The following is a 72,089-nucleotide window of genomic DNA, read 5'->3' on the forward strand; positions in this document are numbered from 1 at the left end:
TGTACACCTATCTCAAATTCTAGGGTCATGAGAATTAGTCTCTCTGAGCAGTCTGTGAGTTCTCCCATAACGAAGGCTGAAATGTGGACAGTAAAGAATGGGAAGTGTCAACTGTAGAATGTAGACAGTTTTGGAATTAAAAGATTTGATCCAGTTGGTCCTGTGTTTCTGAAAGCTTCTGAAAACTGCCATCTTCAACTTCAAATGTAAACTGGGAAATGGAAGTTTTTAAAGTATAACTGGAAATTGGTGCATCAGTTTCTTTTTCAGAGTATTGTGATATGGTATTAATTTCTATGAATAAGGAAACATTTCATTGCTGGTATGATGAACTTTTATATTATTAATTATAGTAGCCTGTAGTTGTCATATCCTTGAAGATTTATTTTTCTATGTGTTTAATATTCTATGTACAGTTTAAGAACTCATTTAGAGAATTTTACAGGATCCTTTATGGGATTGCTGAAACTTTTTTACATCACTTCAGATGAGTGGACCAAGCATGTAACTTAGCAGCTTATTTTAAGGTCAAGCTCTTGCTTTGTTAGACTGAACCTATAATAGTCACTACTATAACCTGTAGATATTGCTGAAGTCTGATGAGGCACATTCAAAGAGATTAGATTACTTTTATTGTATCGATAAAACCAAAACAAAACTGAGGTAGTCATTCAGCCCCCCTCCCAAGTATTTACATCTAATATTAAATTTACATGGACAACTTACTTCAGATTACATTTTTATCCAAATATTTTGAATTAACAGCTTACAGAGTGGGGTTTTTTTTTTTTACATTTAACAATTAAAAATTAAGTAAGGCTGAATAGCAAATTGTTTATTGGTAAGTACATGGTTTCAACTGCAGTAATAAATTTACTTGAACAAGGGAAAGTAATCAAAAGAATAAATGCTTGCTAGTTAGTCATCAGAAAATCTGTGGCCATTTGGGCTGTCACGCAGAAATCCAAAATCACTCAGAGGCCAAATCTGTAAAATCAAAACACAGAGAGAGAGTAAATGAAAGTGATGTTATATCATCATTTTCCCTTCTCCTATTCTTCCCTTTTATCTATGATAATTAAATGTTTTCTCTTTACTCATCAGTCAAGAATAAAATTTTCTGCCTCAAAATAAGACTTTAGGAAATCAATTTGTATGCATATTTAAAATCATTCAAACTTAAGAAATCTTATGTGTATGGTATATGGTTATGAATATATGAGTCTGTTTTCTTTTACTAACCTTAAATAAGAGTTAACTATATACCTGCAACCTAAACTCTTTAGGTGTTATATGTTAGAATGTAGCATCTGTTTAACTGCAAAAGATGCTGCTATAAATTTATCAGTTGCCCCAGATATTCATGTGTTTTTCTCCTTACTGCTGTGATAAAAAGGAGCATCCAGTAAAAACAGTAATCCTCTCTTAAGAATTGTACAGTCACTTTAACCACAAGTTCAGGATTCACTGTACTTAACTAGGGCACGCCTGCTTTACTTGTAAAGCAGACTTGTAAAGCAGAATGACTCCTGACTGCTCTTTTGCACATGCGTACTAAAATATGCCTAGGAAGTGAATGTGGTTGTAAAAGATGTATAAGAGAATAAGGTTCTTTGAAGTTAAAGTTCTCTTTAGCTATATTTCTTCCACAGTATGATTTGAATTTTATTATTATAAAAAAGTATTTTCAAGCACCTATCTCCATCAGAACAAGGGAGGGGCAAGGATAATGTTTGGTACAGAGCTATTAAATATAAGCTGGCATATATTTGAAATGCTATCAGTGCAACAGTTAAGTCTATTTGAGGAGAAGCTTTTTTGCTTTTTTTTTCCCCCAGCTCAGAAAACAAAGCTGATATTTTAAGCAGAAAACTGTACCTTAAAGAAGATTCGTCCTCTTATTAGTCCATATGGAATAGGCCCATAGCACCTGGAATCTGTAGAATTCTGTAGATTATCACCTTCTAACCAAACATGACCCGTTGGCACCTAGAATTAGTGTACAAAAGCAGTCCTTTAAAAACAATAAAGCCTTTTTTAAGTACTATCATTAAGAAGCATGTCATCTAGAAACAGGGAGAAAGTCCTAAAATTTCTTTTATGAAACAAATCCTAATATTGGCTTTTTCGCTTTCATTCTTCCACCATAAAATAACTTTTACAAACTACCAAAGATTTCAACTTCTTAAAAGATCTTTTTAAAAAATCATATGGTTCCCAAACTGTAATTTGTTATACAAACCCCAAACAGGTTATAAGAGATCAAAACTGTGACAGGGTCATTAACTTAATAGACTTCAAAAGAGGTCATTAGGATACAGAATGAAAATGTGCCTCCTGTCTCAGTAACAGCGTAAGCAGGGCAGCCACTCACTCAGCTACATCCTGGGGCCAATACCAAGGCCAGACCTATTAGAATGCTCATGATGAACTAAATGGTAATTGATTGTGACATCAATTACAAATAATCTCATCATTTTATTGGAGTGGGCTTGTCAGAATTCTAATTAAGATCCTTGTTCTGCCTTTGTACAGGCCATATCTCCAATGCATTATACTTTGGAAATGACCATCACGAATCAGAAGGCCCTATTAGAAAATCATCAGTTGTAAAATTAATGATGGTGACCTTCTACTAAATGAAAAGACCCTATTTCTTATATGTCCTGCATACTAACTGGAAAATAACTTAAATTTTTACTCAGTGACAATCTTACTTAGAAGAAAACATTACTTTTCAGAAATACCCCTGCGATATGAAGTGTTAGCCTAAAAATACTAGTTTAATATGAGGTTACTCTCTAGTAACAATCTTTAAAATTGCTTTTGCAAGTTTTTATTTTGCAGTTTTTGTTACCCAAGAAAGTTGAATTATTAACCAGGCTAAATTATCTATTGGAAGAATTTTATTTTCACTTTTGCAAGAGGGCTTCATAGGAGAGTGCACTTTTTTAGTGTCACAAGTTACTTCGTTGAAAAATAAATGTATGCAGACATGTAAAGTTTTAATTGCCCTTTATATAAGAGATGATTTTAGACATATCACATAAAAACCTTCAAGTTAATTCTATGCATTTAAAATGTTATACTTAAATCGTAAATCTTGCTGAAAGAACATCAGAGAGCACAAGATCACTCATTTTAATTTTTATTAGAAGTCCTATGGCTAATATTCAATGCTAGTTCCTACCAATATAAGAAAATACATTGTTATGTGCAGTGAAGCATAGCGTTACTAAAGAAAAAAACGAATATGTCCTGTAGGTCATAAAAGAAATGAAGAACAAAATAGTGATTTTGGAAAAGTGATATATAGTTGACATATTCTAAAGCATTACTTGAAGAAGATAGGTGAAGATCTGTGTTTAAATTTCTATAGTTTCTTAAAATGTTTCTGAGTTCTAAAAATAGGTAACAGGAATGACTCTGTAAACACCAAAGCAAAGAAAAACATTCCACAAACTAAGGCAACATACTAACAATCCCAGGGAGACCTCTCTGTCCATCCCATGCACAAACAGAACCCATGGTTTATACATTCCATCTGTCCAAGAAATTTTCTCCAAACTTGCCTGCCCATACCAAATTCTCTGGTTGTTTAGGGAATTTACCATATATTGCTTGGGGCAATATGGATTATAATGTTATATGGATTGTAACATCTTTTCACTTTGTTGGGCGCGCTTGCGCGCTTGCGCATGCGTGCATGTGTGTGTGTGTGTTACTAAGGATTGAACCCAGAAGTATTCTACCTTCAAGTTACACCCCTGATTACTTTTTTTTTTTTTTTTTTTTGCGGGTCTGGGGATGGAACACAGGGACATTCGACCTCCGAGCTACAGCCCTTTTATTCTTTATTTTGAAACCAGGTCTCACTGAGTTGCAGAAGGCCTCACTAAGTAGCTGAGGCTGTCCACGAACCACGATCCTCCGGTCTCAGCCAACCGAATGCTGGGATTACAAGCGTGCGCCACCATGCCTGGCTTTATTACTTATTTTGAAACAGGGTCTCACTAGGTTGAATGTTACTACTCACTCAGGCTACCCTTAAACCTGTTATCCCCATTTCTTCCTTCCAAGTACTGGGATTACAGGAGTGCACCACCATGCCTGGCTTGGCCTTTACTCTTTTATGACAGAATAAGGCAAACGATGGTAATGTCATAATTTAAATTCCTTTTTATTTAGTTTATTGACTACATTTTTTTACCATTGTTACTAATTTCTGCCAATCTTATTAAAAATGGCACCTTTAAGTTTTTACATGCTTTTTCCTTATTATAAATGAGGGTGAATCTCTTTTCGTGTGTTTAATGGCTTGATATAGTTCCTTTTCTGTGATCTCTTGCATCTTCCATCTGTCTACTGCGTTGATGATCTCTTTTTCCTCATTTCAAAGGAGCTCTTAAAATATTATGGAGATTAGCCCTTTGAGATTGAAATGGCAAATGCTTATTCCAGTTTTTCATTTCGTTTTATTATATGATATCTGGATTTTGAGTCATAGACTTTCATGGTCTCTGAGTTGTTTTGTGTGTTTGTTTTGTTTTTAATACTTAACTGTTCTTTAGGAATATATCCTGACAGTATAAGGTTTGGGATGTTTTACATCTTTATTAGTGCAAGGGCTCAGGATATAGCCTAGCAGTAGAGCACTTGCCTGGCATGCACAAGGCCCCAGAGCACTTTTGTGGCAGTAAGGATTTAAGTTTCTTTGAAATTAGCAAAGTAAAACCATGAAATATTTCTAGAGTAGTAAAATGAACAACTACAGAAAGGAATCGTCTAAAAGAAACACAGAACATATAACTAGAAGCTTTGGGAGGAAAATGACCTAGAATATTAGTATTCTCTAGTATAATTTAGTCCTTGATTGCAACAGTTGGTACAAAAGGGAGGAACAGTAAAGAAAACCAAAATTCACCCATAGATCTTTTTTGTTTATTTAGTTTATTCTTAAAACAACTTGTAATGTTACTGATGTTTTGTAGAAGCAGGTTCAAATATGTGACATGCTAAATAACTCCTACTCATCGGAAGTTCACACATGCTATCCTGCCTAGACACTCACTGAGAGTAGAAGAATAATCTCTGTCTCACACAATCAGTACTTCATGTGAAGTACACAACTCAAAAAAAAAAAAAAAAACCCTTATCGCTGATACTAACTTTTCATCTAGCAAGATCTCAATGAACAGGAAACCCTCTGAGTGTGGATCTTTTTAAAATCAAAGTAGTCACCTTTGTCTACCTACTTCTATCAGTTATTCAGTTTACTAGTAACAAATCCATCATGTTTGCAGTTATTTCACTTTTGAAATATATAACTGGTTTTAGTATAGGGAAGAAGGGTTTACTTTTGCACTTTAGAAATAAATGTCATAGAAATATACTTTCATATACACTAAAATGCACCCATTTTAAGATCTGACAAGTTTTGAAAGATGTGCACACCCAGGTAACCACAACCATAATGAAGATAAAGAATATTTCAGGCATATCAAAAAAGTTTCCTTCTCTTCTCCTGTTAAGTCAACTACCCACCTCCATACCCAGGCTCAACTGAAAACCACTTTGTTACTGAAGACTAGATTTGCTTGTTCCTGCATTTCATTAAATGGAATTACAAGTATATATTGTGTCTGGTTTCTTCCACTCATCAAATTTTATGATTAATCTCTGTTGTATGTATCTGTCATTCATTCCTTCTTACACCTGAATAGTGTAACTTTAAAAACCACAATGTTTCCATTAATTTACTTGATGGATATTTGGGTTATCTGCAGTTTGGGACTATTATAAATAAAGCATTATGAGTTGGCTGTGGTGGTGTACCCTTGTAATCCCAACATTTGGGAGGCTGAGACAGGAGGATCTTGGTTCATGGTCAGCCTCAGCTACTTAAGCCCTTTGCAACTCAGTCAGACCATTTCAAAATAAAGAATTAAAAAAAAATAAGGCTAGGAGTGTAGCTTGGAGGTAGCCCCTGGGGTTCCATCCCCAGTACCACAAAAATTAAGCACTATGAACATTCATGTACAAGTCTTTTTCTGTGTGTTTAACCTTAAAAGAAGCTACCAAACTTTTCCAAAGTGATAGTATTTTATATTCCTAGCTACAATGTATGACTGTGTTTCTGTTATTTCACTAACCTCAGCACCACTTGGTATTGTCAGTTTTTTTTTTTTTTTTGACATTTTTGTGTAGGCAAAGAGTATATTACACTGATTTTTTTTTTTTTTTTTTTTTTTTTTTTTTTTGGTGGTGGTGGTACTGGGGTTCCTGAAAACTTCTACCTCTGGGCTACACTCCCAGACCTATATTTATACTTTTTTTATTTGAAAGCAAGGTCTCTTAAGCCAGCACGGCTGGCTTCTAACCTGTGCGATCCTCCTGTCTCCGCCTCCCAAGCGCGGGGATTACAAGTGTGCGCCACCAAGCTTGGCTATTACACTGATTTTAATTTGCACTTTTCTGATAGGATTTTTTATACTAATATATACTTTGTAAAAATGTCTTAAGATGTTGAGTGTGTGTGTGTAGTGTGTGTGTGTGTGTGAGATAGAGACACACACGGGTATTCTACCTTTGAGCTACACTTCCATCCCTATTTTATTTTATTATGTTTTATTTTTTCAGTATTGGGATTTAACCCAGAAGCATTTTACCTCTGAGCTGCAACCCAGCCCTATTTTTTATTCTTTATTTTGAAACAGGGTCTCACTAAGTTATGGAGGGCTTCACTTAAGTAGCTGAGGCTGGCCTTGCACCTGTGATTCTCCTGTCTCAGCCACTCAGTACTAGGATTATTGGTGTATAACCCAAACCCAGTTTATTTTGGCCACTTTTTACTTTGCCATCCTTTAACATTTCTTTTTATTCAATTATTCTTTTAAAAAATTACTCAACTTTAACAATTTCTCTTGAATTTTTGTCTGAAAATATCTTCCTTTCATGCTTTCTAAAAGATTTTTTTCACTCAATATAGAATTCTAGGTTGACAGTTATCTTTGGCCTCAACACTTTATATTACTGTCTTCTCTTCACTTTTGATGGATCAGCAGAAATTCTATTTATTTTGAGACAAGGTCTTACTACTTTGTCTCTAGTCTGCAAGTCCCCTTGCCTCAGCCTCTCCAGCAGCACCACTGTGCCCACATCTCTCTTCTTGGATATCAGGTGTACAGTTTTGTTTAAATTTGGGGGTAAAATACATATGAACTTAACTGTCTAGAACCCTGGAGCTTCTATTAGGAGGCTGTTAATTTTTTCCCTATATGGTTTCCATTTCTTCAGTTCACATAAATTTATTACTATCTTCAAATTAACTGATTTCTTTTGCAGCTTTTAATCTATTGTAAAGACAGCCTAGTAATCTGATTGAAAGAAAATTCTTTTGATTTTTTTATTCATTTTATCCTTTCTTTCCCCATTATGTTCATCTTTTCCTCCAGATCCTTGAAAATACTTAGAATTGATGTTTTGGAGAGCTTGTCTGCCAACACGGTCTCTGTCATTCCTAGGTCTAGTTAATTGTTTTACTTCTGGTCTTTGGCTGCATTTTCCCACTTCCAGAGCTAGTAATTTGTGATTTAGCTATCCATTCATTTGTTGGGTGCATCTGTTTTCTGAATGTTGAGGGGCCTGTTTTGTTTGGGGAATGCAGGCAGTGGGCTGCAGATCAGCTCAGTCCCTCCAATGCTTGTAGTCAGTTTGTTATATTGGGTCTCTTTTAGCTCTTCTACTAAGGGATGATCCATCCTTCCAGATCTCTACCGGGTGCTTACCTGTCCACACTGGCTAGAGAGAATCAAATGTCTCCCAGCTCTGTGTGAGCTGAGAATTGTTTGGCTCACAGCTCCCTAGTTGTCATTCTTTGCTTAGCCCCCTTAAGTTTCACCGTAGCTCTGAGTACATCTTAATATTTAGCCCTAAAGCAGAGAGAATGCCAAAGTAGATGTCTGGAGATCTTTCTGTAGCTCCCTCCTCCTCCCTGGTAATCTGACCCATAAATTCCAATCATTCAAGGATCTATACACCCCAGTCTCTGTCTCCTTAACTCAGCAATTTCACCTGTGCTGTGTGTGGGTTTTCCCTGTTTGCACTGTGGTCTGAAAACTGCTTTCAGATAGAAGCTGGACAAGAATAAGCTTACTTCTTTCTCTCAGAGAGCAATATGTGTTTAAAATGCTTACTTTTTCAATGATATTTGAACTTTTTTTTTTTCCAGTACTGAGGATGGAACCAGGGACGTTCTACCTCCAAGCTACACCTAGCCCTTATTTTTTATTCTTTATTTTGAAACAAGGTCTCACTGAGTTGCAAAGGGCCTCGCCAAGTAGCTGAGGCTGTCCATGAACTGTGATCCTCCTGTCTCAGCCTCCTGAAAGCTAGGATGACAAGTGTGCGCCACCACCCCCAGCTCAACGATTCCCATACTTTTTAAAAACAGGAACAATACCCTAACTAGGGAGTATGAGGGATAACAGAGGGACTCCAGATAATGGAGATGGAGGGAAAACCTCAGCAAAGCTAGAAAGGAAGGGTAGGAGAGGAAGAAGGCTGAGGTTGACTAATGGAGGAGTCCACTCGAATATGCTGTAAGTGTGAATGTAGCATGGCCAACCTGGACACTCATTGTGGGGGAGGAAAGGTGGGGTGCGCCAAGCACTGTGTGAATGTATGCCATTTTCAATATGATCCACAGAAAAACAAAACAGGAACATGAGAATGTGCTTCCCATTAAAATGCAATGGAAATCTAGGAAGAGCTTTGATTTTTATTTGTTTCCTTTTCTCCCCCTTTTTTGGGAGATCTGTTAGTATGGAAAAAGGGTAACCTCATTTCTAATCCTTATAGTATGCTTATTCATAAAAGTAAATGACTGTCGTTAGCAGTGTTTTCACCGAATCTCTAAGTAAAATATTAGTCTAGAAAATAACTTTTTTTTTAGAATTTTATTGGTGCAATACAATTATGCATCACAGTGAGATTCAGAATGATACATTTATATGCACAGGACATCTCTTGGTGTGGTTTCCTGGCCCCGCCTCTTCCTCTCGCCCCACACATGCTAGTTAAGGCTGCCGGTGATACAGTCATAGAAAGATGTAACAGTGCTTGGTGTACTTCTTTCCTCAAGCCTCCTTTTTCCCTATCTTGACTCAAAGGGAAGGTTCATATGGCTTTCTGAGATTAATTATTTTACTTAGCATAATGAGAATTCTTTCTCTATTACATATATAAATTTTTGGCTTGAGTTTGAAATACAAAACTTTTCTTGTATGGAATAATGCCAAGAACAGGACAAAATTTTCCTTTCTAGCTCAAACACAGTTACTACTTGTAAGGTTTGAGCCCGCAGGGGGCAGGGCCGGAAGCTAGGAGGTGGAGCTCTGTGATTCCAGGAGGGAACCAGGCCTCCCGGGCTGGAAGAAGTGAGGGCAGAGTTCAGAAGTGAGGGCAGAGTTCAGAGAGGAGCCCGAGAGGGAGGGACGTACTCTCTCCCCGCCACCGGCTGGAGGCCGATCTCCCACGAATAAAGGCATTCATAATATCTGCTATGGATTCTCCGCGTGTCTCTATGCGACTGGGGGACACACACGCTCATCAATCTTACACTACTATCTATAAGGTTATCAATAAGTTGAAAATCCAGTCCAGGAAGGAAAAAAGAATTCTATAGCAATCTCATAATAAAATACAAACAGGATAAGATGGTAGGGTAAAATGTATTTATCTTTTTGAAAACTCTTAACCTTACTTCTAAGGATCAAATGCATTCCAATAAACACATTATAAAAGTTTTGCAAATTGAAAAAAAAATTTTTGGCTCAAAAGAGAAATTCTTAACTGTTCATGTTACTTCTCATAATCAACAGTTACTCTTCTTTTTACACTCTTATAAATCTGCCATGTCACCTTTAATGAATGCCTGAGACTGAATAAGAATATATGTTCTCAATAAATGCCACAGAAAAATTGTTTTCACTTTTGCTTATATCTGAAGTTTTCTGGTGTCTCAGATAGAGCTAACTTTATGGCTAAATTTGCAAAGAACACTTAAATCATTCCTGCTTTTCTTTTCTAAGTCGGAGGTTTACTTCCTGAGTAATGATAAAACCTAATCTTGGGGCTGGACAAAAGAATCCAGCCTCTGGTTCTCAGCTATATTTACCAAGGCCTAGTTAAGTGCCTCTTTTTTAGCACAAGCAACAAATGTAATTGCCTCATGGCCTGCGGGTGTCCATTTAACAAAAGAGGCTTTTGTGAGGAAACCCACAGGTGTTACCTTTCTTGATTCAAGTGAAATCTGATGAAGGTGTCTACAATATCAAATAACACACTTACTAAACTGGAATCAAACTCATTTATTTGATTAACCACACAACATCTAATTAAAGAAAAGTGCTGACTAAAATGTAAGATATTTGCATGTTTGACCTTTCAAAAGTTCCCAAAACAAAGAAAATCCTATGACTGATTTTAATTAACTCTGTATCTGCCACATATTTTATAGTTTATAACCACCAAGGTAGATGTGCATTGGCCCTATATATATAGCTTATGTGTTTTTAATGGTTCTTCCAAAATGACTACAAAAGAAGGAAAAAGTAATCACTAAAGAAATAAAAATAATACAGGCAAGGACAGGAACAAACATTTCTGAATTCCTTTTTTAATTATCATTTCTTCATTTTTCCTGTAATGTATTAGAAAACAAGGCATACACATATTATAAAAGCATTCAAATAAAGCCTTTTTGTTTCTTTTTGGCAAAATCAAATAGAAATGATATATCAACTACACTTTAGTCTCACAAGTATTTCATTTTATACACATAATTTTAGAGATTCTGTTTTGTGTTTAAGAATAACTAGTGAAATGTAAAATTCATAATTTCTTTGCCTGAGAAATAAGTAAGTTTGTATTATGAATGTATCCATAAGGTATTTTATTCTAACAATTAATACCCATAATTGTTTTTATTATACTTAAGGATCAGTATCATTAATATTCTATTAATATTCTATTTTCATTGATTTTTCTACTTGCCATAACTTTGTGTGTGTGTGTGTGTGGTACTAGGATGGAACCCAGGGGCTCTTCTACCTGTGGGCTATACTCCCAGACCTATTTTTTATACTCTATTTAGAAACAGAGTCTCACTAATTTGCTGAGAGCCTCACTAAGTAGCTGAGGCTGGCTTCGAACCTGTGCGATCCTCCAGTTTCAGCCTCCCGAGCGCTGGGATTACAAGCGTGCGCCACCACGCCCGGCTTTGCCATAACTTCTTATGTACATTCTACCTATCTTACCTAATGAAGGAAGTGGAATATTTTGTGTCTGACAAAAGTGCTTCTAAATGCTAGATGCTTGGCAAAAATATTACATTTTTAAGAACCAAGTATGGAATAGTTAATAAACTAATTGCTTCAATGAGTTCTGCTTTTAGGCAATCCTGCCCTTTTTTCTACCTATTTAAATTCTGCTTATAGGATCCATGTCATACTTGGAGACTGTTATTACCCTTCTTTGCTTAAAAACACTGCCGCCTTAGGTTCAGGAATGACCATCACCAAAGAGGAACTTACACAGAAGTTTCAGTAGACTATACCCTCATAACTAGGGTATGATAATGCTTTAAACTAATGGGTTCTTTCATTCTTGAGCACCTCCCTGCAATGTAGGGTTAAAGCTTACTTCAAGGGTTGGCAGCAAGTTAAGTTCCTTCATCTCCTCCTTAAGTACTCAGTACCCCCATCTAACCTGAATGGCGATGGCCAAGGGTTGTTTAACATAATGGTTGAAGACACAGTGCACAGAATCATAATTCTGCATTCAAATGCAGCTCTGCAATTTAATAGCCCTATTTTTTAGTTTTTATTTCGAAACAGGGTCTCACTAAGTTGCAGAGGGCCTCACTAAGTAGCTGAGGCTGGCTGAAAACCTGCAATCCTCTCTCAGCTTCCCAAATACTGGGATTACAGCATGTGCCACCATGCCAGGCTTTCTCCAAAATCTAATCTTATTCTTTTATGGATCTGTTGCTATAGGTGAATCTCTGTAACTCTTTTCCATCTCCTATTGCCCTGTGCATAACTGCTTCATATAAACTGGCTAGAAAATAGATGTTATGTCTGACATAGCATTAAAAATAGAATGTCACCAGTAGAAAATAAAAAGACTACATTAAATATTTAGGAAGTTTCTTTACTTAATATTACAAATTTATTTTTAAAGACACTGTTGCTTGTTTTTGATTGACAAACTCTTCTGCTGGTGTTTTAGTCATCAAAATACAACTCTAATGTTCCAAGTCCTGCAAAAGACCTAGGATGAAATACAGCTGTGTGAATATAAAATTGAAGACAGGAGGGTGAATGATGGATGACCTAAAAACTACGACTAATGTCCTAGGGTTGAGAGCATCAAAACACTGTTTTGACTAAGGGATCATGAAAATGTATTGTGGACATCAAGGAGAGAACAGAAAAGCATCCAGATTTTTAAATTTTTGGTGGTAGTTTTTCCACTTGTTGAAATAATTTAATGTTCATTGTATTAAAATGTAATATATCTTATGCTTATTAGAGCTTCCTATACTTGACTAAAATTGAATTTATCTTTTCTTCATTTCACAAATTACCACCTCCCCATAGACCTATTTTATTGAATCACCTCCTGTTGCTAAAGCAAATAGCTTGGGTATCATTCTTAATCCCTTCCAGTTCCCCTCATTCCAGTATCCAATCTTATCTTTAGTATTTCCTTAATCTTTCTGAAATCCTCGTGCTTCTTTCTATTCTTTATTTTTTCCCGGTACTGGGGATAGAACCCAGGGGCATTCTACCTCCAAGCTACACCCCCAGCCCTATTTTTTATTCTTTATTTTGAAACAGGGTCTCACTGAGTTGCAAAGAGCTTCACTAAGTAGCTGAGGCTGGCCACAAACCCAGATTCTCCTGTCTCAGCCTCCCAAATGCTGGGATTACAAGCATGTGCCACCACGCCCAGCTCCTTCTCTTCTTAATTTTATCATCACAGGTATGCCGCATTCACAGCCTATTAATAGGACTTCCTGCTGCCAGGATCTCCTATATCAAACTATCCTTTATTAGTCCACATGAATATCAGAGGAATCTTTTAAAAACCATTCTGATCATGTTATTCCCCTGCTTGAGATATACAAGCAACCATGTTTACCTGTTCACTTATATTTCCTTTACTACCTACCCCTATTGGTATGTTCCACCCATGAGAACTGACTTTTGGCTTTCTCCAATGCTACATTCTTACTTTTAGGTCTTTAAAATATGCTGCTTGCTTTGGCTAACTCAAATTATTCATTTATTTATTTATTTATTTATTTAGGGTCTGGGGATGGAAACCAGGGGCATTTGACCTGCGAGCTACACCCCCTGCCCTTTTTTTTTTTTTTCATTCTTTATTTTGAAACAGGGTCTCACTAAGTTGCAGAGGGCCTCACTAAGTAGCTGAGGCTGTCCAGGAACCCTGATCCTCTGGTCTTAGCCTCCCAAATGCTGGTATTACAAGTGTGTGCCACCACGCCCGGTTCAAATTATCCTTGAAATTTCAACCCAGGTTTCACCTCATCAATCCAGAATAATTTTATCTACTCCAACCTAGAAAAGTATCCTATTGTTTATCCTAGCTACCTACGTATAATTCCATTACAACATATTCTAACTCTTTTCTACTGTGGTATGACGGCAAGCTTCTAAATTTGTACTCTCCAATATAGTAGCCACTTAATTATTACATAAGAAATGTGCACTCAGTTGCCTTAGACACACTAGCCCTATTTCGTATGCTCAGCAGCCACATATGCCTAGTGGCTACTATACTGTATAGTGCAGATACAGAATATCCTATTTCTGAAAGTTTTATTAGACATTGCTAAAGCAAAGACTTGAATCATCTTCACTTGGTGCTGTCCTTCAAGTAAGTGCTTAATAAAAGTTGTGGAATGCCAGGCGTGGTAGCACACACCTATAATTCTAGTACTTGGGAGGCTGAGAAAGGAGGATTGCTTTCCAAGCCAGCCTCATCAACTTAGTGAAGCTGCCCACAAACTTGTTTGAAAATAAAAATAAAAATAGGGCCGGGGGTATAGCTCAGAGGAGAATGCCCCTAGGTTCAATTCCTAGCACCAAAACAAAAACAAAGCAAAACAAAAAAATTAACCTGGAACTAATGAGTGCATAATAAACAAAACAAAACAAAAAAAGAAAGGTAAGAGGTTAATGTCTGGCAAGTTTAGCCTATTCCTAGCTTTCTCAGGCCAGTCAAGTGTTTTCTCCCATCGTGCACACAAGTCCGGTGGAATGGTTACTCCTACGGTAGTGTCATTAAGGAGCATGTTGGGAATTGGTTAGGGGCCAGAAGTCCTTACCAATATATGTCCCTTGACCTACTTTGACTTTCTTTAAATATGGAAGCTAGGCCAAATTTCAAGTGTTTTCAGACAACACAAAGTTTCTCTAGTATTTCTGACTTTAGAGGTTCATACACACAGTATAAAGGAAGTAGACGATATCTTAGAATTTTAAGTTCTTCAAATCTACAGTTGTATTTTAAAAAATGCTACTCAGTTTCCTTTCACTGTTGGCTCTGCATGAGTGTTTGATGGGATGCAAGTCGTAGTCTGCCACATGAAATGATCTGTACATTCTCTTAAAACACATGTGAAAATTCCAGCCCAGGAGAAAAGCACTCTCATGTGTGGGTCGGCAGTAACGTGACTTATACTGCCAATAATTTCTTGCTAATTTAATGCCTACAATTGCTTTGTAATATGTATATCTACTTTTATATGCTATTCTTCCTTTTTCATTTTAGATAGCGAATAGTTTGGCATAGTAAGAATACTTTTATGAGCTAAAACTAAGCAGATCACAGAAACCATAGTTACCCTGTCGATTCTTAATTATTCACAGTGTAACACTAGGACTTCATTTAGTTGCTTATTACAAGACATTTGAACATATTCCACCTAGTCAACAGAAGCTTTTCCAGAAACAGGGTAAAGGTGATTGCATCAGATTGAAAGCCACTTGACACCTGGAATATACTTTATTACTAAAAGAGTGGAGTCTGGTTCAGATGCTTATCTTGAAGCAGTGTTACAATTTCAGTCTTTCTTAATTTCTCCCAATTACTTTTAGATATCATTATAGTATATAGGTCTCATAAAATTTGCAAATAAAAATACATTTTTATGTTTTAATGAATTGCATTCTGCCTCCCTAAATTTATGCCAGTAGCACTGAAGTAACTTTGGTTTTTTTTCTTTTAACAGTACTAGGGATTGAACCCAGGGTTGCTATACTACTGAGCTAGACCCTCACCCCTTTGTATTTTTTTATTTTGAGACAGGGTCTCACTAAGTTGTCCAGCCTGTGATCCTCCTGTCTCGGCCTCCCAAAGACTGGGATTATAGGTGTGCACAACCACGCTAAGAAGTTAAAATATTTTTAGGCAAGCAACCCACAGTCATTGGAGGAGAATTTATACATATTCTCTAACATGTAAAAATAAAACATTACTAAAAAGGATAATTATATAAGCTACATATTATTAAACCTCAAATTATTCTAAAAATGTTCAGGGAACACATCGTAAAATGCCTAGGAGGAGGGGCCAGAAGATGATTCTTTAGTGTTAACATCTTGATGAAAGCACCTCAGACTAGTAAACAGTAAGTCAAATTTATCTTCAGAATTGTGTTAGCTATAGGATGAGAAAGTCACGTCATCTCCGCAGTGAACTTCACTTTAGCAAAAGAGCAAACATATTTCCTCCACATCAGCTGCAATCAAGGCATTAGCAGTATGCTCTGATTGATTATCCTGGGAGCTGTTGCTGAGAAATGGATGTGTAGCTCAGGCTTTTATCACTATAGTCTGCAAAAACAAGTCCTTTGTTTAGATATCCTAGTTGTAATAAGTGACATTATTAGGTAGTTCTTCTATTTAAATGACATAGGGATTTAGTGTATCAGCAGCTTATAATAAGCAAGCCTTTTCAATCTGATGATTCCTCTTCCTACATGAAGTACTTTTTCTGTTTATAATACAAGTGGTAATAGAAGACCAGATGGTTGTGACTTTTAGTTAAGGTAAATGGCACTAAAACAAACAGAAAAATAGCATTAGGATATTTAGGGATTTGAACTCTATCCTAAATACACAGTACATGTTAAAGGATTATTAATGTTAGCTATACAAGGTGACCGTTTTTTAATGCTGTCTAATTAGTGAAATTGTTTTTCAGGCTGTCAATATGTTCTATCTAAAAATTTTCTAATATACTCTAGAGCAGATTGTTACTGTCATATTGTTGAATTTCTAAGTTCTCCTTTTAACACTATACCACCAGTGCATCCTAAGAATATTTAATGAGTTCTTTCTAAAATGAAAAATTGGGTCTATTTCTTACATTTCTGCCAATAACAATAACAATGCTACTATTAACAGACCCTATAATTCAAAAAGAAAAATGTAAGAAATAGTATACTTCTTATTCACCTACCAATGACTTTATACTGATAGTAGACAATTATCTGCTGAACATTTCACATTCTACTGGAATCTATAGTAAAAAAGACAACAAAAAAGCTTTACGTAGCTTGATATTTTTTATATTTATTTTTGAATTAGTGTGAAAACTAAATTGTTATATTTTCCTTTAACAACAGCAGAAGATTTCTATGCTGTAACTATAGCAATATGCTGAAACATATGATGTGACATTTTATTAATTAAATTTTCAATACGAGGTAACTGTTGTTTGAAATATAACACATTCATATTTTATTAATATGTTGATATTTGATATATGAGAGACACTACAGTTGAGAAAACAAAATCCAGTAAACAAAGTTATGTTTGAAAGAATTAAAAAAGTGATAGTTTTATAATGAACAAACATTGGAAAGCCAAAGTTTATACCTAAAGGAAAAGCTACAGGTTACAGCTTTACTCCTCCTTAATCTGTCCATCGGCTAAAAGTTCAAAAGAACACAATGCCGGTGTGTAAGTACGTCCAAAGGCACATGCATTACTGAAATGGAGACACCGCCCATCACACCATCTAATGAGTAGATACTGAATGTCGCAAGAGCTACTTAGTCTTCAACATAGCAAAACCACCAAAGAATGGCATTTTAGGCACAAACTTCCTCAAGTGAGAACAAGGAAGGTCTAGCATGCCTCAGTTCCACCAGCCCTTTAGATGACATTGTTTCAGTGTCTCCAAAAGTTCAATATCCCAATGTGTTCATTAAAAGCTAGATGGATTTTAATCTGCTTAATGAAATGCATAAAAATATTATGCAGTCGAAACAGGAGTCACCTAAAGAACGAAACATTTAGCCAAGGACATTCAATATTTTCTATGACTCACATGCCATCGTGTAAGGTGGTCAGGTAGCTTTACCACTGGAAGTGGCTTAGCTTTCAAACTTTCTTAACGACTATAATGACAAGGAATTCAAGATATTGCCAGTTCAGCACTACCATATGGTATGTTGTGCTACAGGGACCTTTTCAGAAAGTTATAACATCACCTACTTATCAGGAACAAGTTTGCAGAAGAAACTAGTGGAATAACTAGAGAAGTAGAATAGAAACCCAAAGCACAGATCCCATTCATAAATATATTTTCTCATACTTCATGTAAAAATACATGAAGTATTTTTAAAGTAACCAATACCAAATCATGGCTTACATGATGGGGAATCAGCTGAAATCAAAACAAGTCCCTGCTATCAAGAACCTTGTATTCTAAAGCAGAAGCGATAGAAAGTAGTCTAGGCCTTGTGAGGCAAATGGTTCTATCACAAGTACTCAGCTCTGCTGCTTTAGGGAAAGCACAGACAAAACATAAATGAATGAATGTGACCAAGTTCCAGTAAAAATTTAATTACAAACATGTGGTAGGAAGAATAATAATGAAGGGTTTTCTAGATTATCGTAAGACCTACAGTTTTTACTACAAGTGAAATAGGAAGCCACTGGCATGTTTGAGCAGAAGAGTGACATAATTCCTCTTAAAAAAAATCAGCACCCCCAAAAATCAGTTCAGTTCTTATGTGGACAGTATCAATGGAAGGAGCAGAAAAGCAAGAAATGGGAAGAGTATAAACAAAGGGAACAATTTAGAAATTACTGCAACAAAAAAGGAGAGTTAGTCTTGTACCAGAACCACAGCAGTGACAGTGACAAGACATAGTCTGAACTTGATCATATTTACAAGGCACAGACATGATTTCCTGATGAATTTGGCAGAGGGTAAGAGAAAGAAAGTCAAGGAGAACTCCTTGGTTAAAAGCCTTAACAACCAGAAGAATGTAGTTGGGAGAGACATGGGAAGAGCTTGCTTGCAAAAGAAAATAAGGATTTTGTTTTAGACACACTAAGTTTGAGACCAGTGTTATTCACTAATATGAATATGCTAAATAAACAATTAGACATATGATTCTGGAATGCGAGGAAGAGGTAGTAGTTGATACAAATCTGAGAGTAAGTTAGGTGGAACTTAAGACCATGAAACAACATGGGGTTAATGAAAGCAACAGTGTATATAAATAAGAGCAGTTTAAAATAATTACTACTTATTCATTCCATCGTTCAACAGCATTACAAGTTTTGGATATGAGGCAGAACCAACAAAGGAAACCTAAAAGAAGTCAGATATATATGAAGAAAAGATAGAAAAAGCAGTGTTCCAAAAACTAAGTGAAACCAGGTTTCAAGAACAACTGTCTATATACTAACAGAATAGTAAGATGGGGGTTAAGAGCTGGAAAGACAACAGAGAAATTACTGGGGACTTTGACAAGAACTGTTCAATGAAGTGGTAGGGACAAAAGCCCAACAAGAATGAGTTCCAAAGAGAAAATGAATCTCAGAGTGGAATTAGTATGTCTATACAACTCTTCCTATAGCATATAGGATGTAGTATATTAAGTACATTTGTTTGTTTAGATTTTACAGCATGTTCGATAATAGGGATTTAATATATTTCAAAATGCCTATATATTCCATAATTATACTGTGATTTAAATAGAAATCTTAGCACTGCACTATCATACAAAATAAGAATGAAATTTTGTTTTTGTTCTTCCCTTCTTTAGCTTTGTAACAGAATGTTACTATACTTTCTAAGTCCTAGCACTGTATTCTGTAGAGGAGGTAAATAAGTTTTACTTTGTATCTTGACTACTGTGTAAGCAGATAAGTGAATACCAATTCAATTTATTCATTTCCTATTTGCTAAATGCCCCTACTTCCTACTTAATTTATATATATATATAGTAGTGGCTTCTAGAAGCAAACAGAGTCATTCCTGTAACATATATACAATGGCAAAGTATTCAAGATGTTTGAACAGATTACACTGTTTCTTGGAGAGTCACAAATTTAATTTATATTCTAGAAGTCAATGCTCAGTCCATAACCCAAAGAAAGAATCATTAGCCAAAGTAACTTCAAAATAGCAAAACCCACTGCAACAGAACCTTGACAGAGATTGATTAATTCCTAAATACTTAATATTAAAAATGAATCCTAAGATGGGCGTGATAGTGCACACTTGTAATCCCAGCATTCGGGAGGATGAGACAGGAAGATCATGGTTCACAGACAGCCTCAGCTACTACTTAGTGAGGCCCTTTGCAACTCAGTGAGACTCTGTTTTAAATTAAAGAATAAAAAATAAGGCTGGGGGTGTAGCTTGGAGGTAGAATGCCCCTGGGTTCCATTCCCAGTACCACACACACATGCACACACAAAATACTAAGTGTCGCTTGCCATACAAACTATAGAACTCTGAAACTTAACCAATGATCTGCTTATATCCTATTTTTGCCAATTTACAAAGAATAGTATATCTTTTTTTTGCTAAACTCTGTAGTCTAGGTTCCAAAACACACAGCTTAGTGTTTTTGTTTCTGAAGTAATAACATATAAAAATAAATGTTTATTGCCTGGAATTAAATTAGAGTTCACATTAATCCTTTTTACTATACAGGTCAACCAAGAACTGAATAGTAATGTCTTCATCTTATAAAAAATGATGGTTTTTCTAAAGGATGCATAGGCATAGTGAAGATACTCATTTCATAAAATCTAGTACAGGTTTGCTTCTGAGATAGCTACAAAAAAACAAAAACTCTAGGGGGCAAAACGCACAAGCAGTTTGGATATCTTTTCAGAGTATTCCAAACTTGGATGAATTTTTGTTATAAATCACTTTGATTAATGGAACACATTTGCTAAAGTGGTTCTGTAATAACCAACAATTCTTAGAGCCTGAATAACCTTGCCTAGAAATTCTGGCAAAGATGAAACCCTCAGAAACACTGTTTTTTCTTTCAGAATCAATACTGCCCCTGATCAGAAATAGTTCCCTTTCTTTTGAAAATTAAAAAAAATACGTTTTAAGGAGAATATGATTTGATGAGATGGGAGTAAGAATAATTGCATAGGAAGGGTCTATTCTGGGAGAAGCAGTGGTATGGCAAGGAGTTCAGATTCTGGTGTACACCAGGCTGCTGGTGTTTGAATCCCAATTCTTCCTCTCAGTTTGAAATTGGGTGATTTTCCCTGTTGCTTAGTTTTCCTATCAGTCAAATACTGCTGGTATCTGTCTCACTGGGTTGCTGTTGTAATAATTCAGTTAACCCTTGTAAAGAGATTAAACCGTACAAAGTAAATACATAAGTGTTGACTAACATTATTTCAATTATGTGTGATATACATATAAACATGTGAAATTAAAGTAAATGTAATACACTTGGAAGAAAATAGGGTTCTCTAATTTGTCCACTCATTGACATATATAAAGTTAATGAGGGACTTCTGGGAATATGGTGACTGAGGGAAGCAGCACATCTCAGTTGTGCTGACATTCAGTTTCTATTGCCATGAAAACAGCATCCTGACAAGAGAAAAAAGGCAGCAGAAAATTGAACAAAGAAACAAAAAATTGAAAGGCAACAGGAATAAAGCCAGAAGACAGAACAGAGGTCAACAAAGTGCCCAATGCATCTCTCCTGAGGAACATCTGTGGCTGCAGGGGCTACAGCAGTACCATCTTGTCCAACCATACCAGGACTGCCAGCACTGCAGACTCCTGAGACCGCAAAAGAAAAGAAAAAAAAAAAAAAAAAAAAAAAAAAAAGCCAAAGGCTTGATTCGAAGTAAGCTCAAAGAATTTATGTTTTCTAAACTAACACTAGAGAAAATACTCGAAGAGATTACAGAGAAGAATTAATAAATGCCAGAACCAAAGAAATAATGATTTCCATCAAACGAACAACTAAGCAAAGAAGAACAAACATCTCAAACAGAAGTTAAAACTCTAAATGTTAGGAATTAAAAATCATCTCTCAATAATCACACTGAATATAAATGGCCTTAACTCCCCAATAAAAAGACATAAATTGCCAGGCGTGGTGGCGCATGCTTGTAATCCCAGCTCTTGTGAGGCTGAAACAAGGAGGATCAACAGGTTTGAAGCCAGCCTCAGCTACTTACTGAGGATCTCAGCAACTTGGTGACACCCTGTTTCCAAATAAATATAAAATAGGTCTGGGAGTATATCCCAGAAGTAGAAAGTCCCTGGGTTCCATACCCCAGTACCACCAAAAAAAAAAAAAAAAAAAAAAAGACAAAAGTTGGCAAAATGTTTTAAAAAACTTAATCTATATGCTGCCTGCAAAATACACACCTTTCAAGTAAAGATACTCACAAACTAAAAGTGAAGGGCTAGAGCAAGGTATTCTATGCTAATGGAACTTGAAGACAAGGAGGAGTATCAACTATAATATCAGACAAATTAGATTTTAAACGTAAACTTATCAGACGAGACAAAGCAGGTCATTTTTAATGGTAAAAGGAACAATCCAACAAGAGGATATAACAAAGGTTAACATTTATGCCCCAAATATAGGCACAGCCACTTTCTTAAAACAAACTCTTTGTGACATTAAGCCAGACATAAATCCCAATACAATAATATTGGGAGACTTCAATACTCCTCTAACACCACTAAACTGATCCTCTAGACAAAAGGCCGTAAAGATGCCTCAGGCCTAAAGAACACTGTAAACCAAATAAACCTATTAGACACATACAAATATTCTACCCAAGTACATCTGAATTAACATTTTTTCAGCTGCTCACAAAACCTTCTCCAAAACAGACCACAAAGGTAAGCACTAGCAAACTCAAAAAATATGACATAATGCCCTGTGTCTTTTCAGAATACAATGGAATGAATCTAGAAATCAACTAGAAAACCCAGAGAAGCCACATAAACACAAAGAAACTCAACACCACACTGCTGAATGAGAAATGGGTCATAGAAGACATCCAAGAAGAGTAAATATCAAAATGGCTGTTCTTCCAAAAGTGCTCTACAAATTCAATGTAATATCCATTAAATTATGTATATCATTCCTCACTGACATAGAAACATCAGACCTTAAATTCTTTTGGAACAACAAAACCCCCAGAGTACCCAAAGGAGTTTTTAGCAACAAGAACCATGCAGGAGGCATCACACTACTTGATGTCAAACTACAAAGACACAGTAATGAAAACAGCATGGTACTGGCACAAAAACAGACATATAGACCAATAAAGCAGAACAGAAGACTAAACATAAATCCACACATAGCCTTTTAATTTCTGACAAAAGGGCAAAAGCATATATTGGAAAAAAGATAGCCTCTTCAACAAATGGTATTAACAAAACTGGTTAACCTTATGCAGAAAAAAATGGAAATAAACTCCACTTTCTCTGTACAAGAGTAAATTCAAAATGGATCAAAGACCTGGAAATTAGCTGGGAGAGGGGTCACACGCTTGTAATCCCAGCATTCAGGAGGCTGAGACAGGAGGATCACGGTTCTTGGACAGGCTTGGCTATTTAGTGATGCCTTTTGCAACTCAGTGTAGCCATGTTTAAAAATAAAGAATAAAAAATAAGGCTGGGGATGTAGCTCAAGGGTAGAATGCCCTTGGGTTCCATCCTCAGTACTGAAAAAAAAAAAAAAAAAAAAAACCTTGAAAATTAGACCAGAGACCTTGCATCTCCTTGAATAAGGCATAGGTCCAACACTTCAACACATAGAAACAAGTAAAAACTTTCTCAACAAGAACACAAAGACACAAGAAATTAAAAGGAGGATCAATACATGGGGCTGCATTAAACTGAAGAGCTTCTGTACAGCAAAGGAAACTTATCAAGAACCTCAACAAAGAGCCAACAGAATGGGAGAAAATTTTTGCTAACTACTCTTCCAATAGAGGACTAAAATCTAGGATATACAGATAACTCAAACAACTCACTGCTAAGAAAACAAATAACCCAATTTAAAAAAATAGACAAGTGAATTAAATAGACACTTGACAAAAGAAAAAAATACAAATGGCCAATAAATGTATAAAAAAGTTCAACATCATTAGCTATTAGAGGGGTACAAATCAAAACTACCCTGAGATTTCACCTAACTCTAATTAGAATGACAATCATTAAAAATACAAACAACAACCAATGCTAGAAAAGATGTGGAGAAGTAGGAACTCTAATATATTGTGGGTGGGATTGCAAATTAGTACAACTACTTTGGAAAACTGAATGGAAGATCCTCAGAAGAATGGGAACGATCCTACCATATGACCTAGCAATACCACTTCTGGGTATCTACCCCAATTACATCCTTTGCAGGGAAATAGATGGAACTGAAGAACATTATGCCTGAGATTAGCCAGTCACAAGAGGTGTAATGTCAGATGCTCTCCCTAACATGTGGAAGCTAAGGAGAAAAAGGGCCATAGGAGGAACTCTAGATGAAGAAGGAGAAACCATAGATGAGCAAATAAGGTGACCTAACTGAGGGGGATTCAGAGGAAGAAAAGAAAAACACCCTAATGCACAAGATATACATTCACAAACATATCAAAGTCAGTCACTAAGCCAAACTGGAGAAGAAAGGAGGGCAGAGAAAATGGAGGGAATCGGGAAAGAGCTAAGTGTGTGATGTGTGCATCTATGCCTCTACCATCATGTACCGTGTGATATATGATTACGATGCACCAATAAATAAAAAAATTAGAAAATAAACATTAAAAAGTTAATGAACATTTTTCTTAAATAGAATATTCAAAAAATTACATCTCACAGTTCTCTAGATATCTTATAGTTACTTGGAGACTTAAACCCTTTTGTCTTGATATTCTTTTAATAAGTCTCACAAAGAAAATAACTACAATGGTGTTTACATACATAGGCATTTAAATACATAAATATATGATGCTGTTGTTTATTCTATTCTATCTGTTCATAAAACCTTCTGGTCCTAAGTAAACATACCTGTTATCAAAGCAATTTAGAAGTGACTTGAATAGCTTTTGATATGAAAATAGTTATATGAAGGTTAAACCATATGTTAAATTCTGATTTTGAAAAAAAGGATATAGTGTTCATGAAAGCCATAGCAGAAATATAGATTACCTGACACTACACTATGATCTTCAACATGATCACCATCAGCAACAATTACTGTGTTTTGCATTGCAATAATAAACGTAGAAAATATTTGTACAACTGAACCATATTATATTATGGATGGTAAATTATGTGTTATTTAAAAATCTATTACTGATAGGACAATCAGAGGCTATCACAGTTCAAAATAAATTTCTAATGATAAAGACAATTATACTTTTCAATTATTTGTTTACATTCAGAATGAACTGAGCTATATAAAGCTGGTTAAGACATGAGTTGTATTTGATACAACACATGATAAGCAATACAAAATGTAAAGTAAAAAATTAAGCTATAATTATTATAGTGAGCAGAATATATCCTAAGTAAACAAAGAACCACACCATCCAGCATAAACTGTACTATGTGATTGGTAAAAGGAGATAACAGATTATATCTGCTTGTCATTCTTCCACTCTACTGTTCTTGCATTCTTTTTCTATCTGAATAGGTAAATAAACTATATAATCTATATTCTAAAAACTTTTAGAAGGTTTTAAAAATTAAACTATAGACTTTATTTGACTTTGCCGGGTTTTGCACTGATGAGTCACTTCAAAAATGTCTCAACTAGAAATCCAGATTGTTCTTATGTGTCCTGTCTTCTTAGTTTCCTTCCCATTTATGAAAGCTCCTCAGTCTCTCCTTTTAATAATCTTGACAGTTTTGAGAATAACTAATCAGTTATACTGTAGAATGACTCTCAATTCAAGTTTTTCTGATGTTTTCCCTTATTTGAAATGAAGGGGGTATTTTTGGTTGTTGTTTTTGTAAGAATATCAAGAATATCTCACAAAAGTTGCACAGACTTCCTGGTACTTCAATCCAAGAGCTACATTTTGTTGGTATTTATTATTATTATTATTATTGTTGGTAAACTTAGCCTCGATCGTTTGCTTAAAGTATACTCTGATAGGGTTCTCCTCAAGTTATGACTAACACTCTACCCCATCTTATTTGGTGAAATACTGAAGATGATTCTACCCCTGAGTTACAATACCAGAAATTTTTTGTTTTGAAACAAGTTTATTACAGCGTTGCTGAGAGTCTCACTATATTGCTGAGACTGTCCTTAATCCAGTGATCCTCCTCTTAGCCTTCCAAGTACTAGAATTACAGGTGTGAGCCACCATTTCCTTTCAAGTAAGTATCTTGGGAGAGATCTTTTAGTACTATAAATATCCTATTTCTCCTCAAACTTTTGTCCAATAATTTTAGCATCTATTGGTAAATCTTGCTTGTAACAATTATTACTATGATGTTTGTATAGGGTTTTATAAAATGAACATTAAATGCAATAGTAAAATTGTTCTTGATATACTTAAATTCTGTTGAATGCAGCATTTTTCCTTATATTCAAAATATGAATAAAGGTTATTTTGTTTTCTTAATGGTTATTTTTTCTTAATGTATTCAGCTAATTAGTCAACTATTATACCAACAAATAACATAATTGAAATATTACTTACATAACTATGGCTTTTAAAGAAATCTGATGAACTAGTGGTGAGGATTTTGTCTCCTTCCAAACCAATTACTCTTTTACAAATATTTGATTTTGGATCACTTGGGCTTTTTGCAATCACAATGTCACCTCTGAAGGGAAAAAAAGTCAAAGAGATATCAGTATTATTTATTAAGCATAAACATATGAATGAAACTAGCTTACTAATTCAATAAGGCAACTTAAAGCTGCTTTCTTTTTCCTCTCATAGATTGACCTCATATACTTATCGGCTTTAAGAACCTTTATGACTGAATTTTATGAGTCATAAGCCAGTGAGAATAAAGGAAAAGCCCTCTATAATTTCTGATAATTTTGTAAGAATTACCTTTTCTTATACCATACCTATTATATATTACTATTTGTGTGTGTGTGTGTGTGTGTGTGTGTGTGTGTGTGTGTGTGTCTACCTCCAGGATATCCTCCCAGTCCTATTTTATATTTTATTTGGAAACAGTCTCACTAAGTTGCTCAGAGCCTCTCTAAGTAGCTGAGGCTGGCTTTTTTTTTTTTTTTTTTTTTTGGTGGTACTGGGGTTCCTGGAAGCCCTTCTACACCCGGGCTACACTCCCACGGGCTACACTCCCAGACCTATTTTTTAACCTTTTCATTTGGAAACAGGGTCTCTTAAACCACGGAGGCTGGCTTTGAACCAGCGCGATCCTCCTGGCTCTGCCTCCCAAGCACAGTGATTACAAGGGAGCCCACCACGCCCGGCCCTGAGGCTGGCCCGGCCCTGAAGCTGGCTTTGAACCTGTGCCATCCCAAGCACGGGATTACAAGAGTGCACCACCACACCCAGCTATGTGTTACTTTTATATCAAAATTTTTAGAAACAAAAAACAAATTCATATAAATACCAAGATAAATACATTCTTTTTTTTTTCCCTTGGTGGCACTGGGTATTGAAGCCAGAAGCATTTTATCTCTGAGCTAAAATGCTAAATACCCCCAGATTGATTTCATTTGTTTGTTTGTTTGTTTGTTTATTGTGGTACTCGGATGGGACCCAGGGGCATTCTATCTCCGAGCTACACATTCAGCCCAATGTTTTTATTCTTTATTTTGAAACAGTCTTACTAAATTGTAAAGGGCCTCACTAAGTAGCTGAAGCTGTCCACGAATTGTGACCCTCCTGTCTCAGTCTCCCAAATGCTGGGATTATAAGCATGCACCACCACGCCCGGCTCTGATTTTATTTTTTATTTGGAAACAGGGGCTCACTAAGTTGCAGAGAGTCCCGCTAATTTGTCAAGGCTGGCTTCAAACCTGCAATCCTCCTGTCTCAGTCTCCCATGTACTGGGATTACAAACCTGTGCCACCATGCCCAGCTCAAGTTAAATACATTCTTACTACCCAGTACAGGCTGATTCTAGAGCACTAAAAAGATAGAAATGTGTGTAGGTTTCTCTAGAGGTCAGAGAATTAAGGAATAGCATATAAGTTATATTTAGATTTGAGGGGAAAAAATCAAGACACAACCAAATAAAACGTTGAGAGATGAGGAAACACATGCTATAAAAGTAAAATGTGGTATCAAACGTGCTCTTTCTGCATAAAATAAGTAATGTGTGACTTGTATTAATACAGCTATTTAAAAAGTTTAACATATTTACTAGTTGTGCTAATAACTAAAGTTCCAAATATAACATGATGTTATCTCTAATAAAAGATATATATCCATATAAAAAGTTATAACAATAAAATAAATCTGACAGTTAAATCAGAAACATAATATTAAAGGTATTATAAGGAGTCCTAAGCTTTTTGGTAGCTAAGTCAAAAGAAAGTACCAAAAAAAAAAAAAGATTCTTATGTAAAGAAATAACATATAGCCGGGCGTGGTGGCGCACGCTTGTAATCCCCGCACTTGGGAGGCAGAGACAGGAGGATCGCGCAGGTTCGAAGCCAGCTGCGCGCGCTGGTTTAGGAGACCCTGTTTCCAAAATGAAAATGTAAAAAAATAGGTCTGGGAGTGTAGCCCGGAGGTAGAAGGGCTTCCAGGAACCCCAGTACCACCAAAAAAAAAAAAAAAAAAAAAGAAAAGAAAAGAAATAACATATAGCCAGAAATATTATAGCAAATGCAAAATTAGTATTCCTAATGATCAAGTCTTGAGGTTATTCTTGATAAAAGCTGAATGATATAAAACCATAAAATTATATAATTTGATAGCAATTTAGCATTGTCTTCTTTCTGTATTTTCCAACAAACTAGAACCACATCAGTGAAACTATTCCGATGAGCAAGTACAAAGATTTTAGCACATTGTCAAAGTTGATTTTGAAGAGGAAGTTTTTCCATAAGTGTTTTATGCAATATAAGTTATTTTGATCAAATAATCAATTTAACCCTAAAAATAGTCTGTACTTAAGTGGCAACAGAAATCAGTGCAGTCAAGGTGTTTTTACAGAAAGCAATGTTAGCACACGTTTGTAATCCCAGTAACTTGGGAATCTGAGACAGGAGAATCGCACAGGTTCAAAGCCATCCTCAGCTACTTATGAGGCTCTCAGCACTTAGTGAGACTCTGTTTCTAATAAAATATAAAAATAGGTCTGGGAGTATAGCCCAGAGGCAGAAAGCCCATGGGTTCCATCCCCAGTACCACCAAATAAAGAAAGAAAGCAATGTTAACACAGACTGGTTGTCTAACCAGATACATACATAGAGATTAGATCAAAATACATATTTCTTGGACTCGAAACTCAAGAAGAGTTTGAAACATAATTTAATAGAACTATTACTTAAATGTTCATTTCTCATTTTTAGTTATACAGCCTTTACTACCATACTATATGGTTAAGTTTTTTAAGAGAACTGTCAACTTTTTATTCACCATCGCATTTTATATAATGGATAGCATGTCTTTATATTAGGTAAACATTAGCTATCTGTTGAAAGGATAAGCAGTAATAAGAGACTGTGACTTTCCAGAGTGTGAGTGTTCTGTGCAGCTAATGGAAGAGATCCACGTGCTTTAGATACCACATATGAATACTTTTACTCATGCCTAGAAGAAAGCTATTCCACCTTTAGAAATAGGCAGGCAGCACCAGGACATCTCTCCAAGAATCAAAGATTCTCTGAAATCTCAGAGTTCTATAATTTAGTTAAGAAAATGAGGAAGGTAATATTTTTAAAGTAGACATTACCAACTGATTACCTTTCTCCAAGTTACTTTTATATGTCTCATATGAATACCAGGTTTTAAGCTGTCCTGAAATACAATAGGCCCCCTGGATGGACAGAATGAAACCGTGAAAGAATCTTAATTTACTGAATGTAGCTATTTGTGTAATTTATCTGAATGCAAAAAGTATTTTAAAATAAGACAACAGTGAGCTGTTTGCATTAAAAAGCTATTCAGCCAACAAGTTTGGCTCCTTGTTAAGGATGCTTAAGGTTTATGAGTAAAATCATGTCAGTAGCAGGCAACAGAAGGTTGTCTTCATGGGACAGTGAGACTGACTTGGAAACCAGTTAATACATTATTAGGTTATTTTTATATAAGTAAAAAAAGAAAAAGAAGTGGGGCTAGAATATACCCCCATTGTATAAATATCATTTTGTAATCCTCATTTTTATAATTAGGTTTCTTGAAGTTGTTATAGGTAAAAGATCTAAACAATTTCCTAGAGACCATGTTAGACCATACAGCTTGACTAAGAGTTTCTATCTGTAGAAACTAGGACTAGTGAAAGACTAGTAAATGAAAAGAACAGCTTTACACTATCTTCTGATGATTTTGCAATAGTATAAAAGAGGTTACACCTGAATAGGTGAACAATTAAAAAAAAGAGTGCTTAAATCTACTTATGATACCATAAGTTAAATACCAGCCAGAGGAAGTCAAATTGTGGTTTACTAAGATGAAAGATGATATAGATTTTGTTTCAGAATAATAAAAACAAAGTGGACTCAGCCAGGCATGATGGCGCACACCTGTAACCTCAGTATTTGGGAGGCTAAGACAGGAGGATCATAGGTTCAAAACCAGCCTCAGCAAACCTCTCAACCTAGCAAGACCCTGTTTCAAAGTGAAAAATAAAAAAGGTTAGAGGTAGAATGCCCGTGGGTTAAATCCCCAGTATTCATCCCCACACCCCAGCCACATACACACAAAAAGCAGACCCAAAAGTTTATATAATCAGAGAGCTGTACTTTTGGAAAATACATTAAATTACTAATACTTGACATTCACTCAAAAGGAAAATATTCATGGAGTTAATTAGATCAAACAGTATTACAAGGTTTAAAATCATTATTTGAAGTAGGATTTTAAAAGTTTAGAGAATATAAAAATACAATGTGTATTTGTATTTTCACTGTAAATTTAATATATCCATAATAGAAATTTACCTTTGGATACCATAAAAATGTCGGCTAAGATTTTCTGCAAAGACAATATCAGAATTTTGAATTGTAGGCTCCATTGATGGTCCAGAACACTAAAAAGAGAGGTAATTTTTTAATTTGAGTTCAAAAATCTCTTTTAATTTCACAGAAATAATCAAAGCAGGCTTAAAGAGAGAAAATTAAAGCCAATTATGATGGTGTGTACTTGTAATCCCAGTATTTGGGAGGCTGAGACAGGATTGCAGGTTTGAAGCCAACCTCAGCAACTTAGGCTGTCAGCAACTTAAGAAGACCCTGTTTCAAAATAAAAAATAAAACAGGGGTGGGGGCATAACTCAAAGGTAGAATGCTTTTAGATTCAATCCCCAGCACCACACACAAAAAAAAATTGATATCACACCCCAAATCTGGCCGCCTTGTACAGTGAAGGTCCATAGGACAGGGAACTTGCCTCACTCTCCCAACCAGCATCCAAAGCTAAGAACAGTAACAGTACTTGGCATAAAGTTCAAACTCAGTATATATTTTCTGAGTGATTGATTAAAAATATTCATTTCATTGCTACTGTCAAATATCTACTGTCCATGGTGGTAATTTTAAATGACATACTATTCTCAACGAATTAATGCCCTTCTTTCTCTTCTAAAAGAATGGTTTGCTCATTTGAAGGGCAAACATATTTTCTACTGAAAAATACTGGCATAATGGATTGCATTTAAAAGACATTAATATTTGTAGGTTTTAAAACAGTAATCTTTATACCTCAAAACTAGAATAAATAACCACTGTCACTTAAAAAAATATAAACACAACAGTCTCCATTGTTATGGTTTGGGTCTGAAGTATCTCCCAAAATGCTCCTGTGCTAATAAAAGCCTGGTCCCCAATGCAGCAGGTTTCAGAGGTAGGGTACAGCTGGAGGAGGTGAATAGGGGTGTGGCCTCGAGGACTTTATCTGTCCCTGGCCCCCTCCTCCCCTCTCTTTTTCCATTTCTGGCTGCCATGAGTTAAGCCATGTCCACCACCATGAGGTTTCTGCCTTGGGCTCAGCTGACTATGGAATGAACTTCTGAAACCAGGAACCAAAATAAATTTTTCCTACTCTAAGTTGTTCTTGTCAGGCATTTTGGTCAGATTGACAAAAAAGCTACCTACTACATCCATTTATCTTACTTATTTGTAAATAAAACTTTACTAAAAAATTTCTACTCAGGAAGAAATAAAGAAAGAATATAATGAAAGTTTATGCTTGCTACTTTCAGAGGTAGCAGTGTAACTTTCAAAAATTAAGAAGGGGATTTAATCCAGTTAAATGTATTTATCTATATTGCTCCAACTCAACTTGAAGCTGTATGACTGTCAATCTGTTAGTGTAAACCTAAATTAAAATAATAATGCTAACAATAAAAAAACTATTGACAGACCAGTCAATCAAATATTCTTCCATTTATGTGACAAAAGATTTTTGAAAAGTCAGTGTTAGCAGACATATAATATTGAGAACAAGCACTGGTTGAGAATGAAAGGTGTGGCTTAACATTTAAATGACATTAGCAGAATAATCACTTGTTTTAGAGACAAATTCAGTTGTCAGAAACAGAAGTTTTGTTAATTGGACAAATTTGTGTTGAAATTTCACACCTGCTACTTACTAACTATGGAAGCTAGAACAAGTTACTTAAGCTTTCTGAGCTTTTTTCATCTTATGTATTTCTAATGGATTTCTAATAATTATCTCAAAAAATGTAAAAGACTAAATGAGTTAATAAGAGCATGCCATCAAACATACCATGGAAACAGCAAATAGCACTCTTTCATGCCCCTGTTAAAAACAGAATACAAAATATTTTTGTGTGTATGTGGTACTGGGGATTCTACCTCCAAGCTGTACCCCGAGCCCTATTTTATTCTTTGTTTTGAAACAGGGTCTCACTGAGTTGTAGAGGGCCTCACTAAGTTGCTGAAGCTGACTGTGAATCTATAATCCTCCTATCTCAGTTTCTGAAGTACTGGGATTAAAGGCATGCACCACCACACCTGGCTTAAGAAACATATTTATAGTAACTATTCTTGTATTTTCTATCATGCAGACACAATCTTATATCCCAATATTTATAAAGAATTTATGTTTTAACACTTTATTCGTTAAATTAACAACTACAACTAAAATAAAGGGGAAAAATCTTTAAGTTTTAGAAAAGAATATATTTAAAATGGTTATTTATGAATGTAAAACTTACCATGACAACGCCACCAACATATTCAAATGCACAATGGGCTATACAGCCATACTGAATAGTATAGCCAAGAAGACGAAAGGTTTTTCCCAGAACACCACGAAGCATAGTCTCTGTAGTCTCTGCCACCACTGGCCTGATGGTAAATTTTAAAAGGTTTCATGATCAATACTGTTTAAAAACACTATTGTAAAATATTTTACAATCACCCAGAATGTACAGAGTGCTAAATACAGTTTGGTTAAAAAAAAAAAAAAAAAAGGAAGGCTTATTTTCACTTCTAATAAAGACATTTTGAGTGGCAAATTATAGGCACTGAATATTTTGATCTACCAGATGTTACACTGAAATATCTGAGTTGATTTATGAATTAGATATGTAGTAGAATCTGAACAAGTCTGTTTCCTTCTATGTATTGCTTATTTGTTGGCATTAAGGCAGATACTCAAGAAAAGATATTAACTCTTTCAAAGTAGTAATAGTTTTTCATATTTGTTCCTTCTTATATTACTTCTTGTCATATAATGAAGAAACCACTAGAATAGGTATATGAAGAGTCAAGCTTTATATTATTTCTTTGGTTAACTATATGATTTTCAGTGAATTATTTAACTACTCTGAGGATCAAATAAATGGAAATAATAACTAACAAAATAGTTCCAAAAATCAAATTGAATAGCATATTTCAAAGTACTCTGTAAATTACAATGAGAATCAGTCATAAGCTATTAACTATTGATATAATAATGAGACACATGAATACTATAAAACAGCTTAAAGTGCCAATGTTTTAATAGCTATATACATTTAAAATATTAATTCATCTAAATACTTCTACTATCAGTCTCTTTCAACTCACCTCTTACCACTATGCCTCAAGCATTTCTCAACTAATGGCCTAGGCTACTATATACTGTTCTCAGATTAAATTTACTAAAATATTCGACTAATAATATATAGCATTTTATGAGTACTTAAAATATGTCAGTTTTTACATATACTGGTAAAATATACGAGATAAAATTTTGAGTCAAATATTTTCTCCTAGTTGGAGAAATTTTGTTAGTTTTTCTAAATATATGTTGTCACTAGAGGCTTATTGTCCAAAATAGTTATCAGTTCCTTTTATATCTCTGTAAGGCAGATATTATACCATCCTTAATTTATAGATAACAAAATAGGAGAGTATGCCAGGCGTGGTGGCGCACACTTGTAATCCCCATGCTTGGGAGGCTGAGACAGGAGGATCGCACAGGTTCGAAGCCAGCCTCAGCTACTTAATGAGGATCTTAGCAACTTAGTGAGACCCTGTTTCTAAATAAAATATAAAAATATCCTGGAGGCAGAAAGCCCCTGGGTTCCACCCCCCCCCAGTACCACCAAAAAAAAAAAAAAAAAAAAAAAAGAGAGAGAGTAACAGTATTAGCTTGCTTAACACTGCAGGGTGGGTAAATGATGGAATCCAGCAACTCATCCGTTACATTACACTGGCTCCCATAATACTACTCTGCTCCCAACCCCAAAGGATCTAAATCAGATCAAATCTGGATTATTCAGATTGATTTCAAAGATCTCTGACAGATGACTCCCCTCCCATAATCATTCCAACTTGATCTTCCCTATGGCTTGTACAGGAACTGACTACTCAATCATATTGGTCTCTTCCTCAAGTAAATTTTGACCAGAGAATACTATTTATTCTAATATCCATGCCTAGAATATTCTTCATGATACCAGTAGTAATATGTGTATCTGGGCACAGAGCTCCTAAAACCCTTGGAATTTACAGACTGACAGAAGCCCTTTTGCTCACAATGGGCTTTATGCTAATGGATGATTGTAAATGATTTAGGGATGGGCCCCTAAACAGTCTCAGGATAGTCCCTAACTGAAAAGACCAAGTTAGAGGGTTGGAAATTGCCTCCTCACCCAGCAACCTAGACTGGAGGACTAAAGATTAAGTTCTATAAAAACTCTTTTGAGAAAAAGCAATAACTCTGGTACAAAGAGATCTGAGGAGCTCCCAGGTAAATGCATTCACATACCACCGCAAGTGACACACCTAACTCCATGGGGACAGAAGTCCTCCCGCAAAGTTCCTTTTTAACCATATACAGTAACATATAGGTTCTATGAAATAGGACACAGACATCTTTGAAGGACCATTATTCTCTCTATTACACCAAGATACTAACATACTAAATTAGAAATTACCAGTGAGCCCCTCAACCCAGACAAGCACCACTGGCATCACCTGGCAATCTGAATGCAATGTAAAATCTTGGGCCACATTCAAGATTTACAGAATCAAAAACTTTGGAAGTGTTGCTTATCAATCTGTGCTAACAAGTCCTCTGAGTGTTGCTCAGCAATTTGTTGCCTTTCATTCTCTATGACTTTATAATTTTCTAATAACTGAGTCTTTTCTGTGTGTATGTACATGGTACCGGGGATTGAACCCAGGGACATTCTACCTTTAAATTTTGTTGTTGAACTGGGGATTCTACCTCCAAGCCACACACCAGCCCTATTTTTCATTCTTTATTTTGAAACAGGGTCTCCCTGTGTTGCCGAGGCCATCCTCAAACCTATGATCCATGCCTAGCTAAAACTGAATCCTTCCAAAGCCAAATAACATTTAAGAACCACTGCTATATGCTCTCAAGTGGCCAAGACCACCTCCAGCCTCGAGTAGCCTTATTTATCCAGGCAAACCATGTCCGTGTGCACTGAAAACAGCTGGAAACCCTGGGCATAAAGAATTCTCATTCTACCTAGGAAAGTGTTTGTACCTTTTATTCCCTATTATGTTTATATATATTATATATATTTTAAAAACCGAATTATATAGAGAGACATGAGAATAATGCCTCCCAGGAATTTATTAAAAGGCTCTGTTTAAAATTTAGTAAAACTCCATGTAATTAATGCTGGCATAAGTGAGCAAGGTTGATATCTATTTTCAACAGTATTCGACATCTCATACAAAAGATTTCTCCTACAACAGGGTTGAAAAACATGATGCAGATAATAATGGTTTCTTTCAATATACATTTTAAAATCTCAAATACTGATGAAAGTAGCAGCAATAATAAGAACACACTTTTACGTATTAATTCTTGCTATTTGCTAGACATTGTTCTTACTACATTACAGATAATAACTCATCCAATCTACACTACAATCCTATGAGAACTGAGAAATCTCAGGCTACAGATAAAGAAACTGAAGAGCACAGAGGTTAAATCACACAGATCACAAAAAGCAGTCGGAATTCAAAATTAGGCAGTTTGCCTCTAAATTGTACAACTATGCTATGCTATCTCTCATTTCAAGTGAAAGAAATTTTTGAAAATTTTTTATCAAATGGGCATGTTGGGAGTACAGCATCAGATGGGAAAGAGAGAGGTTGGGATGGTATTAAAATCAATTTAAAAGTTTGAGCAAAGCAGACTCTAGAAGCTAAAAAGAAACTAGTCATTCCTCTATCCTCAGAAGTTTCTGGGCTCACGCATCCAATTTTGAGATCCTGATTTAGATCCAATCATTGAAGTAGACAGTGATTTCACACTAACTAGAGCCACAAAGAAAACATCCACCTGACAATTCATGTCTCAGAAACGGGGTGGGGGGGAAGTAATGTGTCAAATGTCAGTTGAAATAACAGGTTTATAGACGTTTATTCATCCTAAAGAGTAAGCAACCAGTCAGAGAACTGGTTCATATCGTAATGTTTTTTGTTCTGTAGAGGAACATAGAAAACACACTACCGTTTAAAGAACAGTTCACATTAAGAAAAGGTGAGCCAAACATGCAGATAAGGAAATAAAACAAAGCTAACAGGCTGTATTTGCTCTGCGGGTACTAGGGAATGGCTTCAAAATGTCCTGGAAAATGACATTGGTATTAAGTATTAGAAACTAATTCCAAAATGTAAAAACATAGAGTTTGGGTGTTGCGCAGGCACTCAGGAAGGGAAGGAACTCTGCAGAGTTCCCAGCACCAAAAGTGATTAGCAAGAGCATAAGAGTTGTAGCCCAGGACCTTCATATTTTGAAGACAGGTTGACATAATAAATAACTTCTAGTCTAAAATTCCCCAAGAATACGAGAGGATGGTACAGGTCTTTGTCGAAGGGGTCAGATATCACATTCTGGCCTTAACAAAGACCTGGGCCTACACCTGCATCAAGGCAGGAAGAAGGCTTTTGGCTGAGCAAGAAATTCCCATAATCATGATCCCCATATCATAAAAAGGGGCCTATACAGAGTAATGGTGGGCTCACATCTAGTCAGGTAAGAAGACTATTGGCTGGGCAAGATGAAGGATAATTAATCTTTATAAAAAAAACTGTTTGGTATTCCAAAACTTATTTTCAAGTTACTCCACTATGTCTGTCTGTCTGTCTCTCTCTCTGATGTAGTGCTTTAATGGTCTGTCCCTTCTTTCTGCCTTTGCAATAATAAAATTGCTTAAGCTTACAGCAGAAGAGTTCTGGCTATTCGTTTCTAAAATAACTAAGAACAAGAACCCACGGCTACATCTCACACTATTACACTTACCAGCATTTGGACAAGAAAAATAGATTTTGACATTTCTGAGACCTTTGTACTTTTCAAATTCAAGAATAAACAAAATACATGTTCCCATAGAAAGATGCATATAAAGTTATTGAAAGATGTAAGTCCATTTCAGATCCAGACGAAAGTCACTGTGAAAGTAAAGACCAACAAGGACTCATCCAGACCTGTGTCCTGGCTGGTCTGCTCTGCTCAGTAGCTATGTAATCCACTCCCACACAGCAGCCTTGCCGGCAAGGTAATCCGAATCCCTACCAACTGGAAATCACCTTCAGTGCTCCTCCTGGATTGTTCAAACATAAGTACTAAATCTACTATAAGATTTGTACAGAGGTTATTTTATTTTTCAGGACTGTAAATTCAGGGTATTCTGATCCCCATAATCTACGAAGATTTTATTAAACCTTTTTGTTGTTGTTGTACTGGGGATTGAACTCAGAGGTATTCATACTTTGGAGCTATACCCCAACCCGATTTTATTTCTTATTTGGAAACAGGGTCTCTCTAGGTTAGTGAGAGTCACACTACTTGATGAGGCTGTCCTTGAACCTGCCATCCTCCTCTCTGAGCCTCCTAAAAAGTACTGGGATACAGAAATGTATCACGACTTTATTAAACCTTTTTTGGTTCATTCCTAGAGGAAATAACTGCCGTCTCTGTAAGGCTTAAAACAGTATTCATAATGTTTGACTGCAGTATCAAAATAACCTGATCACTGAATATTAACCAAAATAAAAATCCAAACTCTCAAGCTTCTGTTTTAAAGTTAATGAATGGAATCTCAGGGAGGCAAAGTCACAGAATATGTAGTTTGAATAAACTCTGAAGAAATCTGAGTAAAGGGCTTTACACCATCATCTGAGACTATAGAAACATAACTCAATCCTTTCAGAAATCTGATCATTATTTTTAAACTGATTAATTTTTAAATAATTTTGGGATAATTGTAAAACTGTCATCAATTCACCTTTATAATGCTAACTTTTCAATGTATTTCACTAACCTAATGTTATTTTCTTAAATTCACTTTATATTTATATATTTGCATATATACATACCTAAAATAAAAATTCACTTTATAAAACATAAGTAGTACAGGTTTTTAATATAAGTACTACTTTGAAACAATAAATGCCAAAACAAATGCCATTCATCCACCAATAATCCACCAAATATCATAAGACCCATGTATTTCAGAATAATATAACAATTGAATGGGCAATAGTAAAAAGGTATTAATTCAAATGGAAGAAATACCATTTAGCATCCTCAGAGTCTAGCTTTCATTGTTGCCAGCCCGCATTTCATGCTGGCTCTTCAAAGAGATACAAGTTTAAAAACCACCAAAAGAGAAAATTATCACCTCTTAGGCAACTGAAAATTACTATGATTCCCATCCTGCTCTTATCTCTACCTTAAAACCCATTCTCTTATATCCCAAAATACCTTGACTCTTACTGACATCATTATGAACCACCTGACCTGCAAATTAAATTAGTAAATAGGTTTGCAAATGGAGTTAAATTTCTTAAAAGTTATCATGATGATATTAAAATCAAATAATCTATATGCAAGTGAAAAGATTATACATCATTGAAAAGACTTTACCTGTTTGTCAAATTTAATTAAGATAAATTTGGGACTTTTCAAAGAAAATAACTATGTCTAATTAAATAAGAATGATATCTAAGATAGAGAAGGAAAAAACACTAACTTTTTGAACCCGCTCAGTAAACAGCTCAATAAAAATATAAAAGTAAGTAAATATTTACCGTGTTTAATAAAAGCTTTCAGATAAATTCTGTTTTGAAAGGAAAGATACTTTAAATTACCTGGTTAAATAACTTGAAAGTACATATAAACCAAATATTATAGATTTAAAATGTAAGTAATTACATTATGAAGCTAAGAAAATTATTTCAGTCCACTTATTCCATGGATAACTCTTTTCATCTTGACAGCAGAGTTTTAAATAAATAATTTTTCATATAATAAAAATATAGCTAGAAGGCTAAAGAAGTTCTTTGTAAATTAACATAATACAATTGAGTAGAAATGTTAAGTTTTTTCACTCATTCACTTAAAATGTGACAAAAAGAACCACTTTTAGAGAATACTAACTCAGAACCAGTTAAACCAAGCCCATGAAAACAAATCTGTTAGGAAGATGTGACACAAGAGTTCCACGTAAGTTTATTGTATTCTACTTACAGACCTTTCCAATACAGACATCATATGGAGAATAAAAGGTACAGCATGTAATCAGAGGGCACAAGTATATTAACATACCATGTGTAAAATGAACAGTTATAGTTTGTTCTCATAACTTAAAGAAAATACCCTAGTCACGTATATTCAGCTGAAATTTTAAAGTTTAAGAACATTTAGACTGAGGTTTTGTAACCTATTTTTTGAAATATAAAGCTACTAAATAAAAAAACACATGGTAAGATAAAAATCAAGTTCTATGAATAAATACTTAAAATTAAGTACTCTAGGATCATAACATTGACAACACTAATTATCTTTTCTAGTCTTGGCAGTTATGTTGCATACTGTTTGGGTGACTGATGGGATAATTTGACTTCATTTTCTCTCAGTTTATTCTGGATCTTGTAAGAGAAGAATATTAAAATAATTAACACCTCTAAACAAAATAATTGATGAAGTTTTTAGTTTAAATATAATGCCAAAAATATTAACTAATGTACTGATTCTAGAACAAATAACTAAATACTCACGTGTTGAAGATACACTTAAGTAAGAATCATTGATTTTTAAATGTAAATCATTCAGCATCAGTAGTAATTATTCTAGAACCTTTACATATTGAGATCATATATTTTTGTAAAAAGGCCTTTCAAAAGCAGTTTGAGCTAGCATTACCTTAATTATCAAAAATATTTCTATGTATTTTATATTACTAAATGTTTCATTCACCAAAAACATTTCATTAGTAGCAATTGAATCAGTCAAAAACAGATAAGTGTATGACAAAACAAACTATTGTAATTGCTTATACCGACAGACGTTTTGATTACCTTGATAATGGCCTTATGTCCAAAAGACTAGAACTTATATAAATTAATATTTAATCTCAAATATAAATCTTTACCAGTAGCAAATACTGTCAGTAAACTAGAAAAGACATAAAAGACATCATTAAAAAATTTTTCTATTTGAACAGTTAAATAAATTTGAATCTTACATAGTTTGTAGTTTGTGTATGTCATATAATTTAAAAACCACATAGTTTAAAATAAGTCTGCATGTTATAAATAATAAAAGGCATTTTCTTTGCCTTCGTCACCTGATTTTTTTGTTGTTGTTGTTTATAAAATTAATCACAGTTAGCAGGGTAGAAATTGCTTTGAGCTTCATGAATGACTCCAAGAGATGGAAAAGGATTAGTTCTCAGTTGCTGCCAGTTATAGCGCCAGGTGGCTTTTTCTGCAGTGAAGGTGTTACCGATAATCCCATTACACTGGTACTAAATCTTGCAGACATCAAAATTATCACCAAGGTTCCTTTTCATCCCATCCTTTCCAAATGACTGAAAGTCGCTTCACCTGAAAGAAGTCAAATCCACATGCAGCTGCTGTTTTAGCAGGCAGCAAACTCCCTGAGAATGCCAGTCATGATTCAATTTTGCTGTGCTGGTGGCCCCCTATTCCCTGTCCAATAATACATCTGTTAAAAAATCCTACAGCTACAAATCAAGTTTAATCCTACCAGGGACCTCATGTTGGTCTTGTCTTCCAAAAAGGCAGCAGGTTCTGCTGTCTATCTCTGCCAGTGTCTGGGGAATACCCTTTAAATCCCAGCCCTACTTAGAAGAATAAGCTAAGGATCACAAAACATGACCTCAAAAACCCTGATATGACTATATTCTGACCCAGAGGCATTCATTCTAGGTGAAGATTAGAACTTTGCATAATAAGATTACACAGCAAGTGAATGATATCAAGGGACTATCCATATGCAGCCGCCTGGTTTTGTATAGACAGCCTGTGCTGTGCAATATGCAGTGCAGACGAAAAAGAGCTTGGTCTTTCTAGCTGAAATAAAATAGATTCACATAAATTAGTTGGCCATTTCCAGATTCCTAAATCCCCTATTACATCTTTTATTGACAGCTCCTGTGAGGATAGCACAAATGTTATTCCTTTTTATTCTGTGCTTCTATAACAATCATGCTCTGTAATTGAAATGTACATAGATTACATCTAGAAATTAACATCTTGTTTGCTGTAATCTTGGATTACAATTGACTGTGTACATAATAAAATTAGGAAATCAATGGACGGATTTATCATTTCCAAGAAACTAGAGGTATTGTTTAAAGAGTAGTTTAACATTTTGTGACAACACTTTAAATGAAGAAATCACAGGGACCAGTCAATAAAAATGTAAGTGAGTCTAAGAATACAACAGACATGGGCTAATAGCTACATAAAAGTCAGATTGTATAAAAAATTAGATTATACCCTAAAAATTTAGAATATGAAAGAACTCAAGATATCTCAAAAATATATGCTTTTCTCTAAAATATACTCCAAAAAGGTCAAATATACATGACAAGATCTACATTTTAATAATGTAGATATGCCTGCAGTATTTAATGAATCTCATAATCAAAACTATTCTTTAAAACAAAAATCAACTGTAATTCAAAATTTTATAATTCCTATGTTTTATAATATTTATCAGTAATGTGATATCTCAAATTTGTATACAGAATATTTTAAATATAAAGAATCCTAGAGATATTTAGAAAATGGCATTTTATTGCCATTCTCTTCCCTAAGGAGTTAGCAGGTATACCAGCTCTAGGCAAACATATAAAAATATAATTTAACATGCATTTACACAATACATATCTAGAAAAATTGTGAGGATTTGAAAAAGAGCTTTTAACTTTAATTATTTTTAAAAAGTGTTAAGACTTGCAATTGGATTCTTTGAAAACTAAGTTTCTAGTCATATCAGGTACTTAAATATGGATTATTTGACAAGTTTAATTTGCCCATAATTGTTTCTAAGCAACATTACAAATTCATTATATTAGTTGCCATCTCCTTATCCTAAAAGTATTTTTAAACATATTCGCACAATATCTGATAGGCACTCAGGAATCAGGTGACATAGTTCTGATTTCATGTTTTAAACAGATACATAACAATGGTATCATTGCAAAGCTTTAAAAAGTATGTACATACTTTTAACTACCTCGCACATGAATTTTCTTTGGTTACCCTGTGTAGGATATTACTAGAAACATAATGAGAAATGCAAAAATATATTTTTGTCATAATTTTTTAATAATTTTACTTTAGAGTTATGCTATCAATAAAATACTGAGTACTTGAACTGTGACTACTTTAAGTTCAGGCATTTTGTAAGTAAAAAGTACACACTGGACTTTGAAGACAATACAAAAAAAGGGAAAGTAAAAAATTTCATTAGCTGGGTGTGGTGGCACACTCTTGTAATCCTAATACTTAGGAGGCTGAGACTGGAGGATCCCAGTTCATGGACAGCTTCAGATACTTAGTGAGCCCTTCTACAACTTAGACCCTGTTTCAAAAAAATAAAGAATAAAAAATAGGGCTGGGGGTGTACCTCAAAGGTAGAATGTCCCTGGATTCCATCCCCAGTAACACAAACATATATTAATACATGTTGAAAAGATATTGGTTTAATAAAATACATAAATGATTTACATTACACTTTTATCGGAAACACTGCCTTTAAGGCCATTTTCAATATGTTCCTATGCTAAATAAACTTGTACAACTAATAAAAATATGAAAGCAGTGGGTTATTATGGAAGAACAAAGATTTCAACGTTAAATATGATATACAAACTTAGTAAGGTTTTAGCCTCTATTTTATATGTCTATCTTAAGGGTAGTTAGTGGTGGGAGTAAGATGCAATATCCCAAACAGCATGCTGACTATCACACATACAAAATAAAAGAATGATGTGTAATAGTTATAAAATACGTGAATCAAATTAATATAGGGTTTTTTAAAAAACTTCCTCAGAAATTCCAGAAAAGGCTATGAAGTCTGTTACCCCTATATTAAGGCAATAGATAGCAACTTCAAAAAGCATGTCTGGATCCAAAAGTGCCATGATTTTTCCCCCATGGGGCTTTATAATTGTTTATATTCAAAATATTAAAATATATTTAAGTAAGAACTATAGAGATTTTAAGCATTTAGTATATTTCAGAATGTTAGCAAATAAACCAGGCCTGGTGGCCCACGCTTGTAATCCCAGCATTCAGGAGGCTGAGAAAGGAGGCTCACAGTTCAGCTGACACCCTCAGCTACTTAATGAGGTCCCCTTTGCAACTCAATGAGACCTTGTTTCAAAATAAAGAACAAGAAACTAGGGCTGGGGGTGTAGCTCGGAGGTAGAATGCCCCTGGGTTCCATTCCCCAGTACCGGGGTGGGGGTGGGGGGGTTTAGCAAATTATAAGGTCAATTTAATAACTTATTAGTAAGATGCTTTTCCAAAAGCCTTTTCATAATATCCAAAGGGGTTTTAAAATATTCTTTCATTAAAAAAGGAAATAAAAATAGTTAAATACGTAACACATATCTAATTTAATTCAAAAAGGGGAATGACTCATTTATAATAGCTACAAAATAATTGATAATACACAATTAAAATATAAAGTCTATCTCTGTCACATACTAGAATGATGCCAACATAACCAAAAATATTTGAAGTATTAACTTATGTAAGAGTTGCTTTTTTATAATTATTTCTTTATAAAATATACCTAAAATACTAAGACTACAAATGAAATTTGAGTATCAATAAGATGGATAAAATTTAGATTCTTTTTTATTATCCAGTCATGTTGGTTTTTGCTAACCCTTCAAAATTACTTTTCTTTTCTTGTTACAAGTATCACATAGATAGTGACACACACTTACACAAAAGCAAAACAAAATAATAACATTAACAAAAAAACTTTGACCATCAATTGATGAGTGCAATGATATTCAGCCTAAGTTAATCTCCAGACATCCAAATTCATGAATAAAAATTCATCAGTTTTAAATACACTGAGCCTATTAAGCAAGAACAAAAGCATATGCACAAAAGAGCTTTTAATATATTTCAAAGCCCACAAGAGCCATGGTCTCATTAAAATTATAAATTACACAAACATGGAATGAAGATTCAAACTGCAGTGCAGCTAAGCAGATTACAGCAAACCCCGCGTTCCATATGATAACACACCATGGCCCTCCCAGATGGGGGCTTGGAACAAAAAGGCCATCACCACAGCTAGGGAAAACCTCCTTGTGATCTCTGGTTTCTGTTCAGCAGATGACAGCCAAATAATATGTTGATTATTCTGTTTGTGCTGCTAAGCTTGTAAGATGGAATAAAAGCGATATGATCTATTGTGAACCCAATGCTAATGTGTTGCTCCACTCATAAATAATACACTGAATTTATTTTGAAACTATCTTTTATCTGAATTTCAGTTTTTAAATGCATGAATTAAAATAAAAGCCAGGATAAAATAATAGTTAATTTGATGCTTTAAACTAAAAAATGTAGTTGACAAGTGAAAAATATCTAAATGTGTAGTTAAGAGACAAGTATAATCATCTTTCTTAAATTTCAGCACTGTGATCAGATGCAAAATACATTTTAAAATAAGCAATTTACCTCATTATATAAAATAAGCAATTTATCTCATTATAAAATACAAATATCAAATTAAGTAATATAATAATCATGAAGTTAATAACATATATTTTGATAAGATCAAAAAGTAAAACATTAAGACATTTTAAAATATTTCCATAATATAAATAGTATATAATCAGAACATACAGTGAAAAAACTTCTTCCTCTAAAATAAAAACTATAAATGAAGGCCTCATAAATGTCTGTAACATGCACACAAGTGGAAAACCAAAAGAAATCCTGCTTTAAATCATTTAGAAGCATTTAAAAATATTTTTAAAATATCATAGCCAGTATTTTATATTTCTTTGGTGACAAAAAATAAAATTTGATTTTTCCTCAATATAACAAATATATACTTAAATATCTTAAGCTTTAACAGCATGAATTATATTATTATGCCCAAAAAGGTAACTAGGATTGTGCCTGTAAATGGTTCACAAAATTTTAGACTTCAAAATAAACATTTTTAGGAATGCTAGTATTGTTAAAAATATTGAAAATTATAACATTTTGCCCCAACTCAGAAGTTCTTCTGAAAATAATCTAGTGAACTATACTTAAAAAAAACCAAAACAAAGCAGTATACTAAAGATGCACATAAGGTAAACTTGGATAAACATCATTTTTAAGGAAGTATTTTGCAGAAAGTACATAATTATGGTTATTAATTTAAGCCCATTTCTTTTTTCTCTCTCTAGATAGTCTTAAGCAAAATAAAACAAAAACTCAACAAAGTTGCCTTACATAAAAATATAGTCTAGCTAGGTGTGGTGGTGCACACCTGTAATCCCAGTACTCAGGGGGATAAGAAAGAAGGAACAAAGGTTTCAGAACAGCCTCAGCAACTGAGTGAGGCCCTCAGCAACTGAGTGAGATCCTGTTCCCTTGTTTAAAATAAAAAATAAAGCCGGGCTAACGGGTGTAGCTCAGAAGTAAAATGTCCCTGGGTTCAACTCACAGTAACACACACACACACACACACACACACACACACACACACACACACACACCACACAACACACACATTATTCTAAATTGGGAGCAGTTCAAGGCCAGCCTCAGCAACTTTGCAAGACTGTTTCAAAATAAAAGTAAAAAAGAACAGGTAGAGCTCAGAGGTAGAATGCCTTTAACCATCAAAAAAAAAAAAAAAAAAAAGAGAGAGAAAAAGAGGAAGGAAAAATGCTTAAAAAATAGGGCTGGGGGTGTAGCTCAGATAGAACATCTCTGGGTTTAATTCCTGAAATATAGGAGGGAGGAAGAAAGGGTTAGGAGACTAAAATAACAAATCTAAAAGGGAAAACTTAGTTGGGTGTGGTGGCTCATGCCTATAAACCCAGTAACTAGGAGGACTGCAGGTTCAAGGACAACCTCAGCAACAGAGGGAGACTCATAGCAACTGAGTGAAACCTTGTTTCCAAACAAAAAAAATAAAAGAATTGGGGATGTAGCTTGGAGGTAGAATGCCCCAAGTAATGTTCAATCCAAGGTACCAAAATAAATAAATAAATAAATAAATAAATAAATAAATAAATATGAAAACTTAGAATATAAAACATCCTTGGCCAGCGGCCATCCTGGTCTCTGAATTTGTGCCAGCTACCAGTTTCTTTGGGTAGCTCTTGGTCCTTGATGTCCAGATTTTGATGTAGACTAGTTGACCCTCTTCCTTCTTTTCCTCAACTTTTATGATCTTTTGGAAAATAAACATTTTCGCCAAAAAAAAAAAAAAAAGAATATAAAACATCCCTGGAGCTGGGCGTGGTGGCGCATGCTTGTAATCCCCGCACTTGTGAGGTGGAGACAGGAGGATCGCGCAGGTTCAAAGCCAGCCTTGCTGGCTTAAGAGACCCTGTTTCCAAATAAAAATATAAAATAGGTCTGGTCTGGGAGTGTAGCCCTAAGGTAGAAGGGCTTCCAGGAACCCCAGTATCATTAAAAAAAAAAAAAAAAAAAAGCCGGGCATGGTGGTACACCCTTGTAATCCCCGCGCCTGGGATTACAAGAACAGGTAGAGCTCAGAGGCAGAATGCTCTTAATCACCAAAAAAAAAAAAAAAAAAAAAAAAGTTGAGGATCCCGCAGGTTCAAAGTCAGCCTTGCTGGCTTAAGAGACCCTGTGTCCAAATAAAAATATAAAATAGGTCTGGGAGTATAGCCCGGAGGTAGAAGGGTTTCCAGGAACCACAGTACCACAAATAATAATAATAATAATAATAATAATAATTATTATTATTATTATTATAACAAATAATAAATAAAATATCCTTGGAATAGACAAACATTTCTTGTATAAGATATAAAAGCATTAAACACAAATGATAAAACTACATTAAATCCATAAACTTCTACCCATCAAAGGCACTACTAAGAGAGTGAAAAGATGAACCTCAGAGTGAGAGAAACTACTGCAATATCTATATTTACTTAAAGGCTCACGTTCTGAATAGATAAAGAACTTGTACAGAGACCAACAGAAGAAGACAAAAGAAATGCAGAGGCACTTACTTCTCAAGAGAGAAGAGCCAAACAGCCAGAATATATGAAAAAGCTCTCAACTTCTTTAATTATCAGAAAACTATAAATTAAAACCATAATGGTTTACTATTTTATACCCACCATAATTTGAAAAATAAAAAATCAAATGCTGGTAAATATGTGCAGCAGCTAAAATTCTCACACACTATAAATGCATATAGGTACAACCATTTTAGAAAACTGGCAGCATTGATTAAAGCTGGATATGTCTAAAGAAACATATGTGCATGCAAGAATATGTACTAGCATGTTCACAATAGCATTACATAGTAACTACCTATATGACAACCAACAGCAGAAAGGATAAATCATAGTTGTGATATAGTCACATAATGAACGCAGCAATGAAAATCCACAACCTACAACAATCTGGAAGAACCTGAAGACACAATGCTGAACAAAGGAAATCAGACACACACACACACAAACTATACCCTATGATTCTATATATGAAAAATACAAGAACAAACACAGCTAGTCTCTGCTCTTAAGAGAACTAGAAATGGAACAGGAGGAGGGAACAGAAGGGAACATGAGGTGCATGAGGGCCGCTAATGTTCTTTCTCGGTATCTAGGTGCTGCCTACATGAGTCTGGCTTGTGAAAATTTTAAGTCATCCACTTCACTTAGAATATGTGTGCCTTTCTGTATATAAACTTTTCTAAGGGCAGTGTTATACACAAATTATAAGGAATCTGTACCATAAGAAATTCAGGAACAAATGGCATGTTCATAATCTAAAAAAGAAAACTAAGGGTTCTTAAAACACCTTTTATTTGTGTGTGTGGTACTGGGAGTGGAACCCAGGGGCTTTTCAACCTCTGGGCTATATACTCCCAGACCTATTTTATACTTTATGTGGAAACAGGGTCTCACTAAGTTGCTGAGAGCCTCACTCAGTAGCTGAGGCTGGCTTCGAACCTGTGTGATCCTCCTGTCTCAGTCTCCCAAGTGATGGGATTATAAGCGTGTGCCACCAGCCTGGCTCATAACCAAGTTTTCAACTTACAGTCATTCTTGCTTTTATCTTCCAAGGCCCCCCAGTATTTTCAGAGACAACTGGTCTTTTATATTAGGAGTAATTGCTGCTGCAATTATAAGTGTGTGTGTGGGGGGGCACTGGGAATGAACCCTGCCAAGCTATACCCCAAGCCCCATTTTAAATAATTATTTTTAAACAGGGTCATACTAGGTTGATGAGAGGCCCACAACTTGCTAAGACTGTCTTAGAGCCTGCAATCCTTGTGTCTCAGCTTCACAAGTACTGGAATGACAGGTGTGAGCCACCATGACCTGCTTACAACATTTAAAATAGTCTCAGGACCAAAAATTTGCCCTTAGGGGGGAAACTAAAGTGGCACTGAAGTTAAGGCAGTAAAAGGAATATATGTCATTTGTTTCCATGCCTTAAAATTTTGTAAGCTTTTCTGCTTTTCTCCGTTAATCATCCAAGATTCCTTGAAAAATTTCATTTTACTTTTCAACAAAGCTAAAGAAAACATAATTTACTCTTTGATATCAATATCATAAAGAAATTAATTTAAACTTCATCTGATAATAAACCACAGAGCTGAATATATACACTGAGATATGTTCTCTTATTTCTAAACTGCAATCAGTACATGATTTTTTTTTTCATGTTTAGAAGATGCTGTGAAAAATAAGCTAAGAAAGCTCTGCCAAAGGCTAGGCTTGATTCTTCATTCAGAAAACAAACATCTATTTGCTGTTTACTATCGGCCAGGCTCTGAGAATAAAGGAATAAAAACAGTTAATGGCTTGTTTTAGAGTAAATATAAGAGGCTTAAGGTTCTTTCACTCTCATCTGACTTAACATAAAACTAGTTTAATGAGTCTTACCTTAATGTATTCAAAACTTAAAACTAATCTAAACAGGCAGTCAGAGTCCCATCCGCCCTATTGCCTTTTCTGTCCTCATACAAGATTTAAGTTTTGTGCGCTTTTCCAGGTTTCCTTTAAGCAAACATAAACAAACAAATTCATATTTTAATTCCCTCCTTTCCCTACTCAAGCAGTACTTGACCACACATTCTGTTTGGGGCTCTGCTTTTTTTCAAATAGCAATGTACAGAGAAAAACTTTCCAAGTTGGCATATAGAAAACACTGTTGCTGCTGTTATTTGTCGAGTATTTCATTGTACAGGTAACCACGGTTCATTTAACCACTGCTCTATTGAGAGACATTAGGGGTGTTTCCCATCTTCAGTTACTACAAACAAAACTACATTGAAAACTGGTAAAAATTTGTTTTCTAAATATACAAGTGTATCTATAATAAGTTTCCCAAACATTTCCTGTTTTCTAAGTATACAGGTATATCTGTAATAAATACAAGTTCCCAGAACTTGTACTATGAAAAACATAAATGCGCCGGTCTTTTTCTAGAACTTTCCAAAGAGCCTTCCCTAAAAGCTGCCTTAGTTGGCACTTCCTTGACACATGTACCTCAGATGTACTGAGGAAAAAGCTGCTCCTCTCTCCACCTCCATGCACTTTGTTCAAATGGCAGTTTTTAAAGGCTAAATCACTGCAGCAAAGTACTTGAAGCTGTTTGTTCACTTTTTCCAAAACCCATCTATAACATTCACTGCCTTTAATAAATTTAAAAGCAAATAAACTGCCAAATTAGAAAACTCTCATCAGCACAGTAAGTCATCATATTAATGCCTAATGTGCTGAGATTGCAACTACTTTTCTTTCCTATATCTCTTGTAACCTAAAAACAAATATACTCCCTACTACAGTTTTATTTTTAAACTCACATTCAATAGTTTAGATATGCAATTAAATGCATGTTCCTTTCAAATATGATTTCCTAAGACATTCAAATATTTTCATAAAATCAAATCTTTTGTTACTTCTACATTTTTATTTAAAAGCTGTAATTTTAAAATAATTTAATCTTTATGACTGCCATTTTCATTAGGCAGTGTCACCTAAAACTATTTTTTTTCAATTCTCATTCTATGAATTAATTAGAAAACAAATACTTAACTCCAATGGAATTCTGTTTTAAAAGAATCTTTAAGTAAATACATTTCAAACCAAATATAACTGTTTTGGAAGAAAACATGTAAATGATAATTTTTATTCCCTAAATAAAGATACATCTATTTATGCAATCTATGTTTTCTATCATTTCAATGATATCAATGAAATCTATCATTTCAATCATTCTGAAGTTATTTGTGAGATCATCTCAATATCCTCAGAGTGTCTCCACTGGTTGTAGACCCCAAAGTATATTTTTAAAAGCTATCATTCATTCTATGCCCTTAATCAACATATTGGGCAAACATATATATTCCCTAAGTAATATATAATCTAGGTAAATGCTTAGCTTTAAATATAAATCAATAAAATTCAGGGATAACAAAAGGCCAGAATTACTGACAAAAGGTTAAAAAAAAGTTCCAAGCAGTACTCAGGGTCAAAAAAAAAAAATCTAGGATAATTCAGAAGAAAATAATCTGATAGGGCATAATGGTTTCTGAGGCAATCCACTTTAATTGGTAAAATGCTTGATGTCCACAATGGCAATACTGAGCCATAAGAAAAAGATCTAAAATTTATTTGGTTTAAGAAAATAGAGAGGTAATTTTTTTTATTTTAGAAAAATATTCATATAATAGCTGGGCATGGTGGTGCACAATTGTAATCCCAGTATTTGCGAGGCTGACACAAGGAGGATGGCGGTTCACAGGCAGCCTCAGCTACTTAAGCCCCCTGTAACTTAGTGAGACCCTGTTTCAAAATAAAGAACAAAAAATAGGGCTAGGGGTATAGCTTGGAGGCAGGATGCTCCTGGGGTCCATCCCCAGTACCACACACACACACAAAAAGAAAAATATTCATATAATACAAACTATTCACCAAAAAGGATAACTCAATTGCCAAAAAAAAAAAAATAGATGAGAAATATACCAACTATTAATACCCCAATGAATGAGGAAATACTTAAAGTTAAATATCTCACTTCAAATTAGCATATACTATAGCTGCCTTTTGAAGATGAGTGGTGCTGAGGTGCATTAACATTCCAGAGTTTAAAACACACGACTCCTCATGCTAAGTCAAATCTTGCTTAATAGCGATTCAGACAAATTTCCAATTAAATCATTACACAAACAAGAAAATGTCCTGATTCCATTTTGTTTACAGTCAGTTGTGAGTGCCCACTAGACAGGTTGGTCTGGTTTCTAGCTCCAACTTGCTTAATCTCCTTAATTCAAGGGACTCAATCTCTCTAGCCCTCCTTAGTTTCTTCCCCAATAAAATAAACAGGTTATAAAAAAGTATGATATGCTAGTAAATAGAATGAGTGTGTTAAAAAAGTGAAACAAAAGAGTTCACCTCATGAGGTCATACATCTAAATCTATACTATATCTATATCTCTTTACATGTATTCTATATTAAACTATATGTTACTTTAAATGATATCTTGCTGGGTGTGGTGGTGCACGCTTGTAATCCCCGCGCTTGGGAGGCAGAGACAGGAGGATCGCGGCAGGTTCGAAGCCAGCCGTGCGCGCGCTTGCTTAGGAGACCCTGTTTCCAAATAAAAATGTAAAAAAAGGTCTGGGAGTGTAGCCAGAGGTAGAAGGGCTTCCAGGAACCCCAGTACCACCAAATAAATAAATAAATAAATAAATAAATAAATAAATAAATAAATAATATCTAATGCCTATAATAATAAAATAAATTATAATCACTTCAGAGTCTTCTTCAACATTCAGTATTAGATACTGTTAAAATATAAAATATTTCTCCTGTAGTCATTTAAATTCACTTAAAATACTCCTGTAGGGAGGGGGATGTAGCTCAGTGATATAGCACTTGCTGCATGTTCAAGGCTCTAGGTTCAATCCCCAGCATCATTTAAAAAGAAAACTATCACTGTAATCAATTATCTTGTGAAATTAAGTTAAATATTTTCCAACCTGAAAATAAATCACTTGTCATCTGACAGATATTTTTTAAAGTGATATGAAATCAGGATCTTTTTTTGTGTGTGTGGTGGTACTGGGGTTCCTGGAAGCCCTTCTACCTCTGGGCTACACTCCCAGACCTATTTTTTTTTTTTTAATTTGGAAACAGGGTCTCTAAAGCCAGCGCAGCTGGCTTCGAACCTGCGCGATCCTCTTGTCTCTGCCTCCCAAGTGCGGGGATTACAAGCGTGTGCCACCACGCCTGGCCGAAATCAGGATCTTTTTAAAGGATACTTATGCCATTAATAATAGTCACAAAGTAGACATAACTCAACTGTCTACAAAGAGAAGGAATTAATTTTGGCATATTCACGCCAAAGAAATAATATATCATAATGTAAATAATGAAATAACGAACAGTGGATGACTGTTCAAATATGTTGAATAAAAGAAGAAAATACAAAAAAATCCCATAAAAAATGAAGCAAAATGTAAACATATTGCTTAGGAATAAATATAAAAGTGATAAAATTATACAAAAATGATATAAATAATTACCACAAAAGGCAGGATTTTGGTTACCTCTAAAGAAAAGGGAGACCCTATCAAGGGTTTCTGGAATGCCAATAATGCTCTGTGGCTATATGAGTCTTTGCTATATAATTGTTACATAATTATTTTATATATTATATATGTATATTTCCATGTCATGTTATACTTTATAATAAAAAGTTTAAAATTATATACTTTCTGAAATAACAGTGATATATTCTCTTGAGCAGAAAGAAAAAGTTCTTCTTTTTGCTAACAACAATTTTACTAACTATAATTCTATTTTCTTGGTCTACATTTCTAATTTTCCACCTCACTTCATGACCTTTTTAATTTTATCACAGTATTATTATTATTATTATTATTATTATTATTATTATTATTACGGTACTGGGGATGGAACCCAGGAGCATTCTACCTCTGGGTGACACCCCCAGCCCTACTTTTTTATTCTTTTTTCTGAAACAGGGTCTCACTGAGTTACAAAGGCCTAAGTAGCTGAGGCTGGCTTAGAACCTAAAGGATCCTCCTGTCTCAGCCTCCCAAATGCTGGGATTACGAACACCTGGCTTATCACATTATTTAAAAAAAAAAAATACTGACTATGCCTAATCCTCCACAATCTTAATTAAGAAGGTATTTCAGACTTATCTGTTCAATGTTATCTCTTCTTTTTAGAAATTCCAAATACATGCTGGTAATAACTTTATGCAGGTTGTGCTCCAAATAGAAATAAATAAATAAATAAATAAATATTTTGGTTTGAAGGTAGGAAAAAGCACTTTTAAATCAATGTCTGGAGTACTTGTGTGTGTGTGTGTGTGTGTGTATATATATATATATATATATATATACATACATACATATATATATATATATATATATACATACATATGCACAATTTGAGAATCCATGATAAGTTAATCACAACAAGTATGAAGTCCAACCCAGTATCACTCAAGTATGGTTCACTATGTACACTAGAAAACATGATACCCGGACTGTATGGTAGATATACAAACAAATTACATTTAAAGTTCACTGCATAAAATGTAACATAGGTTGATATATTCAAAATGGATCTAACCTGGTCTAATTTACATTCTACATAAGCAGTTTTAAATATTTCCTTTGGGAAAACAAACAGGAAATTGAAGTTTTTACAAAAGGAATCATTATTATAATAGCTGGTTTAGATTACAAACAAATACACAAAATGTAGGAACTTCGAAAAGGCCCACCACCTACAAGTATCCTTCAGTTCTGTTTGCTATGACTTTTAGATGCCACTGAACAGAAAGCAGACGATGGAATTTGGAGACAAGACCAGCAGCCCTATCATCGGACTCTAGATAATCACCAGTGGCACACACAACCAGGATAATGGAGCTGCTTCTGTTGTGTCCTGCTTTTTTTGTCAATGCAGCCAAGCATTTCTTGGTAAGTCTAGCTAACCAGTTCTTTGCTCATCTATTAAGTGCCAACTTAAGAAAAGTACATTGTGTCCAGCAGGGAGCAGCATTACAACAGCCATAAGATTAAACTTGAACAAGAAATCGACAGAAGAAAAAGAATGAAAAAGAGCCCACTTACCATAGATCTGTTCTACAATATATTCAATTTCAGGGTAGCTGCAGGGCTTCCAGAAACAATATCTAAATCATGTCTCAAAGCATATGTGGGTGATTCATGGTTTCAGGATTCCTAAAGCAGAAAATCAAAATTTTACTAGGTGAAGGGTTCTCTGGCCCAGACTGGGCCGAATTAATATGCAATATGATTAAATGTTTCTCAGTTAACCGCTATGGCACATCTTTGTAGTGGGCCAATGAGATTTTGAATTTGAATATTCAATGATACTTTGGATTAAAAACTAAAAACAAGAATATTAAAGTTATTTATATAACAGAAATTTACATAGAAGCAGAAAGTAAATGGATGACTTAACAGATGATAGCAATCAACTGAGAAAGGACTGTGGCCAAGGAATTAAAGAAGTTGATAAGACAACCACAGTCACATCTAGCATGTCAGTCTCTTCTAGATGTTATAATCTGCAAACAATAGAGAACAAAATATAAGATTATATAAGACAATGCATAAGATTTACCAAATATTATTTACCAAATATGAATACTGTATGATTTATAGAAAATTTTATATCAGTAATAAAGAAGGCAAAACATTATTTTAACTCACTTGAATGTCAAAACTGCTTCAAAGTCAACTATTTCTACATTAGTGTTGATGACAAGATTTTCCACTTCTATTTGTATTTATTTATTTATTTATTTATTATTTTATTTATTTTTGGTTGTACTGGGGTTGGAACTCAGGAGCTTTTTCTACCTCCGGGCTATACACCCAGGCCTATTTTATACTTTATGTGAAACAGGGTCTCACTAAGTTGCTGAGAGCCTCACTAAGTAACTGAGGCTGGCTTTGAACCTGTGTGCTCCTCCTGTCTCAGCCTCCCAAGCACTGGGATTACAAGCGTGCGCCACCACGCCTGGTATTCACTTCTATTTGAATTGCCAGTTTGCTTTGTATGTGTCTGCATGACTTTTGTGTGTATATCAAATTTTTGCCTTCAGAAAAACATATGAATATTTGCCTTTAAATATACATAATTGCAAATATTTACATAATATATGATCTCAAACACCAAAGTACTATTAACATATAAACATCTGAAATTTTTTAAGTAATATGTTAATTTTTTTGCAGTAATGGGGATTCAACTTAGGGGCATTCTACCCCCAAGCTACACCTCCAGCCCTATTTTATTCTTTATTTTGAAACAGGGTTTCACTAAGTTACAAAAGGGTCGGAACCTACCATCTTCCTGTCTCAGCCTCCCAAAATGCTGGAATGACAAGTACACACCACCACGCCCGGCTGTTAAATGTTTTTGACTTGAGTGAATATCAAGACTATAGTGACTAATAATTATTTTGAATGAAGCTAAAATAAACTTTGCTATCTTATTCTACCCATTAAGAGTGAGCTAGTCATTATACTATTTCTCATCTTTTGCTTTCCTTAAGAGGCTTCATTTTATACTATCTTTGGTCTACCTTTAATACATTGCATTTTTCTGATAATTCTTATTTTTAACCATCTCCTTTAATAACACATTTTTACCAATGCTAATATTCCTTTATGATGTTTTTCCTTCTTTTATCTTAGGATCTTTAAAAGTGAGTTTTTTCTTTGTAACAACAGTCTACTTAAATATGTTCCTTCATCTATTTACAAATATTATGCTTTACCTAAGCAATCTTAACTGAGTGGAAGACTCAACTAATTTATACTTCTGCTACTCATAAAAATATTCTCTGGGTTGTTTGAAAATTTAAAAACTCACTACACATTTTTAATTCTAGTCTTAAAACATACAAAAGTATCAAGGAAAATTTTCACTCACTCATTCCAATCAATTGGATACCACCATTTTAATAAAGAGGTGATTTAGGATCTTATTATATTGATATGAATAAATACTGAGTAACAACTTCTTTTAGTCAACAGTATTTAGTGCTGTTTATTCATGGGTATACATGCACAAATGCACTCATTCAATGCCCCCAACACCCTCTATTTCTAATATAGACCATTAAGTCTGAGAATAGAAGAGAATCTCCCTATTCAACAATCTCGAATAAAAACATTAAGGATATTTGTATGCTTTGAAATCGTCTCAATAATAATTACTCAAAACTGAATATTTAATTTGTAAAATTTTAAAATTTTAAAATATATTTATACTATAAACAAAAATATAATTATTAAAAAGAGAGTGTAGTGGGTTGAGTAGTGGCCTCCCCCCACATACACACAAATTAATGTCCTCCTGGAATCTTAGATCAGGAGCTTATATTCAAGTAGACTTTGTAAATGTAATTAAGGACCAATATGAAATCATACTAGATTAGGGAGAGTTTACATTCAATGAGAATGTCCTCATAGGAAATAAAAAAGACACATAGGGACGCTGAGAAACAGTAAAAATGGAGAAAGTCTGAAGTTATGCTATCACAACCAAGAATGCAAGAGTCAACAGAAGCTGGAAAAGGAAGGAGTACTCTTCCCTCAGATCTTTAAAGTGAGCATGGCCCTCCTGACATCTTCATTTCAGATTTCTGCCCCCAACCCCCAAATTGTGAGAAAATACGTTTCTGTACTGGTAATTTGTTATAGCAATCTTGGGAATCCAGTGCAAATTCTGGTAACAGGAAGTGGAACATCGCTCTAACAGATACCTAATATAGACAGACTTAGACTGCTTCAGAGAAACTGTTGGTAGAAGTAGAGATGTTAAGGAAATTCTGGTGATAGACTGTAAAGAAGTGAAAAGGAAAACAGAAAATACTTCTAGTCCTTAGTATGATAGTCTAGAGAAGTGGCCATGGATTCAGTCAGCCATCTTCACAGGAGCTGAGAACAGAGATGGGTGAGGTTACACAAAAAGGAAATGTAAAGAACCCTATGGTCGAGTGGCAGTAATCTCCTGACATAAATGGGAAACCTACAATGCTTGTGAGGATGCTACTCCAGCAGAAGAACTGTCAAATGCCATCTTGAACTAATAGGAACACAGACTACATGAAGTGAAAGGTTATTTAACTCCCAAGATTCTTTAAGTAGAAAGGTGCTAAAGCCAGGCATGGTGGCGCAGGCTTATAATCCCAGCGCTTGGGAGGCTGAGACAGGAGGATCACACAGATTCAAAGCCAACCTCAGCTACTTAGAGAGGCTCTCAGCAACTTAATGAGACCCTGTTTCCAAATAAAGTATAAAATAGGTCTGGGCATATAGCCCAGAGGTAGAAAAGTCCCTGGGTTCCACCCACCACCACCACACACACCAAAAAAAAAAGTGCTAAAAGTATTACTCTGCTATAAACATGCACTTCCCTTCAAGGAAAATGGGGGGGGGGAGATGACTCCAAGGGTAAAACAATGGATGTGAAAGAAAATAGGGAAGAAAAGAAAATGGACTTGCCATAAAAAAAGAGAGACCAATAAAATAGTTGGGAAGGGGGCAGAGGTGGAGAAAAAAAGAGAGGGGAAAAGGAACAGAAGGAGTTTGAAAGAAAGAGGCCTGAAGAAAACAGATCAAATAATATTACGTTCATATATGAAAGGATCTCTACCAATTACACTAACATGTACAGGGAGGAGGAGCAGGGTGGGATCTAAAGGAAAACACACCAAATGACATTTATGTATATATGGATGTACCAGAATATCACTATGTTGTGTAATCACAATGCACCAATAAAATTATTTTAAAAAGATATTTTAGCCGGGCGTGGTGGCGCACGCTTGTAATCCACGTGCTTGGGAGACGGAGACGGGAGGATCAGGATCCCGCGAGGATCAGGATCCCGCAGGTTTGAAGCCAACCATGCTGGCTTAAGAGACTCTGTTTCCAAATAAATTTTTTTAAAAGTATCAAAATGGGTCTGGGAGTGTAGCCTGGAGGTAGAAGGGTTTCCAGGAATCCCAGTACCACCACCAAAAAAAAAAAAAAAAAAAAAAGATGTTTTTAGGGAAAAACATAGAGCAAAGTTTCAATAGCATTAGATTTGGCAATGATCAGATCTGACAGACTACAAAAAAAAATGAAACTATTTCATCAAAATTAATATCCCTCATCCTAAAGTGATACATTTGTTTTGGTACACCTTTTTGTCTTCAATTCAAAGAGTAAAGAATTTTACCAAAACTTAAAGTACACCTAAATAATTTTAAGTGATACAACTTATTCTCAGAATTATTTTTTATTGGATTACATGAACTGTTTTATCTAAACCAAGACAGGCTGATGTGAGTTAATTCCAATTTCAGCATATTTAACATTGCAACTTTTTATTGTTGGTACATTATAAACATATATAATGATGGGATTCATTGTGACATATTTGTATATGCACAGAGTTTGTGGGTTTTTTTTACTGTAAATTGAGGTGATTTTAAGGAAAATTTTACAAGAAAGGTCTCTACTTTCCTTAAATTTCCTTTCTTACTGGGTATGGTGTAAACATTCTAAATAAGTACCATCTAGTTTGACATTCATTCTTTTTCACTTCTTGTGTCTTCTTAAATTTCTACAAGCAATTTTTAAAAATGTACCTCCTGACCAAAAGTTTGTTTTTGAAAACCATGACAAAGTATCACTGACCTACTACCATATTCCCTAACAATACCCTGGCCAAAAGTAAAAGAGGTTATGAAGCAAGAAAAAATAAAATCTTTTCAGAATCAAAGAATACTATCAAGCCCGGCGTGGTGGCGCACGCTTGTAATTGCTGTGCTTGGGAGGTGGAGACAGGAGGATTGCCCAGGTCTGAAGCCAGCCTCACTGGCTTATAACACCCTGTTTCCAAATAAAAATATTTTAAAAAAAGGTCTGGGAGTGTAGCCCGGAGGTAGAAGGGCTTCCAGGAATCCCAGTACCACCAAAAAAAAAAAAAAAAAACTACCAGAGTTAAAAAAAAAACCAACCCATATAATGAGAGAAAACATTTACATATCATATAACTGGTAAAGGATAAGTGAACAGACTACATGAAGACTTCCTACAACTCAACAACAAAGCCAATTAAAAATGGATAAAGAACTTGAAATGACATTTCTCTAAAAATGATATATACATGGCCAATAAGCATATGAAGAGATGTCCAACAACCTTACTCATTGAGAAAAATGCAAAATAAATTTACTATGAGATATCACAACCATTATGAAAGCTATTGTCAAAAAATAAGTATGAAGGAGGATGTGGAGAAAATTGAATCATCATGCAATGTTGGGGATGCAAAATGGTATAGCCACTAAAGTAAGCAGTTTAGTTATACCTTAAAAAGATAAAGAATTGCCATGTGATCCACCAATTCCACTGCTAGGTATATACACATAAAAGCAGCAATTCAAACAGATAATTATATACCAATGTCCATTGAACCATTATTCACAAAAGCCAAAAAACAGAAACAACCCACTGCCTATTAATAGATAATTGGCTGAACAAAGTATGATATGTACATACAGTAGCATATTATTCAATCATAGAAAAGGAATGAAGTTCTGATACATAATACAAAATACCTGAACCTGGGAAAACATTATACTAGGTGAAAAATGTTACATAAATGGTTAAAAAAAAAGAATAAATATGCTATGAGGTACTTGTAAGAGAGGAAATCATAAAGAGAAAAAGTAGATTAGAGTTTACCAGGGGTGGGGGAGATTATATTGCAGTAGATACGGAAGAGGTTATAAAATAATTGAAACCCAAGCATTGTGACACATGCTTGTAATCCCACAGCTTCGGAGGCTGAAGCAGCAGAATTACTGGTTTGTGGCTGGCCTCAGCTACTTAGTGAGGCCCTCTACAACTTAGGGTAACAAAATAATTCAGTATCAAGAATACAATTAATGCCATCAAATTTGAATACAGTAATTTAAAAAATCATTTCCTAAGTATACACAAGCCAGAGTGGTAAACTCATTATAAAGAAGGGCCATGAAATTTTTATTTTATTTTATATGTTACTCTACCTCTGAGCTATACACCCAGCCCTCTTAATTTTTTTTCTTTTTTTGTAACAGGGTCTTGCTGGGTTGTTGAGAGTCTCACTAAGGTGCTGAGATTGGTATGGAACCTGTGATTCTTCTGGTTCAGCCTCTCAAGTACTAGGATTACAGGTGCATACCACCATTCCTGGCCATGAATAATAATTTTTAATTGTGTAATAGATGGCTCCAATCTGGTTCAGTATCAGTGATGAAAATGTTTATGACTTTTCATTTACATCCTATTCTGCAAAGACTGAACATAAACATAGTTCATACACAGACTCGAAATTGGTAAACACCAGTTCAAATAATATTTTTCTGCCAATACTACCCAATGGTCCAAAAATTATATATTTTTTTCAAAGGAGATCTTCACTAGCCTGTGAGAATTTTTAATGCAAAATCAGTAGGTGTGGTTTAAAAAGTTTCATATGAGCCGGGCATGGGCTTGTAATCCCCGTGCTTGGGAGGCGGAGACAGGAGGATCGCGCAGGTTCGAAGTCAGCCGCGCTGGCTTAAGAGACCCTGTTTCCAAAAATAAAAAAATAGGTCTGGGAGTGTAGCCCGGAGATAGAGGGGCTTCCAGGAACCTCAGTGCCACCAAAAAAAAAAAAAAAAAAAATTTTCATATGAAATCGCTTTAAATACTTAGCATATTTTTGGGCTTCCATAATTATGCAAACTAAAGGGAAAGGTATGACATCTTAGAATCTTGGAGTAGGTAAAGCTAGCCATAAAGTGCTAGTCATAAGGACAAAGTTGATGTCAAAATATATTGAGCTAGGCATGGTGGCGCACAATTGTAATCCCAGTGCTTGGGAGGCTGAGACAGGAAGATCACACAGGTTCAAAGCCAGCCTCAGCTACTTAGCGAGGCTCTCAGCAACTTAGTGAGACCCTGTTTCCAAATAAAGTCTGAGAGTATAACTCAGAGGTAGAAAGCCTCTGGGTTCCACCCCCCAGTACCACTGGGGGGGGGGGGATTACAGTGTGGTTGTTCTCTCTCTTCACTGAATCTATCTTAATATTCTAAATTGCTTCTCTTGTGTATCTGGCCACTGGGAAATTCCCAGGTAATACATGTGTGTGCATGTCTATATCCAGTTATACATATCCACTCACACACATACACATACAATGTATAGTTTAATGTATTTTAAATATTTCCTTTTAACATGGTCATATCTTTAGAGAAATTAATATCAAAAACACAATAAGAATAAATCGTCCACAATTATGCACAGTTTGGGGTATTATGAGTGTGAGTTCACACCAAGACATTCAAGAAAGAATCTGAGTATTAGGATTCTTGAAGTCAGAGAATTGAACTGGACTACAAATATATTAGTCATTAACACATAAATGGTTACTGAAATGGGAGGAGTGAAAGTAGAATATGGAATGAAACGAAATTGGTCTTAAGAGCCCCCCAAGATTTAATAACAGAAAGGAGGAAAAGTCTTATTTTCATTTATACCTTTAACCAGTTACTTGCCCTTCATCTTTTAAAATAATGATCCCTCTTCTGTGCTTTCGATTCCATTCCTTCTACCTTATTCAGATTCTGTATCAGTTGCAATGAATCTCTCTCTCCAGTATCTTCACATTCTCTCTAGCTCCCCTCTTCTCCCTCTCCCAGTGTCTCAAGTCTCAAGTCTCTCCCTCTCTCTCCCTTCCCTTCCCTTCCCTTCCCTTCCCTTCCCCTTCCTTCCCTCTCTCTCTCTCTCTCTCTCTCTCTCTCTCTCTCTCTCTCTCTCTCTCTCTCTCTCTCACACACACACACACACACACACACACACACACATACACACACACCTCTAGAACAAGAAAAAGATACCTAGATCACCAGCAAAACCTACAAAACCGTTAAAATGATCTACTTTATGAAATTTTAAACTTCACTTACCACTCACTTTTTTTATTTTTGTGGTACTGGGGATGAGACTCAGGGGCCCTGTACCCCTGAACTACACCCCCAGTCCTATTTTTTATTCTTTATTTTGAAACAGGGTTTCACTGAGTTGCCAAGGGCCCAAGTAGCTCAGGCTGTCCACAAACCACAATCCTATTTCAGCTTCCCAAATGCTACCACGCCCAACTATACCCATTTCTAAATACAATTATTTGACTTTTAGTTGCACTACTCCAAAAAAACTCCACATTTAATATAGTCATAAAATAAACCATTATTATCAAGCCAAATGAACACTTTCCAAGTCTTATTTTACTTTCTATCCCTTTCCTCAGCCTTTAAATATTGATGTCCCCCAAAGATTATTTACAGCTCTTTTTCTTAATCTAAAATAGTATTTCCTGGGCATCTATTCTCTTATGATAAACTGCTACTATATATTTAATCATTTCAAATCTGTATCCTTTATCTAGAGATCTCTCTCATACAAAGCATACTATGGTTTGGACTTCTGCATCTGGGTACTTGATGGGTACTTCAAACTGAGCATATACAAAATAGATAGCAACCCCAATTTATAACCTCCTTCCCCCAAATCAACATCACAACTACAAAATTCCACTGCTCCTCCTTTATTCTCTATAGTCCATCATCCACAAAACTGCTCTAGGCAGAAACATATTAGTTGCCTTTGATCCCTCCCCTCACTTTTCTTGTCATGCCAATTCTAACCCATGCAGTAATGTCTTAATGCATCCTGTGCTCTATATGTCAATCACATTTGTAGCCAATTTTTTCTTCTCTAACAAAAATTTAGTCATTCCATAATGATCGAATAGAATCATTATGTCACTGTTTTGCTTACAACTTTTCCATGATTTCTATTTGCCACTATTCTTAAGGGGAATCCACAATCTTTAAAGATACCTCACCGCACCTTTTTCTAATTTCACCAGTGTGCTCCTCTCTTAACATTATTTGTACAAATCACGAGAACTACTCTTGCAGAAGCAGGAAACCAGGTTTATTGAATCAACACTTGTGCCATTCTCAGTAATGGCTGCCATTCTCAATGCCTTCATCTTCTTCACATTCTTCAAAATTCTTCCTCATGAGAAATTTACCAAGAAATTCTGTTAGCCTGTGTTAGGTAACCCACATTTGTCCTCCGTAGAACTTGCAATAAACTTCATTATATTCTTAAGTATTTCCCCCAACTGCAAACTGAAGGTAAAGTCTAAACTATTTTTCTCCTGTAACCTTAGTTTTTAGCACATTCCTGAAATTCAGCATATACTCAATAAATAACTATTTAATTAATGGCACACCTGAATGCATATCTTTTTAACTCTATTTGTAATTATTTATTCCAATGCTTTATATTCAACTCTACTGAATGCTGGCAAATTAAAATACATGGGATTATTTGAGAGCAGAGTTTTTGGTCATTGTAAAAAAGAGATTAAGTTAACTTATGCTATAATAGTACTTTACTAGGGATATATCCTAATTTCATGAATTACTTGCTATGTACATGGTATGCTTCCCAAATTAAAGTCAAAGTCGGAAAATAATTTTTCTGTGCTAGCAATTGAAACCAAGCATTATTATTAGTAAAACCTAAAGTTAGGTAAATACAGTAAGAAAGAAAATCTACAGTAAAGAACCCTATAAAATTATCTATAGTTTTTCAAATCATCAAGAAATATCCAAGTAGTTTCTACTTGATACTGGACTACTTTGTCACTTTTTATTTGGTCTCCTTAGTTATTATATACTACACTACAAAATGAGCTAAACTCATATTTTGCTTTTAGGTGTCATTTTGTTTTCTATGTGTTAACCTTATCTCCCTGAGATGAGAATATTCTCATTATTATCATTACTTGAATATTTTATACTAAAGATTTTTACTGATCCAAGATGTGAAATAAAAGCAAACTTGATCAAAGCTTTCTGGGTGGCATATTGTTAAACACCAAGCCCGAATCTGATTCCTAAAAAAAGCAAAAAATTCCTCCAATGAGAAATTCTCATAACTATTTAGCAATACTAATTTCAATTTATCAACTAGAAGTGACTGCAGGAGGTGTGGTGGTGCATGCCTGTAATTCTAGTACTTGGGAGGTTAAGACAGGAGGATCATAGGCTCAAGGCCAGCCTCAGCAACTTAGTGAGGCCCTCTGCAATTTAGTTTCAAAATAAAAATGAAATAGGGCTGAGAGTGTAACTCAAAGTAGAATGACCCTAGGTTCAAGCCCCAGTACCCCCCCACACACACACACACAAATAGAATCAACCAAAAAGTTTCAAGAGGTCAGAGATTTAAACTTATCAATGGCAAACATTTCAATAAGGCTTGATGTATTTAAGAGGTTTCATTAACCAGAGGAAGAGGTATGATGAGCCTATAGTCCCAGCTACTTAGGAGGCTGGAGAATGAGGATTATTTAAACTAGCTAGAGCAACATATTGGGAACCTTGTCTCTCAAAACAAAACATTAATTAATTAAATAAGTACATAAAAGACATTGAGCCAGGTGTGGTGGCAAACACCTGTAATCACAGTATTTGGGAGGCTTAGACACAAGGATCACAGGTTCAAGATAGGGTGTGTAACTTTCGCGAGACCATACCTCAAAAAAAAAAAAAAAAAAAAAAAAGTTCTGAGGAATAACCCAGAGGTAAAGCACCTCTGGGCTCAATTCCCAGGACCATAAAAAATGAACAAACAACAAAAACGAACAACAACGCAAACAAAAACTATCATTGATCGTTGCCAGAGTCAATAGTAACATAGTGGTGCGGCCCGGTTTAGGAGTCAAGTTTAGACATCTGTCAATTATGAATGCCTTTAGAAAACACCCACTTTTCCCCATATCTGGTTTGAAATGTTTTAATCCAAAGGCACACTTTTAAGTTACAGGGTTTTTCCACAGGTAAAATTCATATTATAATAAGAAAGCTCTCGATTCAGGGTTTAATCGTCAGGGGAAAAAGAGTATGTGCACATCTAATAATATCGGTTTTCTTTCTTTTGAAAGGGAAACTAAAGTATTTTCTGTTATTTGCAGCTGCTTTAACAGCAAACGACAATTAAATGTGTGAACAAGGTTGTCAGAGTAACACTTGTCATTCACACTGCTATGGAAAGAAGCTTCAAGACTTCCAGAAGCACTAATTAAAATTAACAAAAGCTTCTCATGGAGACTTGTCAGAGAAGTATATTTTGTCAGAGAGGAAAATTAAATCGTCTCAAAGTTCAAGAGTTCCGCCAAAGGTCGAAGAGCCAATCAAGCCAACCTCGAGTAAGATCACTGAGCCCAGATGCCAGCGCGCAACTCTTGAAGGTTAACAGTTCCCATCCTTCCGAGGTCACACAACCTTTCCGAAAAAGACCTCGCGGGAAAGGGCAAGTAAAGCTGCTTTCAGAAATCAGAAAGGGGGGGGGGGGGTAGGAGAAAGTATCTCCCCTCTTTACTATGGAGAAAAGACGGTGCAAACGATGGCTTTCTTAACCTCTTACGGCTTGTCGCATCATCGACCTTTTCTTTAACTCAAAGTGAATGAAGGTACTGAAAATAAGAAGAAAGTTGGATGCTATTACCCACCTCCGGCCCCACAGAACCCCGGAGATTCCCCCACCCAAAGCTCAGGTGGGTCTTTCTCACTCTGTTCCAGTACAAGTCCACGATCCCTACGTAAGCGCACATTTCAGTAATACGCCTTGCGATTGGTTAACTCGGGAGGGACGTCTCAGTTCTACTGGCTACAAGAGCGGAGGAAGAGGCGAGGAGGCGGGAGTTTGCCGCGGACTCTGATTGGCCGGCTGTTCGAGTTCCCAGAGTTCCTATTGGATTAACTCGGCTGGCTGCAAGATGGCGGCGGCGGCGACCTGCGGCTCTGGCGTTGGCAGTAGTGGGTCTGTGGCAGCGGCGGCGGGCAAGAGCAACATCACCAGTTTCCAGAGGAAGGGTGCTAAAGCCGGCGGGACCGAGAGCGGAGGCCCTCGACTGGTGTCCATTGCGGGCACGCGACCGTCGCTGCGGAACGGACAGCTGCTGGTATCCACGGGGCTCCCCGCCCTGGACCAGCTCTTAGGTCGGTTCAGAACAGAGATCTGGGCTCAGCAGAGGGAAAACGTAGGGAGGGAACCTGTCGGGGAGCCACCCGACCCCGCCTTCATCCGTACCTTCCTCCCTCCCTCTGCGTCGCTGCTTCTCCCTCGCCCCAGAGGCGTGGAGAATATTGTCTGGTCTGATAGAGATGGACGGGAGGAAGGGTTGCACGAAAACTTATAAATTCTTATGAATTAAACTCGTTTTAGTAACCCTCCCTCCCCCCATCTCTATGCTTGCTTCCTGTCCACCACCTATTTCCAGATTACAGCGAAATTTCTACAGGCGTTTACCCTGAAATCCTGTCGAGTGAAAGGAAAACCTTACTAGATGGAAAGGATTAGGCTTTCATCTAGGAATCCCCCCTCCCCGTGTCTTGAGAAACCATTTTTACCATCCCTAAGTAATTTCACTGTTTGAAATAACCCACAAACTTTTTGTTTGTTTGTTTGTCATTATGGGAGAAGGGCTTTAATAGAAAACGCCCAAAAAAGTATCACCCTCTCCCTTCACAACCAGGCATTTTATCTCCTTAAATCGTAAACCTTATATTGACTTTAAGAGAGTGAATGTTAAAGATGTATATTGACTCAAAGTAGCTAAAGCCAGTTCTACCCCTATCTCCGTTAAATATATGATTATATATAACAAAAATTAACTATAATTGATATATATGTGTGTGTGTATGTGTATATATAGATATACCATTGTTGTCATGCCAAAGAAGATGTTTAATTTTTTTTTTTTTTTTTTTTTTGCGGTGCTGGGAATTGAACTCGGGCATTCTACCTCCAAGCCACACCCCCAGCCCTATTTTTTTTTTTTATTCTTCATTTCGAAACAGGGTCTCACTTAGTTGCAAAGGGCCTCACTAAGTAGCTGAGGCTGGCCTCGAACCCGGATCCTCCAGTCTAAGGCTCCCAAGTGCTGGGTTTACAAGCGTGCGCCACCACACCCGGCCAAAAGAGAGGTTTAAATTTAATTCACATTTTATTGAGGAAAAGAAGTCCAATTCTTAGGCTTTCCTTTCTAGACATTTTCATTAGAAGTCTGCTAAAAAATGTTTCATAACTGTTCTATTGAAAGTATTAACCAGATTAGACTGGCAGGACAGATGTGTGTTCATAAAGCTTGTAAATTGTCTCTACCTGAATGCTGCTTCATTAAAACTGGTCTATGTTTATAGTTCATCACTTTTTCCATTGTGCACATATGTGTCTGTTAAATTTGGTACAGTTTCATAGTATATCACAACTGCCATTGCTTGCTCTTGTTCTTGACATTTCTCTCTGTGATCTCCTCTTCCTGCCCCCACTCCAGGTAGGCTTTTCAGATAGTTTTATCGCAGAGGAAAGTAACAAGAAAAGCAACCTATGAGCAAGAGTATGACTTCCTAATTCTGGTAATTGACATCCAAACTGAATCTCAGTTATTTCTGCATAAATTTAAGTATTTTCACTTAGTTTATTCATGTCTATTCTTGGGTTCCGTGGTACTCAAAACAATTCAAAATATATAGTTAGAAAATCTTAATTTCAAATTTTTACTTGAATTTAAACCTTATAAGCTATTTCTAGTTCTTATATTTTTGTTTTTTAATTTAATGGGGCTATGTAACTTCATTCACTTGATACTAAAACTACAAACAAAAAGGTCATATATTTAGCATTGTCCCTTGGGCTCTTCATTAAAATAACAAAATGTGCCTAGTGCAGTTCCTGTAACTTAATTGGTTCTTAATTTCTTTATTAAAGAAAAATAATGTGTTAAAAAACATGAAAAACACATAGACAAGAGATTGTAAAACATGTAGAATGAGGTTCAATGTTCAAGCTCTAAAAACAAATTCAGAAACTTGGTGAAATGAAGTCATGAGACTGGTGACCATGCGGGTTGATCTTTAAGGTTCAAATTTTGTCTTTCTGCATATAGTTCAACTGTCTCATATTTTTGAGAAATGGCTTTAGGAAAGTTTGTCCGTGTGACATTTACCTCTTAAATGTCTTCACTATAGTCTTCAAGCACCCACCAAAAAGAGAATTCAAAGCAACTTCTTTATGTGTTTCTACACATATATAAACTTGAATAATAATTTTTAGATTTTTCCCAGAGGTTGGAGGACTCTAGTAATTGACTGTAACAAGTTTTTGCTAAAAATTAATGTTCACAAAGATTGAAACAGTACCAATTATTGAATATTTTGAAATATATTTTGCATGTATGTAGTTAATTCTCAAAATGTTTGGAAGCTGAAGAAATTGTTACAATAGGAATACTACATTTGGAATAATAAATGTGTCCAGAACTATTTCCATTGCTGTTAACTTCTTAATGACATTTTTGTATTTTGGTTTTCTGTTTTGTATGGTTCTGTGGAGCAAACACTACATTTGTTTTTCATTAAAACATATTTGAAAGTGAAATATTTGGTTATTAATGTGTATATACATAAGTATAAGCAATTCAGACCATATTGCTTTAAAATGGCATTAGACTTAAGATTGTGACAAGCCTAATATCACCATATTGTGACAAAACATAATGATAGTAGGATGCTATGATATCAGAATGATGACTATACTGTGACGTTGTGATTGCTGCCTAAGTATATTATGTGGTTACTAGGTAACAGTACTGTCTTATAACCACCCTGTAGTGCAGTGACACTTTAGTACTGCCACTGTAATTGTAAGTACTTAAAATTGTAATTTTGAGTATAGATGCATAATACATTTGAAAGACATCATATAGGCTAACTGAATATTAGTCATTTGATGATTCATGGATATTTTCATTGCTTACTTGAAATTTTTATAAATTTGAAGATTGGCAATACTTATACCATGATCTAATATTAATTTGTTCTGGTAATTTCATTGTTAAATTTTGACATGTTTCCCAGATTGACTACTTTAAAATTTTTTAAGTTCTTAGATTTAATCCAGATTCTAAAACTTGCCCAGAATGTTTATGTTATTTTATACACACACACACACACACACACACACACACACACACACACACACACACATTTCAGAAAAGGACAGGGATTTGGTTAGATAGATATTCCATTTCTCTTCTAGGAATTTCCAAAGAAAACGGTATGGTATTAATAAAATAGTTCAGGCTATTTTGCTATGAACTAAAGAAAAGATATGATCTTGCCTTTTACATTGGATTTTCCAAAAAATGTTTGTCTATAATTTTTAACAAAACTATTTCTTTATAATAGCTCTGGGGGAAAAAAAAAAAAACTGGTACCTTTTCTGACTTTTTTTCCTTTTTCCCTTTCGCTTTCTTTAACTTTGAAATATCACTTCTGGGCCTTTATATTCTAGTGCATTAATTTGACCTCATTTTTCCAAAATTTAATGCTTAGAGATTTGTTTTTGGTAGTATGTGGGCCTGAATTTTTTCCCTTTAAAATAATATCGATATCATTGTCTAACTTCTGCCCATATGAATTCAAACAATAAAAGCCCTTTGCTCTCTTAAAAATCTTTAAATAGGAAGATATTGTCACTAGTTAGAAAATTTTAAATATCCTGATACTGAACTTTTAATTTTTTTTTATAGTTTTCTTTCCTTTTTTTTTTTTTTTTTTTTTGCAGTGCTTGGGATCAAACCCAATATCTTGCATGTGCTAGGCAAAAGCTCTTCCATTGAGCTATAGCCCTGGTTTGGGGTTGGGTTTTTTTTTTTGTTTTTTTTTTTTGTGGTACTGGGGTTCCTGGAAACCCTTCTACCTCCAGACTATACTCCCAGACCAATTTTATATTTTTATTTGGAAACAGGATTTCTTAAGCCAGGTAGGCTGGCTTCAAACCTGTGGGATCCTCCTGTCTCAGCCTCCCAAGGTCAGGGATTACAAGCATGCACCACCACTCCTGGCTCTGTTCTATTCTTAAAAAACAAAGTCTTGATGAAATTGGTACTTTAACATATCAAGCTTTCCAAGTATCCTTAACATTGGTATGACAAATGAGGGATAAGCTGGGTGTTGTGTCTCATGCCTATAATCTCAGTACTTGGGAGGCTGAGACAGGATTGCAGATTCTAGGCCAGCCTCAGCAATTTAGCAATACCTTCAGCCACTTCGTGAAAACCGGTTTCAAAAACAGAGAAAAGGGTAAAGGAGCTGGGCTGTTGTAGCTTGGCTGTAGAATGCCCTTGGGTTCAATTTCTAGTACCAAGACAAAATAAATCAAGAGATATCAAAATACCTTTTAGAATTTTATTTTTGAATTGAGTTTATAGAGACAACTTGGTGTTGTGTGTGTGTGTATGTGTGTGTACATATTAAATTATTTTACATCATACACATTGAAAAAAAACCTATTATTTATTTTATGGCCCTGGGGATGTACCTCTGAGCTACATCCCCAGCCCTATTTTTTATTCTTTATTTTGAAACAGGGTCTTACAAGTTGCAGAGGGACTCACTATGTAGCTAAGGCTAGTTACACACCTACAATCCTCCTGTCTCAGTAGCCCAAGTACTGGGATTACAAGCATATGTGCCACCACTGCCAGGCTAAAAACTTGATTTTAAAAAGCTATGAATTAGATAATAAGCTACAACAACTTCCTTCTGACCAACCTTCATTTGCCTAGCATACCTGAGGCCCTGAGTTCACTATAGAAAATAAAAAGACCCATCCATACTACAACCAACCTAAATATTAATAGAATGAATATACATAATAGAGCTAATCTGTAAAAAGAAAACTTGCCTTTTTCTAAGAAATTCTAATAAGATTAATTTGGCTGATCAGTAATTTGATATGTCCCATTTTATGTTGATCTAAATAATGTTCAAATTTGCCAAACATAATTTTTATGCATACTACATTTTTCAGATTTGGCATTTTCCTGAAATATCCAAACAGAGCGTCTTTTTTTTTTTTTTTTTTTTTTTTGGTGGTGGTACTGGGGTTCCTGGAAACCCTTCTACCTCCAGGCTACACTCCCAGACCTATTTTATATTTTATTTGGAAACAGAGTCTCTTAAGCCAGCAGAGGCTGGCTTCAAACCTGTGCGATTCTCGTCTCTGCCACCCAAGCGCCGGGATTATAAGGGTGCGCCACCACACCCGGCCAGAGGGTCATTTTGATCATTCCTACAGAAAATAACTTTCCTAGTTTAGTCACATTTGTATAATGTGTTACTTAACTAGTTCATCAGTGGGTGGTCTTACTAATTATTACTGTTATAGAGATTACTATTTATTAAATAACAAGCTTCTAGTGACTAGTTATAATCTGAAAATAACTGCTAGAATGGCAAGAGTAGCTCTTACTGCCTCTCTGGGATAGATACCTGTTGATCACCTCATTTAACAGGAAAACTAATTTTTTTTATTACCTACCCTAGCCCAGACAGTAAAGTGTCTGTTGTTTAGTTCATCTTCTTAATTACACAAAATTGCTATTGGGAAATTAAATGTTTA

The 72,089-nt window shown here is 35.2% G+C and overlaps 2 protein-coding genes across 4 annotated transcripts in view; one reads left to right on the forward strand and one right to left on the reverse strand.

The window, feature by feature from the left end:
* Positions 1-918: 918 nt before the first annotated feature.
* Positions 919-40,644, reverse strand: IMMP1L (inner mitochondrial membrane peptidase subunit 1; the record flags this gene model as incomplete). Of its 2 annotated transcripts, none has more annotated exons than XM_080717064.1 (6): positions 919-987; positions 1,879-1,989; positions 26,052-26,178; positions 30,450-30,538; positions 32,687-32,814; positions 40,574-40,644. In XM_080717064.1, the coding sequence occupies 5 exons, from the start codon at positions 32,789-32,791 to the stop codon at positions 919-921; spliced, it is 501 nt and encodes a 166-aa protein (XP_080573190.1). The 2 variants fall into 2 exon arrangements, with proteins under 2 accessions (XP_080573190.1, XP_080573189.1); XM_080717063.1 differs by having other exon boundaries at positions 32,687-32,819.
* Positions 40,645-66,399: 25,755 nt separating this feature from the next.
* ELP4 (elongator acetyltransferase complex subunit 4) overlaps positions 66,400-72,089 on the forward strand; it is a gene marked incomplete at both ends in the record, with an annotated part of 241,013 nt that continues 235,323 nt past the window's right edge. For both annotated transcript variants that reach the window (XM_080714478.1, XM_080714479.1), the window contains one exon: positions 66,400-66,622. In XM_080714478.1, coding sequence (XP_080570604.1) covers positions 66,400-66,622 — 223 coding nt within the window. The remainder of the gene's footprint in view (positions 66,623-72,089) is intronic.

The sequence above is a fragment of the Muscardinus avellanarius genome (assembly GCF_963383645.1).
Source record: "Muscardinus avellanarius genome assembly, chromosome: 1".
Lineage (NCBI taxonomy): Eukaryota > Metazoa > Chordata > Mammalia > Rodentia > Gliridae > Muscardinus > Muscardinus avellanarius.